The sequence below is a fragment of the Mytilus edulis genome, chromosome 8 (assembly GCF_963676685.1).
Source record: "Mytilus edulis chromosome 8, xbMytEdul2.2, whole genome shotgun sequence".
NCBI classification, from domain to species: domain Eukaryota; kingdom Metazoa; phylum Mollusca; class Bivalvia; order Mytilida; family Mytilidae; genus Mytilus; species Mytilus edulis.
Window position 1 is genome coordinate 38,342,220 of NC_092351.1, and position 64,126 is coordinate 38,406,345.

Below are 64,126 nucleotides of genomic sequence, written 5' to 3' on the forward strand. Positions count from 1 at the left end.
GACGCAACGTTAAATTGTAACACACACAGAAACGAACTATAATATAACATTAGCCATATTCCTGACTTGGTACAGGACATTTTTAAAGGAAAAAATGGTGGGTTGAACCTGGTTTTGTGGCATGCCAAACCTCGCACTTTAATGGAAATGTTAAATATAACATAGAAATGACAACATAATATTACAGGACTACAATACAATACAAATAGAAAAACGTATTAGACAAAGAACACATGATTAATGAATAACAAAAAGCATCAGGTTTAAAATTTAATACGCCAAAAACGTGACTCGTCCACACAAGACTCACCAGTGACGCCCAGATATAAAAGATCGAAAGCGAAAAAAAGTACAAAGTTGTACAGCACTGAAGATCAAAAGTTGAAAAAGGTTGTGTCAAATACGGCTAAGTTTTTATGCTTGGGATAAGAACATCCTTATTCTTTAGAACAATTAATGCTATTGCAAACAGTAAATTTTATCAAATGAATATAACAGATATACATAATGAAACTGAAGTATTAACTCATTACATAAAACAAACACGAATACATAATGAATGACCAACAAAGAATAGACACACCCGACTCAGTCCAGGCCTCAACGCAGTAAATTATGAAAATGACGTCACATACTTTGATATTTAAGTAGGTAATTTTGTTTCAGAGACAAATAAAGGCAACAGTAGTTTAACGCTATTTAATGTCATTATTTGATTAAGCGAGAGAACAAATTCAGGTCACATGCCAAAACCGAGGAAACAGATCAACTTTGAAAAGAAAACAACGGCACATTAAATACACTGGCCTGGTACAAAAACAAACGCCAAAATACACAGAAACGGAATATCTGGGTATAGGACGAGATACGAATAAATGGTGAACCTGGTTTTATTGCTAGCCAAACTTCCAGCTTATATGACAATGTTAAAAATACCGCAAAAATGACAACATTACTTGATAGGAATACCTTATGAATAAACGGAAGAACACTTCTAAGAAGTTCCTGTATGAAATCAGCCTTATAAAAAGTTGGAAAGAAAAGGGACACAAAGCAAAACCATCTCTTTCAATTTGTCTTTTAGTTCGGGAAGAGGAATACTTTTGTAAAATGTAGAAAAGTCAAATGTTTTAATACTATTGCCAGATGACATCACAGGTAAATTTCTAAAGATAGAATATACAAATTGGATTTAAGTTTGTAATGGTAGACCAAAATCTTACAAACGTCTATGAATTTTGTAGATCCCTATAAGTTTGATATCAATAAAACGGGAATTTTTTGTAACAATAAAATATAATTTCAAACGAAAATTTGTAGTACTTGTTTTTTAGAAAGGTAAATTCAAATTCATATGATGCCACCGCGTTTGGGTTATTCCCGTTCTTCATACTTTTACTTCGTTTTATAGAAAATTCAGATGCTTTATCTTCAAACGTATAAAATTACTTGCACAATATTTTAATATCTACTTGCGGTTCAAATTGATCGATTGTGCCTTTAAAATTTTATAAAAATCCGTTTGATTGGCAATATACGTACCTGTCACCTGAAATAATTAAACTAATATGTAATCATTAAATGTTAAGTTGCTGATTATCTGTGCTTTTTATAATGTAAAATGTTAAAATACTTGTTTATAGTAAAGCTCCACAGACCTTTTATCATTACTTTTGAATCTTGAAACTGTTCCATTGCTGGACTACAACTAGTCTCCAATTTACATATGCTCGATACTTTTTCATAGTTTGAGGAACAACAACTTTGGTCACTGGTACACAAGGTTGCACAGGCTAAAGCTGACCTTACTGATGTAGTTGATATGCTACCAGAAAGAAGTCTTTTATGTTTTACCATGTCAAAATTCCTCCGGTTCGTCTGATGAAGAGCGACATTTGATAAAACTGAACTTGTCAATATTAAAAATGTACAGTCTAAAAGAATCATTCTAAATTTTGAAAAGCATTAATTTGAGGTTAACATCAGTAGGTTTCTGTGAGATCGATGACTATGTATAATAGCGATTAAACATTCTTTTTTATATTGTAAAGACACGTCAATCAAACAAAATCTTTATGCTCATACGTTTTAAAAAACCAAATATCCTCCGCCTGTAAATAACAATTACAAACGGCTGTAATACAAAAAATGAACTGGAAATTAATCTACTAGATGTAATTTGAAGTTATAGATAGGTTGAATGGTATAACGCGAGCTTAAATATACTTTTATAATGAAAAACTCAATAAAAAAGTTTTGATGTTAAATAAAGATTTGATAATCATTTGCAATGAAAATAAAAAGAGGTGTTTTGAGTCAGGCGTTTGTAAAATAACTTAATTAAAAGAGCTAACAAGTTCAGGCATTGTCTCTGTGGCAAAGTGTTATATTTATCATGAAGGTTTTAGAAAAAAAAATATTTGTTGCGAAAACAATAGTTCTTATATGTTTAGGTGCACGTCAATTCGCTAATTTATAATTTGAACATATTCATTTTTTCTTTAATGACATTGATCTGTATGATGTTCCTATATACAATTCTTCATTGAATCAAGTTACCAATATTAGGGTGTTATCTAGATTACCAATAGTGTTTTTTCCTGTTAACCGATTTTTCATGGTTAAACCGATCTTGGAACTTCAGGACAACATACCTATCTAAATAAAGGCAACAGTAGTATACAACTGTTCAAACTCATAAATTCATGGACAAAAAACAAAATCGGGGTAACAAACTAAAACTGAGGGAAACGCATTAAATATAAGAGGAGAACAACGACACAACACTACAATGTAACACACACAGAAACGGACCAAGCATCAGACAAAATCCCACGAGAATAACAAATATAACATCAAAACCAAATACATGAATTTGGGATAGACGACTATCTAAAATTGTCTGATTTCAATTCCCTCAGACAAAGTTGATCTTAAGATGGATTTGGCTATTATATTTTAGTACTCCTGGGGCAGTTAGCGGTCCCATTGATTCGGTTCTTATACATACTTGGCTTTAAATTTGTCTGATTTAGATGTTTCTGGTGAAGGTAAAAGCAAGAATAGCGCTTGCAACGCATAAAGATTATATAGTGTTGTTGTTTACAGCTGATAATTGACTATCAGTCCATGATGGTATATAACTTATTGACATGTCTGCCCTAATATACCTGATTGTAATAAAATAATAGCTAAAACTGCACTGAAATGTTACATTTAGCTTATCGAATATTTGAGACATCGATTGAGAGAAAATAAATCCGGGTTACAAACTAAAACTGAGAGAAACACATCAAACAGAAGAAGAAAACAACGAAACAACAGAAACACTTAAGTGCAACATACTAAGAAACGAACTATAAGATAACAATTGCCAAATTCCTAACTTGGTATAGGACATTTTAAGAGAAAAATGATGAATTGAATCTTGTTTTGTGGCTAGCCAGACCTTCTGCTTTTATGGCAATGTTAAATATAACACAAAAATGGCAACAAATGGAAGAATATTCAGGACAAAGAAATACACAAATAAACAATACAATAGAATGTTACGACATGTTAATAGTTATTAAAGGTACCAGGCATTTAATTTGATACGCCAGATGCGTATTTCGTCTAAACAAGACTCGTCAGTGACGCTAAGGTCAAATAAGTTAAGAAAGCCAAACATAGATGAAGAGCATTGATCACCAAAATTCCAAAAGGTTGTGCCAAATACGGCTAAGGTTATCTGCCTAGGATTAGAAAAATCAAAGACTTTGTAGAACGTCACCAGTGTCCAAGCAGAAAATTGATGAACCAGGGGCACGTCAAAGAACGTCTCGTCCTTTTTCTTAAAAAGGTTCATTTGAAGGTACCAAGACTTTGTTGATAAATATTCCGTAAAAATCACAAAAATACTGATCTCCCTCGAAAATTCAAAACGGAAAATCCCTAATCAAATTGCAAAATCAAAAGCTGAAACACATCAAACGAATGGATAACAACTTTCATATTCCTGACGTGGTACAGGTATTTACTTATGTAGAACATTGCGGATTTGACCTGGTTTATAGATAGCTAAGCATCTAACTTGACAAACAAAAATACCCCACCCCAATGTTAATTCAAAAAAGAGAAAATCGATCAAAACTGACATAATCAAACGCTAATAATAATCGGAACAAATGGAAAACAAATACTTTATTCCTTACTTGGTAAGTAAATTAAATAAAGACAACAGTAGTATACCACTGTTAAATAGTGAATACATGTAGCTATTTAAACCTGCTTTCAAAGCGAGGCAAATCTCCTGCTTGTATGCCAGATGTTTATAGTTCTGTTATATTAGGCAGTCCCAACAAATAATGTTTGCACCTGTCCTAAGTCAGGAATCTGATGTACAGTAGTTGTCGTTTGTTTATGTAATATATACGTGTTTCTCGTTTCTCGTTTTGTTTATATAGATTAGACCGTTGGTTTTCCCGTTTGAATGATTTTGCACTAGTAATTTTGGGGCCCTTTATAGCTTGTTGTTCGGTGTGAGCTAAGGCTCCGTGTTGAAGGCCGTACTTTAACCTATAATGGTTTACTTTTTAAATTGTTATTTGTATGGAGAGTTGTCTCATTGGCACTCACACCACATCTTCCTATATCTATTAACGTAAATGTGACAATGGCTAGGATCCAGCGCGACTTATAAACATTCGAACGAAACTAAGGAAGAAGTGCGTAAATACATCACTGACATACGACAAAACAAATTCAAACAAGCATACAAATGGATGAAACAAAAACGTTTTTGACCCAATCAGAAATGTTTTGATTGTTAATAGAAAGAACACCACCAATAAACTAGTATTATAGATAGTACTATTCATAAAACATAATGCCCAATGGTACAAGATGGTGGGCAATGTAACATTTTCCTCATACTTAATATTGATGATATAATCCGATTAATAACATATGATGTAAGTGACATATTTCGCCCAACCACAAAGAGTGCAGAATTATACAACCAACTAAGCATATTATGCAAAATTTCTTTTAAGGAAATATCGTTTATTGTGTTTGATAATGAGGATATACGTTTAGTAGTACATTGCATCGTAGTTCAACCAAAGGAAAGAATGGACTTTCTGCGTATACAAAGATAGACACTCTATGTTTAATCTAATTGACAACAAAGCAGTAAAAAGTCAACGCGCTGTGATATGTTTTTTTTCTCCCTTAAAAACAGATCGTGGAGAAATCAATGTCACATTTGCTGTAAAAAGTTAACCAAGAAGAAAGACCTTCAAAGACACAATGATTCAGCCTCGACAACAATATCTGTACATGCTTGTAATGCAACAAACGTTTCAACAGTAAAGACAAGTACTCGGTGCACGGTCGTAGGTACATTGTAACATGCAAATGTTGGAACTTATACATCGACACCTAAAGTGATTGTGACTTTCATGCCACATCTTGTCTCGAAAAAATATCAGTGTACGATTAGTGAGAACAAATACAAACAGATTACAAGAAAAATCGACGGATATATGTCAAGTAATGTGATTTTATTTGATCACTACAATATATAGTATATTATATCGGGTTAAAATGAAGATATCAAACGACATTCAAGAAATTAAATTGTAGATCACTTTGTTATGATTGAAATATCCTGCGTTGTGAGAACGAGATTAATTGGATTTGTTTAACAACATCGAAGGGATTAATTAAGTAGTAAAAAAAATAAAGGCATCGAAATTTTTTTTTTTTTTTTGGTGAACAATTAAGTTGTCCAAATGAGATTAATTATATTTTCAGTATCAAAGGACTTATTTGTAACGATATGCATAGGATTAAGTTGTGGTGATATTAAAGGGATTTATTTAAAAAATCAAAGAAATAAAAATGAAAGGTTCGGAATATCGTGTTTTTATCAAGCCGAGAGGTTAATTTGTCAAAATGAGATTAATTTCGTGAGAAAAATGTTATAACTTACAGAGTGATCTCCCATTTAAAATTAACATTACAGTGACTTGACTGTTAGTGTTGCTCTCCACCTATTGCAACTCATTCAAAATTTTGACCAAATTGCAATTTGTTTTATTAAACCAAATTGATCAACTGGTCAGAATATTGAACAAATTGTTCAGTCAAAATGTAAAAGTCCAAGGTGATCAAATAAAATATACTTACAATCCTATAAGACTTTAACTCCACTTTAATGATGATGTGACAAAATTAGTTTATCAGTTTGTGTAGTTATATTATAGTCATTTCCATGCTGAAGAGGAACTGTTTATTTTGAATTGCTATAAAATTGTCCAAACTACGCTTTCATATTGTTTTTCTTTCTAAAAGTATTCTATATTTATAAGAATCAGATATCATTTTAATAAAACATCATATATTCAGTAAAATATGTCTGAAATAACAATATGCTATTGATAAGTTTTCAGGGGAGATAACTTAAAATATTATTCTTTTGAATAAAGACTTTTTGAAAGAAAAGTTATTATCTCCCCCATGGAAACTTCCTACAAACATATATTGCAATTTTACACATATTTTACTGAATATGAAATGTTTTAATTCACATAATGTCTGATTCTTATAAATATAGAATACTTTTAGAAAGAAAAACTATATGAAAGCTTAGTTTGGACAATTTAATAGCAATTCAAAATAAACAGTTCCCCTTCGGCATGGAAATGAATATAATATAACTATACAAACTGATAAACTAATTTTGTCACAACATCATTAAAGTGGAGTTAAAGTTTTATAGGATTGCAAGTATGTTTTATTTTATCACCTTGCACTTTCATGACTTGGCTGTGGTTTTCTACAGCAGTTGGTTCAAATTTCTGACCAGTTGAACAATTTGATTTTATAAAACAAATTGCAATTGGTGGAGAGCAACGCTAACAGTCAAGTCACTGTAAAACATTAAATTTCAGGTTATAAACAAATGTTTTGCAACATTTTACAAAACGCTGCGTCAAACCCAAAACGGCACGTGAATAAAGACAACAAAACTAGGATCGATCACAACCTCTTCCCAACCCGGACCCAATACACACCCGGATGACAGACATGTTAGTTTGTTTATAAAACTTGTCATCATCAAAACTTTTTAAAACAGTGCAAGATATGGAAACATAATTTTCTTCAACTGTTTTCGAATGTTACGAAGTAACAAATTCAGCTCAACATGAAATGAAAATAAAATTTCGTACTCTGCATTTCAATACCTCGAATATCGATAAAAAAATACATTAAATTTGGTTTTAACAAGTTAACTTGATCTTTCGAACTGATGAATGCAGAATATTTCGATCCTAAGAAAATGATTTACATCTTAACCCATTGAATGTCGTTTAATATATTCATTTGAACCCGATATACTATGCTAAATACTTTAATGATAAACTAAAATCAAATATCATGTTTGTCGATGTTTCGTTTGATCTTGCTTCTATTTGACGTATTTCTTTTCGCAAAATATATATAATATTCCTAAATGACAAGATGTGACGCGAAAATCACACTCATTCTTGGTCTCGTAGAATGATTTACAGCAATTACACGTTACCATGCACTTGCAACCGTTTGTTGCATTTGAAGCACATAAATATTTGTTGTCGTGGTTAGAAAAAATTGATCTTTGGAAGTCTTTCTTCGTGGTAAACTTTTTACCGCAAATGAGACATTGGTGATCAATGATCTGTTTAATAGAAAAATAGAAAAAATATTTCACCTCGACATAACAGCGTGTTGGGTTTTCGACTGCATTGTTGTAAATGAGATTACGCAGTGTGTGTCTATCTTTATATATGCAGGAGGTTCTCTCTCTCCATTGTTTGAAATAAGACGCAGTGTACTACTTAGTTTCGAATCAGATTCATCATCTATATTTTGTCTTAGGGGAATTCCATATTGGCAGCTATTTTGGACCCTTTTGACATCCTCTGTATTTCTAAAAACACTCTATATACTACTTATATGAATAATAAGATGCGATATGAGTGCAAAAGAATGAACTCTCCATTCAATTCACAATGTATAAAAGGAAACAATTACAGTTCACAGTACGAAGTCAAAACGGAACTTTATAAGCTCACACCGAAAGCAAGCAAAAATGACAAGTGTAAAACAATTCAAACAGAAAAAAAATTCAAAAGTTAAATGACTTTGTTGTTCACAGTACGAGTATAGAAGTGAATATGTATCATCATACTCAAAACTTATCAAAGACGGTACATAATTAAAAATATGAGACGAGATATAATGCAAAATAAATAAACATGTAATTCGAGAAATGTAAATTGTGTCAACATGTCAAAATAACACGAAAGTACGGTTTGAGAGTACACACAGTAAGTTACTGTAAGAAAGTACTTCTTACTTTATTTGTCCTTTTTAACTTTTTTGGATTCGAGCGTCACTGATGAGTCATTTGTAGACGAAACGCGCGTCTGGCGTAAATACAAAATTTAATCCTGGTATGTATGATAAGTTTATTTACAAGCCAAAAACAATCCACAATTAAAAATAAACATGCATCAGAGACTAAAAACAAACAAAACACATCCAAGGGATTTAGTGTTTTACCACCATATATACAGTCAAAGAAGACAGTATTTGTGCAATGCAACAATAAAAGTATCGACAGGCAGTAGGATAGTTTGGATTTAACCGTCTTATAAATATGAAACGTGTTATATATTCATACATTTAAAGCAATCTCCAAATAGAAAATACATATGGATGTGTATTCATGTATCCAAAAAAAAAAAATAGAAAAAAATCCAAATTTAGTTATGTTTTAATTTGCTGATGCCTAAATCGATGTAAGTGCCATTGTAAATAATATTCAAGGATCTTAAGATTGTTTAAAGGTTTAATGAGTTAACCCGGATCACATATTGATTTTCAAGTTTTAGTACAATATTACCGTAAAATTTAGAATGTGAAATATAAATTTTATAAGTTTTTTTACAGGTACCAGGGTACAGCCAAATTTAGTAATCAAATGTTTGTATCTATGAAATAATTTGATAAATGTTCAAAGTAGTTAATGGTTACGAAATCCCTGACTAAATAACTTACCATTGATGCATTGATTACGTTCGTTAAAATCTTTTACATCACTACACACACTGGCATAACGAACATATTGGTATGTATAAATACCGTATGATGTAGACAAAGGAACATCGTCATCTATAAAAAAAAGAAAATTATCAATAATGAATGAAAAATTGTCTCTTTTGTCGTAAATTTTAGTTCGGAGTTTCACTTCAGAAACTGAAAAGTCAGGCTAAATATAGAAAAGGACAACTACTGTTGTTTATGTTAGATCTATTCAAAGTAAGTTCCTTGTCTAAATTTTGGTAGCATATGTAGAAAACTGGATTCTTTTACGAAACAATATCATCAAGATACTGGTAGGTAGGTATTGTTGAAAGTGTCAACCAAATCTATAACAATGACGTGTCTAAACTAAGTTCGGCCATAAACTTTGATTCATAGCAATACCAGAATAAATCTGATATTTAAGGGGTGCAATTAGTGCCCATAGGAATACCTACTACCTGGCAATACATTGTATTGCTAAAACATATGTATAAATGATATCTCCACATTTCCAGTAAGTGTACATAACATACTTTCCTTTTTCGTTACAGAAAACTCTTTAAACGAATTTCAGCAAATAAACGTACTCTATCTTAAACCTCTGAAGAGTTTTTAACACTCTAAGAATAATTAATACCATTTTTTTTTAATAAACTTTATTACAGAAGTAAATAACAAGTTCTGTGAACGTGATAGTACGTAGTAAGGGAGGTAGTTATGAGCACTGACAGATTAGTAGTATACCACTTACTACAAGAAGTAGATGCGGAGATGAAACGAAATTTAAATGATTGTTTGTGTAATGAAGATAACAAGTATATAGTCAGGACTTTCAAATGTTTGGAAAAGGCTTTAAGCTGATTAGTGGAAGTGATTTCCTTGTTTACAATTTGACTCTCCATGGAGCGTACGGAACTAAATTTTGAATTGATATCTTCGTTTTGGAAACCTTTCTTGTATATATATGCGTTACATAACCACTACATTATTGGATGATTTGTCTGCTCTTATGAACACAAACCTTTTTGAGAGTACTTGGGGTTTATATCTCTATTCTAGAAATGTGTATATCATGAACTATATTATTAATTTCAAAATCGTTTTCAAAATGAGATATACGAATATAACATATTCATTCTTTTTAATCAAATAACTCTCTACAGATCTTTTATGAGATTTTTCACGTTCACGTCAATTTTGTACAGCAGGCAGACAGAGCGTTATTGCCCTAACTGTTTCCAATCTATATAGTAGCTAAAACAACATGTACTGATGAACCGCACGTCAACAAACGACAACGACTAAACAAGAGGCCCCTGATTAAGGAAAGGTGCATACAAATACAGCGGGTTTAAACATTCTAACAGGCCCCAACCTTCACCCTTATGCGAAAAAGCTAGTAGTATAAGATTAAAACATCATAGCACACACTTTAAAAAATCAATTGAAATGGCTTTACTCGATAAATAAGACATTCAAACAAAAACTTACACGGAATGAAAAAAAATCAGTTATAAATGACACAATATAAATACATCATTAAAACATAGGTGTCTATATATATATATTAAGCACATGTATATCAATTTCATGAGTTGCCATTCCACGAGTTTACTACACTCTTGAATTTAGTAAAAGATGTTTCAGTTCTAGAGTGGTATGGCAACTCATTCAGGTAATTATTTATGGAATGAAATATGTCTAAATATAATGATATAAGGCAAACTTACTAATTTTCATCTTATGGTTCAGATTTGAAAGTCGCATATGATCCACATTATAATTATTTTTCAGTTTCAATAGTTATCAAAAGTACCAGGATTATAATTTTATACGCCAGACGCAAAACTTTAAATTACACTAAATATATTTTTTAGTTTCAAAACCTTAAATTCCACTAAATATTCATGGTATACCGCCATCTTGGATTGTACAATCCCAGTTCAAAATCGGTCTAGTTATTTGCCAAAATCTGCAAATATGGAGACAGATTTGCAAAAATTGGTTCGACTGTCTATTTATTTATAGAAAACTTAGAAATTTATTGTATACATTACTCAAAATATTTAAATAAATATCAAATATTGTGGTGTTAGAATCATGTTTTCCCAAATAAGCCATTTAAAGGGAGATAACTATTTTTAGAGAGAAATATATACTGGACTGATTGCTGGTTCGGTAGGTGTAGTCATAAAACCAGACAACATCAACGCCATACATAGAATTGGTCCGAAGCGCGAGGGTAAGGCACGCCAAGTCATTGCTAGATTCGTCCACCGTGAGCCCCGATTTCTATTGTTGAAGAATCGCGCAAAGTTGAGAAAAAATGAACGCTTTAAGAACATTTTTATAGCTGAAGACCTTACAAAGCTGAAATTCAAGCTACTCTTTTACATTAAAAAGCAGACTAATGTAAAATCAGCATTTACAAAAGAAGGAAGGATCCACTGTACGCTAAATAACGATTCAAAGGTAACAATTGATAGTCCGGATGACTTGTTTAAAATTGGAATGGATACCGTGGATTATAAAGCTTTAGGATTGCCAGAATTTTAGGGGTGCGAAGGAAGTCAAACGGAGCGCAGTGTTGAAATAAATTCAAAACCTGAAAATAGTCAAAAGGAGCGCAGTGTTGAAATAAATTCAAAATCTGAAAATCTGCCCATATTCATAAGTGAAAGTGATCGTCAAAATTGTGAAATTCAAAATGTGAAAGGCCAGCTAAAAGTTCTGTCGTTAAATGTGTGTGGGTTGGTTTCAAAAAGTAAAATCCCCGATTTTGTGGAGTTTATCTCATCATATGATATATTGTGTTTTACTGAATCTAAATTTGATGCATATGATGATGTTCACCTATCTGGTTATGAATTACTACCACCTATAATACGCGAGAAATGTAGACGTAAGTCTGGTGGTATAGCAGTATTTGTAAAAAGTTCTATTTACAAATATGTGAAAGTTATTGATATCTCTAGTCAATGTATATATTTGTTTTCTATTGTGAATTTGTTGCCAAGTGATTTGTTGTTTGGGATAGTATATATCCCCTCTGAAAATAGTGTTTATGGTTCAGTTGATATATTTGATGAGATTTTAGAAAAAATAATTGATATTACTGTAAATAAAAATTACCAAGTGTGCCTACTTGGGGACTTTAATGCCCATACAGGGACTCATGATGACTTTATTATTGTAAATGATACAATCCTAGACAGCCTGCTGATCGACGAGAATTCCAGAAAATATATGAACAGTATTAATGCTCTGTATGAATTGGGTATCCCAATTAAGCGTTCTTCGAAGGACATTTCGAATATGAATAATTATGGACACAAATTATTGGAATTTTGTAAGAATTTAGATCTATATATTGTTAATGGTAGAATTAGTAAGGATCAGTTAATAGGGGCTTTTACAACAAGTAAAAATACACTTATTGATTATGCTATTGTGTCACCTATGTTATTTAAATGTATTTCATACTTCAATATTGAAAATTTTGATCCAATTTTGAGTGATATTCATTGTCCAGTTGTCATACATTTTGATACTTCTGTAATACTTGAATCTGTTGATACTCTGTCACATGATGATAATAGCAATGTTGTATACAAACCAAAATGGAAGAATAATAATGCAAATGTATTTTTAGAAAATTTGAATGATGAAAATATTCATGATTTAGTTGAAAAACTTGAAAATCTAGATGTCAATAATATTAATGTTGAAACTGTCAACAATGTAATAGACGTTCCGCACGGTATTGGTGCCACTCAGCGTTACACGACGTTCCTAATAAAACGATGATTTTGACGTTGTTCCACGGAAAGTTTCAAACGTTGACCTTATATTCTACTCATGTGAAAATGCCGCTTAAAGTAAAGAGATGTTCGAAGTTGCTTCTTTATATGGTTTTATTTTTTCAAGCCGGTGCAAATGCAAAATTCCATTGAATTATTATTGTACAAAATTTTAGATACTGATACATGAACAATTTTTAATTTGCGAAGAATTGTCTGCAACAATAGCACAAAATGACAATTTGATGTCTTGTAAAATGATTTAAATATATAAAAAGACGATGTGGTATGATTGTCAATGAGACATTTCTCAACAAGAGATCAAAATGACACAGAAATTAACAACTATAGGTCACTGTACGGCCTTCAACAATCAGTTTCTTCTATTTCTTAAAATTAAGCAATACTCTCTCTGCCAGAGGACGTCCCCTATCTTTGCTAGTGAAATTGTAAATATTTCGTTTCTTGTTTCTGTCTCTTTTCCCCAATTACACGTTTATATATGTTTGTTGTAATTTGGTAATTTCGCTCCCTCAATTAATATTCAATACTTCTTGATTTGTCTTTGATTATGTGAAAGATGTAGGTAGTATATCGCAAGCTATTTTTTCATAATCTTATTTTATCAATATTTTAATCCTGGGACTATTATACGTTAATATAAAAGTCCAAGAATTTGGTTTTATTTATTTTTTCTTAAACAGTGACTTATAATTACATCATAATTCATATTATTTATTTTAACGTATAAGTAAGTCCACAATCTTAACATCAATCCCGATTTTATGGAAAATGTTAACTATATCATTATTTAAAAAATCTCTAACAAAAAACTTTATAAATGTGCATCATGTTTAAAAAAATACGTGCTCTTATGCTGCCGTTGCCAACTTTCAATAATTTAAAGTTGGTCGGGGTCTAAATTATTTTTTTTTTAAAAGAAAACGTTTTCATTGATTAATTTTTTTGAATTAGGATTGTTTTACCAGGGAAATAATTAAGAAAATTCATGTTATGTAGGAATTTACACATTTTGCACATACATCAGGCTGTTAGTTTTCTTGTTTGAATTGTTTTACATTTGTCATTTCGGGGCTTTTCATAGCTGACTATAAGGTAAGGGTTTTGCTCATTGTTGTTTGCATATAGAAATTATTAATTGGTTTTATACGGCCACATCTTCTACTTTATTGTGAAAATGAGAACCGTGATTCTGTATTGTATTGTTTTTGCTTTCGGAAACATATTTTGCAAGCTATCTTTTCATCTGATATTTTTTCACAAACTCAAGCTTCAAAAAAGGGTCGGCAATCAATATTTTTTTTTTTTAAATATTAGAATTTGGCAAAGTATGGAAAACTTTTACACAGACCAATACCTACATCACAGATTACCAGCAGTTCGAAATCCGATTTTGAATAATACAACTTTTTTTTTTACTAGATGTGATTTTTTTAAGTAACTGCTATACGTGCATGTTTGCATAGTTCAGTTTTTTCTCAAGCGAACAACTTCGGACCGTCAGGAATGCATTTCATGCATTTTTTATACTATACAATATTTTTGGTTCCGCGCTTCCATTTTCAACATATAACTGAGTATCGGTTTACACAAAATCTTCTTTGACATTCATCTGATTATTTTTATGTTTTCGGTTTCAATCTTTTTGGTTTCGTATTAACATTGTTTTAAAAGTATAATCAAAGTACTGAAGTACTGAACCTCGGATGACCGCAAGTTCTTGTGGATGGTCACAAGCACTTGTCTCAGAAAAAAACTCACATTTCTATACCGTAAAACTGAGGTTTATGTACAGAGATATATTTTTTCTTAGACAAGTTCGTGCGTGGATGATTAATAAATGACAAGGAATTCAACTTCACTGCTTTAATATCTATTATATTGTGGTGATACAAATACGTATACTCTTGTTTGTTGTTATATATTATATTTATAATTGTATATAGCAGTTACATGTATGTATAATTTTCATCCAATTGTATATCCTTCTATTCTACGATTCTAATACAAGTGCAGTACAAGTGCATGGTGGACACTCTTCTATAACAATTCGATTTTTCCAATAGATTGGATTTGAGAAGACATTCATATTTTCCCAAAAAACTTTCTTGTGATATTCTTCCGCATGCGTTAACACAATTTTTCTGTACGTGTGCATTTTTTAATGCATATAAATATTTGTAACGACATAATATTTGCGTATTATAAATTTCTGTTCTTATGAGTATTCATTGAAGAAGTGAATTTATAACAAGCGATAAGAAATTTTATTTTGCACTCGATGATATCAGCGTATTTATACGATCGGTTACCAGTCAAAAACAATACATCGGAATGCCCTCACGGTCATCGCAATGTAAAAATTAAAACTCAAGCTATGTGGCGTTCTGCGAAGATAAAAAAAAGTCTACTTTACACCGCAGATTGATTGGTTGAATTTTTTTCTAGAATGAGTTGGGAGTGTCTGTAAATTAATACCTTGGAGCTAGCTGCTACATGTTTGTGTGTCATCCATCATATATGTCGGACAACTACTCTCTCACTCTCTCTCTTTCGTTCTTTCTCAATTATGGTAAAAGAAAAGTTTCAATTTCAATATACTAGTTTCATCACATGCTTATGTACCAGGCAATTCTGTTGGAGATTCGAGAAAATAATCTAATTCATTCTGCCACACTACTTCTAAATGTAATAACCTTATTTTTCAAACACATATTGGTAGGTAGATGACTAGGAATTGTTCTACTCACAGTAGATAAAAAATTATCGTTAGCTATACTGAAATGTTTATGACATACAAGTATTTCTCTGATAAAACGTTTTGTTAAATGAGTCGATGCGACAAAAAAAAATGATTGCACGTTTTACTGAAATGTTTACGACTAAGGTGTACTTTTTCACATAAATGTTTTGGGAGAATTTTCATTCGTATGTATAGCGTCGAATCTTTTAATAGCAACGCTAGGAATTACAGATACTATCTGGCTTAGGATGATAATTAAGAAGATCTCACTTTTGATCGCATTTTCTTTTTCAATGTATCTTGCTTTTATAAAGTGGGAGTGTGGTTATTAGTAGGTTATCTCTTTGTTATACCTCCGGGGCCTTGTCTTTATGAAATATCCGAGTTAAATATTTCTACATCTTATATGCATGAATTAATGCAGATCTGTATTTTAATGCATATTAAACGAGAACTTTATTTTATATAGATCAGACCATATCATGAAATTATGTTATGCCAAATATGCAAGAAAACTCGTATACAGTTTAACGTTATTATAACGCGAACGTCAAATTACGGTTACGGGGACATTTCATTGGACATCTTAGATCGTTTCGGATTTTCTAACTGCAAATCAAACAAAAGTACATATCATATCATTTTAAAGGAAATAAAATGTATTTTCCATTCATATCAGTTAACAGGTGTTAAAAAAAAGAGATATAATAGAATTATTCTTTATGTTATTTTGTCCATCGGGACATTTTATTGGACACGGGAAAAATGACGATGTTTTTAAAATAAGACCGCAGTTACTTAATGATGACTTCAGATAGCTTCTTCGGGACATGTATAATTTTTCTGATATTATTAAAATCCATTTTCGTCCGTTATATCTTATGAAAGTGAAGACAGAAAAAAAATTTACGGGTTGAGCAGCTAATTGGGACATTTTTTCTCTTTTTTATTTAAACTCTTTTGGCGATCTTCGTTCTCTTAAAGTTAAAACCGTCTGTTACTTCATTTTAAGTTAAATGTATACAAAACAATTGCAAAATTTTTTACCATTCTACTTACTTATAAATCCGAACTGGGATTTTAAAGACTCACATAAAACAAAATTGTAACAGCGGGACACCCTTGAAATGACGTTATAGGCATCGAAATAAGCAAAGTTTTTCATTAAAAAATAGACAAAGCACAAAATCATCTATGTTATTGTTTTCTGTGGTTTATTTCCTTTCGAATGATATGCATAACATGGATATTTATTGTATAGGATAAGAGCTTGAATTTGAATAACCCGCCTTCTAACCCATATTTCCAAAGTGACACCAATATCGTGCGCAACGTCATATTGAATTGTAATTCAATTATTAAAAATGCTGCTGATAAAGCTGACATGATTGTAGAGTTTAAACCCAAGAACAATCGACCTGGTGTCAGGTCAAAAAAATGTAAACCTTATTTTAATCGAGATTGTTATTTAAAACGTAAAGCATATCGTAAATGTAAAAATCTCCACTGGAGATTACAAAGGGCTGAAACAAAAGAAAATCTCATTGCTAGTAGTAGAGAGTATAAACGTACGCTTAAAAAGCAGTTTAGAGAATATCAGAAGTCTGTTGTAGACAAATTGAAAAATTTGCGTAAATCTGATTCAAAAGCATACTGGTCTCTTTTAAACAAATGTGATACAAAAGGTAACAAAGCTGTAAACAAAATTGCTATGGATGTATTATATGATCATTTCAAAAACCTTAATGCTCTTGATGAGCAGGATTATAACGATATTGTATTACCTAATAATATTACTGATTATAATATTGAATTAAATAGAGATATTACTGAAGACGAAGTATTATATGCTGTCAAATCATTGAAAAATAATAAAGCATGTGGTGGTGATCTTATATTGAATGAATTTTTGAAATATGGTACTGTAAAGTTGATGCCTGTTTTTGTAAGAATATTTAATATTGTATTTCATAGTGGTATTATACCTGATAGTTGGTCAGAAGGTTATATATGTCCAATATTTAAAAATAAAGGTAATCCAAATGATGTGGATAATTATCGTGGTATAACTATTTTAAGTTGTTATGGTAAATTATTTACTTGCATTTTGAATAATAGGCTTCATACATATTTAGAAAATTCTGGTTTATTGTGTGAAGAACAAGCAGGGTTCAGAAAAGGTTATAGTACGACAGATCATATTTTTAATTTGAAATGCTTGATTGATTTATACTTACATAGAGGTAGGAAATTGTATTGTGTATTTGTTGACTATCGAAAAGCTTTTGACTCTGTCAGAAGAGTATATTTATGGCAAAAACTGTTAAAATGTTCCATTGATGGCAAAATGTTTAAGATAATAAACAGTATGTATAACAATGCAAAGTCTTGTGTGAGACAAGGCAACTCTTGTTCAAACTTTTTTAAATCCAATGTTGGTGTACGTCAAGGAGAAAATCTATCTCCTGTATTGTTTGCCATTTTCTTAAATGACTTGGTCGAATTTATGTCACATTCATAATATGGTTTAGTTGATATGAGTATTGCAGCACGTCTTATTGATACTGATGAAGTCGCTGTATATTTTCGTTTATATTTGTTATTGTATGCAGATGATACTGTAATTTTAGCCGAATCGGCAGAAGAGTTACAAGCCTCATTAAATGCCATGTATTTATATTGTCAAACTTGGAAAATTCAAGTTAACATATCTAAGACAAAAGTTGTAATATTCTCAAGATCTAGACTTAACACAGATAATATGAACTTTAAATATAGTGGTGAAAGCCTCAATATTGTTACAAATTTTCAATACCTTGGTATTATATTTTCATGTAAGGGTAATTTTAATGACGCCAAAGCACATCTTGTACAACAAGCAAGAAAAGCCATGTTTATAGTCTTAAGAAAGGCTAGGAAGTTGAATTTACCAATTGATATGCAATTAGAACTTTTTGATACAATGGTTGTACCTATTTTGTTATATGGTGCAGAAGTTTGGGGTTTTGAAAATTGTAATATTATAGAAAACTTGCATATGCAATTTTGTAAAATAATTTTGAATGTTAAAAAAAGTACTGCTCATTGTATGATTTATGGAGAATTGGGTAGAATACCATTACATATTCTTATTAAAGCTAGAATGGTTGGTTTCTGGCAACGTATCATGTGTGGTAAAAGAGAAAAAATTTCATATACACTGTATTCTATATTGTATCAGCTTAGTAAGGGGTATCTACCACTCTAAATGGTTGTTAGAAATTAAAAATACTTTATATGAATGTGGATTTAATTTGATGTGGGATAATCAAATAATTGCTAAATCTGATAATATTAGTAAGAATGTCAAGAAATGTTTAAGTAATAAATTTATGTTGAACTGGAGTAATAATGTTATGAATTCTGCAAAATGTCTTAATTACAGAATATACAAGTCTGATTTTTGTTTTGAGAAATATTTAACTGTGTTACCATCTGATCTAAGAATGTATTTATGTAAATTCCGTTGCCTTAGTAATAAATTGCCCATTGAAACGGGGAGATTTTTTAATATTGATAGATCTGAAAGACATTGTAATCTTTGTAATGCTAATGAACTTGGTGATGAGTTCCATTACTTATTCAAATGTACCTTTTTCAACAATGTTAGAGCTAAATTTTTACCTTTAGATATATGTAAAAACCCAAATGTTTTAAAATTTAAAGAATTGATGAATACATCAGATTTATTCACACTTACTGGAATAGCAAAATTTTGTAAAAGTGTTATTAAAACCTTTTAATACATGTGCTTAATCATGTTACTATATTTTGTACTTCCTGTCAAATATCTGTATTAATTATATATACTATTATTGCACCTTTGTTAACCATGTTCTAATGTAATTATGTAAATATGTTCATAATTTTATAGTTTGTTAAAAAATGTTGTACTAACATACCCCATGTGGGGGCTTTAGTGAAATAAAATGTCTTATGTCTTATGTCTTATGATACAATGTGATAGGTAAATTTTTTATTTTGTTTTGTAGCAACAAAACAAGTTCGGTGACACCATTTTTTCTTTTTCTTTTCTTAAAACATATTAATATAAACTAACTTATCGTCTAACAATTTACTTCAAAATTCTATCTCATAGATTTTTTTAATGCACACAAAATCTCAAATGTGTTTTTCCATGAACAATCTAACCAAATTTAGGCAAATTTCAACGACTCATCATAGCTAGGACAATAGCACGGTGACCCATACTTTTATATCTTTATGTATCTGTATATTTCCCACTTCTGTAAAAATGGATGGGTTCGTCACAGATTCCTTTCAGCTATTGTGTGACGGGTTGATCTGCGCATAAATTAGACGCGCTTGCTGAGGAGTGCTGATTTAAACTCCTCGGTTGTAGTGACGCACAATACCGAGTCCTCTAGATGGTTCCAATCTGAATCTAAATCTGAGTTAATATGTTGCAGGGCAAGAGCATGGCATTAATGGCATGTGGAGAGAGGCGCTGGAAAATTAGTCCAACGTTGTGAGAGCAACCGAAGTTTTAAAACATTCAATTGTCTTAGCACACACGAGATTGTCTGGTAGTCTTTTCCAATCGGATATTGTTCTTACAAAAAATGACTGTTTGTATTGTTCTGATTTTCTAGGTGGAATTTTGAAGCACCGGCTGTTGTTTTGAGCAAGTTTGTCTACAATGTTTGTTGTTTTAAAGTCACTAAATTGTTTCGATTTAATTTGTCGTGTTGGTCTCTCTTTGACTAATACTGAGTCTTGTGATATAGCTGGTACCAACTCCCCGGCCACCTTTTTAATAGAGAAAAGTGAGTCTACTGTGACGACGTCTGTTTTCCAGTATAGGAAGTTAAGTAAGGGTCCCAGACTATGGACGCATATTTTAGAAGTGAACGGATTAGTCCTATATACGGCTGTTTCCTGCAAGCCTTTGGGCAGTGGCGGTTGGCTTTCTTCGCGGTTTTGGCGATGTGGGCGCCCCACCTCATATCATATGAGATAATGACACCGAGATACGGATTTTGTTGTACCTGTTGCAAGATGTGATTATCCAGTTTATAAAAATGAGATGATTTGTTGTTGACACTCATCACGTACCAACATTTTTTGACATTAAATCCCATACCCCATTTTGTGGTCCATTCTCCAACGATACAAAGTCGTTTTGTAGTAGTTGGTGGTCCGGTTGTGTTTGGACTTTTCTATATAGTAGGTAATCATCGGCAAATAATCTGACTTGAGATTTAACAGTTTCGGGTAAGTCATTAATGTGGCATAGGAACAGCAGTGGTCCTAAGACCGTACGTGCCTTGAGGTACTCCTGATGCGACCCCTATACAGTGTCAGAATTTTCACCATCTACCAAGACTCTCATAGATCGTTTTGTCAGGAACATGTTGAGCCAATCTAGTATTGGACCATCAATACCATAACTTTCGAGTTTGGCTAACAGCCTTTGGTGCGGGACCGTATCGAAGGCTTTAGAGAAATCTAATATTACTATTTATACTGCACTCGTTCTATTTGAGCAGTCAAAATGCGTTGACTGTATATTTCTATGTCATATACAGTTACTGACCCGATATCACTTTTCCTCATGAATATATAAATAGAAGTTGCCGAAATAACATTTAATTATTCATACGACCTCTTCAACCTGTTCTTGTTTCCAATGCATCACGGCAACGATGCGTGGAACGACTCAACCTTGTTTCTATTGCAATTATTGGAAAAACTTACTTCATTTTATTAATATTTTTTGTTTGCAACCTATAAATCATTAATTTGTTATGCTTATGGTTGATATTTTAGTCCATACTGAAATGATTTCGTTCACCATCGAGTGTGGGATTCAACAGGTAAATGTACATTTCATTGTGTTGAAAATTTCTCCGTGAGCATGATATGAGGCCTTTTTAAAGGGGATTTCCTCAAATATTTAAATCAAATAAATAACCTTAACGCATTAAACAACAATTGAAAATTTTTTTTTTAGATTGCAGTATAAAGACAATAATAGTGCATTGACTTGACATATCAACGATATTTAAGGATTCGGCCCGAAACGGGGAAATAGCTCGGCACAGCCTCGCATTTCCCGTTTCTAAGCCTCATCCTTATATCGTTGATACATGTCAAGTCAATGGACTATCATTGTCTATATCTGTCTGCAGGCCTTTGTCCTGAAGTTGGAATAAGTCGTTCATCGTTGTTAGGAGCTGTGTTTCAAAGGAGAAACCTGAACGGAAGCCATGCTGGAGTGATGTGAGTATGTTGTTCCTTTCAAGGTGTGTCAGGATGTGTTTACATATAATATGCTCAAGCAGCTTGCAGGTAACACAGTTGAGAAACCGGTCTATAGTTCTCTGGTGTGTTTATATTTCCTTTTTTAAATACAGGAGTGATATTTGCATTTAACCAATGAGTTGGTAGAGTGCCAGAGTTTATGGATTGCTAGAAGATGTGTCGCAGCCCAGGTGCTAGTTGTTTAGAGCCGCTTAATTTTTAAGGACAATGTTTGGTAAGTTGTCTGCCCCAATGGCTTTAAATGGCTTTATGTTCTTCGAGAGTTTTTCGACTCCATCTGTTGTTATTTTCAGTGGTGGAATTGATTTTCCGAAATTCAAATTTCTTATCTATCTTTGGTGTTGCATTTAGAGTGTCTTTTGTAAAAACCGATTCATATTGGTTTAAAAGTACTAGTATATTAGCTTTCTCCTTCTTGTCGTTTACAAGTGCTCCATTCTGTTTCATTGCTGGTATGCCAATGTTTTCAAGTCCTTAATTTCGTCTGGAGTTTAACATAACGCCAGAATGGTTTTTGTTGTTTTCTTGTAGACCTTGATAAATAGTGTTGTTGATATAGTTGATCTCTGCTTTCTTAAATTCTTTTTTGCACTTTTGGAAGCTCTTGTAGTCATTCCACTGTTTAGATCTCTTAGCGTGCTTATAGAGTTTTATTTTGCGTTTTAACATCCGGCTTAGATTTCTGTTGAGTCACGGCAGCGATTTTCTAGATGTGCATACCTTTGACGGGTTGTATTTGTCAATAATTGTGAATACAGTCAGTGGTGGAGAAGGTTGACCATAGTCAACATAGTTCCTCTACTGGTTCCAATATATACTGACTGTAGTGCGCACAAAGATAGAATTTTTTAACTGGCCGGTCTCTATTGGGAACTATGACCGCTCGTTTATTGTTATGGGCTCGTTGGTCTATAATGTTCTTCGTTACAAAGTTGTAATATGTTGTTGCTCTCTTTGAAAAATGCATTGTTAAACTTTATTTTGGCAAAGTATAACTTTGAGGAAATTTAAGTTATGATATCCGATGATAGTTTAAGAAATATATACCTATGATTTACAAAATATGATTAAATGCAATAATCGTATACTTTTATTACAGATTCATTAGAAATAAGAAACATGTTTTAGAATTATGTGTACTACCTGAGACTACTATAGTCTCAGGTACTACGATTGAATTATTAAATACGACATGTAAATCTTTGAAGTTTACTTGGGGCGAAAGTGCACAGGTCCGAGATGTCTTTACAATTTTTTTCTCGCTTTCTAAATTTTTTTAATTATGATGCAAGACAGGACTCTAAGGTTTATAAATATAATATAATCTGTGATATTAACAATTCAATGCTGATTGATATAATTATTATTTTTGTAAATCTTTTTTAAAACATTCCATTCACTGCTGAATACAATAACAAACTCGGTCACTTCCACGTCATTTTTGACAGGTTTTATAAACCAACATGTCCCTCTACGCCGATTAATGCCATCACATAATCTCATTCATGAAGAATGAGTATAGCACACACAACGGACAATTTACTTTCTAGCTAAATAGGTAAGTGAATTTGTGTGTCACTGTCCATACCGGTGACACCCCCCTTTTTAAATACCAACCATCATCGGCTCATAGTGATATGTGTGCCCGTATTGCTACATGTATATAGTTTGGCGCTTTTGTAGTAACAATCCAAAAGTAATAGCTATACACCAGTAAAGAAATAAGTTTCATATATTACTATATATGTCTATGTAGTGTACAGACATCACGAACTAGTGACAACAGTTCTAAAAAGTTTTTCTGTATCTGTATGTATAGGTTGAAGACACCAATTCTGGATGTTACTCAATGGGAGAGAGAGAGAGAGAGAGACTTATTGAAGGTGTTGGAGAGCAGCCTTGAAGCTCTCAACTGTATCTGCGCATACAATACAGTCTTCCAGTTGGTTCCAGTGTAGTATATAATGCTCTTGACAAAGAAAGAGTTCTTGTATGGATCAGTGTTGCTAGGGATATTTTCTAGTGCCTTCATATTGTTCTTCATTGAATTTGTCACTATATTGGCACTTACAAAATTGTCAAATGTTTTAGGTTTGATTTTCCTCTTAGGTTTACTTTTACAAGAAAATCGTCAGGATTAATAGCTGGGACCAACCATTCAACCACTTTGTACTTTTCTAACTCTCTTTAAATTTAGGCATGCCTTATATTAACAATACAGGCCTCCCAATCATGCAGTTACCACAGTTGAGCTTTCTCGTTAAAAGTAAAAATCTGGTGTAACCAATTACGCAAGTAAAATCAACTTGGCAGAGACAGTCTACAAACATAAAAATGCTCCATCATCAAAATAATCTATCTTTTCTTACATGCAATACACGTTCTGACCTGAATATTCATGCTTCTTTGTTGATTGTTATAATAATAAAGGCTTCAAAACATGACCATTTAATCATAAGCTGCCATATTTTCACAACAACACTGACAAATTGAAATGTTTTTTTTACAATAATACAAAATGGAATGATGCGTAAAAAATGATAAAATCATACAGAGAAGACTAAGTTTATGATATATATGCATGCATTGATTCAAGAATTTAATTAATTTTATTTATCAACAGCCACTTCTTTCATAGAATTCAGGCCTATAGTTTTATAAAAATTAAAATCAGAAAGAAACCGTAGCAATTTATTGCATACAACAAATCAAGTCGACTGAAAATAAGAACTTGTTTAAGTCTATGTATGTTTATGAAAAGACTTAATTGTTTTTGCTGGCCAAAGTGAACCACCTACATGACCTATGACATCATAAATAAACCTGTCTGACAGTTTACAAGGACATGAGCTATTTATGTTTAATTATCTAATTGAACATTTTTACCTAACATAAGATTATTTTCAACATTTAGTGTGGCTATATAATGTAGATGGTAAGATTGTAAAGGAAATAAACATAATTTCCATTTTTTAAGGCCCTCATGCATATTTTTCTTTTGAAGACAAAGCATTGTCTTTCAATATTGTCATAATTTCATATAGATGCATGATCTTTATATAAATATGCATGGGTCTTGAAGTTTACCAATTTTGGTAACTTATCAACTTGTAGGAGCCAATATTTGTAACTTTTTAAATTAGGTCAAAAATCTCTTTCCTTATAATAATCGACTTATTGAAGTCATAAATTGTCTTAAATTAAAGGGAGACAAATCTTTAAATCTACAAATATAGACCTTTATGAGTCAAAAGCAGATTAAGACTTATTTATGTCTGAGCTCTGACTGATCACACGTTAATTGTATATTTGTGTTTTTGAATTGACATGGTGCATGAATATAATAAAAAAGTACTCCATGAAATTTGCTATCTGATAAAAATTAAAGTACAAAAATACCTTATCTTTCAAATAAATGGTTTATGTTTTTTATTTAATTTAACTTTAAGTGAAAATAGATATTTTTAAGGTTGCCATCATCTTGTTTAAATACACTATATATCACTATTTAGTCCAATCCGGGAACACAGTCATTTAAACAACTTCCTGTTTGGGTCAGGCCGTCAAAAATAGAGATCATCAGTAGTGAGCTGAGGGAGGAAAAACTTAAGAAAGCGAACATTAAGGAACTTTGATAGAGTATGATCTACTTTTTTGAAATTAAAATTAAAGTAAAAAAATATTTTGTTTGAAGTATTTACGGTAGTTTAAACAGGTCTCATTAAAAAGTAGCATGCATGGTGAACTGTTTAAACAGGGTCCCAGATAACTTCAACTGGATGAAAAAGTTGTGTAATTTTAGAACTTATCCAGAATGGAATAAATAGGGATTAGGTGTATTTACATTGGTTACAACATACAAAAAGTAGTTCTGTCAACGTCATCTATCAAAAAGTAAATAACGTTAATAGTCACTACCGTTAATAGTCACTACCGGAAGCCCTCTCAACCAATCATAAACATATTCCCTGATATGCAAATCATATAAGAATCATGGCACATTGTTTGTTTATTTAAATAATCTAAATATTACATCTTATTTTCTTTTTGTTTTGAATTGCAGTTGATGACATTTTGGTAGTGCAATACCATGTAAAATATGGGCCAAGCTTTGTGGAAAATAAATACAAGTAACATTGAGAAGAACTTAGAAAAAAACTTCGAAAAAAATACAAAACAAAACAATGCAGTGACCAAGTTTCAAGACTTGCAGAATCTCCCACCTGAGTTAGGCCTAGCTGTTTTGTCACATCTCAATGCCACAGATCTATGCCTTGCTGCATGTGTTTGGGATAATTTAGCTAATGATGAGCTATTGTGGATGGGGTGAGATACATGCATTTGAATAACTTTTTTACATTGTATTTTTCCTCCCATCATCAATGCTCATGATTTTATTGATATACATTTTGTACATGTAGTAGTAACTTTTGCAAGGTTTAATGGAGTATTTTTTGCTTCATTTATTATTTCCTGAAATAAACTTTTACCTGAATATTTGAAAAGTACGGTACAAAAATCTACAAGTAATATTCATTCTAGAAAACTCTAATGGATAATGAACGTAAAAATGGTTTCATTTTCAGTTTTGAAGAAAAAAAAATTAAAAATGACGAACAGGGATAGGCTTACAAAATACATATGTATTGAGTCTCTTTCTTTACAAAAAATAGTAAATGTGTATGTTTGCACTATCAATTATTCAGTTCAGCTCTTTATACTTTTTAGATATAAGCATATGTTACGTAACATAACTTTATTTGTAATCGCAGGCAATCTCTGAAAAAAGTTATGGACTAATCTTAACATGCTGATAAGCAATAATATTTCTATTTATTTTCAGACTGTGTAAAGACTCTTGGGGCTATGTTAGTATTTACAAACGCATACAGAATCAAAAAGTCTCCTTCAAAAATCTTTACATGATCCTTGATGAAGCCTCATTAACTTTTAATGGTGATGCTTTTGAGGTACGATAATGTTGGAATTGAGTAAAAAAAAAAGATATATGTTATTGGTGTTGATATTCATTGACTGTGACTTTCTGTAGTTTTCTGATGTACAAACACCAAAATGTATTTACGCAAAATAACACTTTATATCTTATGTTTCAGGATTCATGTATAAAATTCGAGATCCAATAAAAAAAATATGTGATTTCTCGAAATAAAAAATTACATTAGTTGGAGTGAAAATAATGTCTTGTAATAAAAAAAAAATAAAGAAAATCAGTGTGCAAAAAATATAAAACGCTATCTCAAAATCCTGAAATTGTAGTACTATGTATCATGTCTGCTTTAAAAGATTTAAAGATTAATAAGATTTAACCTACTGATATAAAAAAAGAAGATGTGGTATGATTGCCAATGAGACAACTCTCTACAAGAGACCAAAATGACAAAAGAAATTACTAACTATCTATTCTATTCTGAACCTTTCATTTGTAGGGAGAAGAGTATTTGTTTAGACAGGGTTTAGTGGAAAACAGTCCAATGGAAATAGCAAAATTCTTACATCTGACTAAAAAGATCAAACCTAGTAAGAAAAGAGAATATCTAAATCAAAGGTAAGGTAAAACTTTTTTGGATTTATTTTGCTATTTAGGTAGATTACCAATAACTTTCCATAGATACCAGGATAACATTTTCTATGCCAGACACACATTTACAAAGTTTAAGGGAAAAGGAAAGGGAGTTAACTGTATTTGCTTTGAAACTTTATAGATTGATTGTTGAATTTCTAGTGGCAAATATTTCATGCATATTCAGGACATAAATTTATATTTGAATATAGATTGTAATGTAAGCCTATTTACTTTTAATGGAGTTTAAGGCAGAGGTTCAATTTTCTCTTACATGCAATTTGATTTCAACATGTATTTTAAAGAAACACGCGTGAAATTTATACCATGACCTTTCAAGAAATATTTATAAAAAGGGGAATGAGAAATTTTATCGCCATACGTTGTATCATTTATAATTTAGTCAAACAGACTGTCAGAAGAAGTTACTTAATTTTTCTTTAAAATAGATACTTCTCATTACAGGCGAGATGTATTAGATAAGTTAGTACATCTACAGAACTTTGAGATGCAGTTTCTACCCAATGCTTTGAGGAATTTATTTGGTACAATTTCTGCACCAGAACAGAGAGGTGGTTTACTTACAGAAATGATGGAGAAATTTTCTGAAAGATTTTGTTTATGTAATCCTAACTTAGGACTATCTAAAGGTAAAGTTACATATTATTCTGAATTGGATAATATTTTGTACAAAGGGAAGGTTTGCCTCATATGTTAGATCAAGGGAAATTGTATGGTCCAAAAAGGTTTTAATCTTTAAAAGACTTTTTTGAAAAAGCAATAAGAAAAGTGTTAAATGAGTTATCATTGTTAGCTTAAACACTTCATTGTTATAAATATAGGTCAACTGAGAATGACTTATTACTTATTTTTGAAAAATGTTTATGAGATAAAATCCAACAACCATTTAGGCTCACCAATTAAATTAGTCACATGTTACAGCTGCCAGACTATTGTATCTGTTCATAGGAGTGAAATATACCCATTCAAACTCATAGATCAAAAATAAACTGACAACGCCACAGCTAAAAAAAAAGACAAACAGAAAAGTTATAGTGCACAAGACACAAACATAGAAAACTAAAGACTAAGCAAAACGAACCCCACCAAAAAGCTAGGTGATCTCAGGTGGTCTACAAGAGTAAGCAGATCCTGCTCCACATGTGGCCCTGTTTTCTTAAATTAAAACATGACATATAATATGAAAAAAAGTAAATGTGATATTATTGCCAATGAGACAACCCTGCACAAGATACCAAATAACACTGAAACTAACAACTATATGTCACCATATGGCCTTCAACAATGAGCAAAGCCAATACCGCATAGTCAGCTGTGAAAGATTCAGAAAAGACAAAAGTAAAACAATTTAAATGACAAAACCAAATTGGTGCAAGAAACTTTTGATGTTTGTCTTACTCAGTTATAAGTTTTCTAGGTTGTGTATTGTGTACTTTTATTTGTGTCATTTGGTCTTTTTTTTTGTTTTTTTTTTGTTTTTACCATGGCTCTATTAATTAGTTATCGACTCAGGGCTTTCCATTGAAGCCGTAGCCGTGGCTTCAAGTGCCGGCTACTTCACTGCCAAAAATATAAATTCAAAAAGACAAAAATATCTTTTTCAAATGTTTACAAGCAGCCGAGAGAGGTATTGTCACAAAGTCACGGTCACGATAAACAAGGATGAAAAGTCAGTGTTTACCTTGGACTTAATATAGTTCTGACATGAATTCAGGTCACTGTATGTCGTCTATTTAAAGTCAGAATGCATTGTTTCTTTTCAAAGATAACAAGAGAGACGTTCCAATGGTCATTGAACGATAACAATAGAGATGTTCCGATGGTCATTAACTCGTTGGCTTTTTTTTGGCTTTTAAAACGTGAAGACAATCAGATAGGAAGGATGACAATCTTATGTTAAGGAATAATATCAGTCAAATTAAAGAAAGTGTAGTAGTTCATATTGTACAGAATCTGGAAAACAGTATCTTTTGAAGTTCATTTTTCAAAGCCCACATGGTGTTCAGAGAATCAAGGTCAAAAACGAAAGTAGAATATTGTCAACTCGACCTCAAATAAATAACATTTCAAAATGATTTATGTATCAGACTTATAGAACAGTTTACAAATAAAAGAGAAAATCAGAAGATATATCAATTTTCTGTCAATGCTTGAGAAATAATTGTATGATTTAAATACGCGTAACAGTCTTTAGAGAGAAAAGGGGGGTCATTTGTTTACAAATGCACGTTGTTATGCAAAATAAATCGATCAAGATTTCTAACAAACCGGATTATTATATAAATAAAACTCCTTTAAAAGTAAATAAATTTTAAGCATATGGTAATAAAAATAAAAAACCATAACATAAATAAAATGAAATTTCTTTTTTTTCTTTCTATAATTTCATACATAAATAAAAATAGTCATTTGAAAGATGAAATTAGGTGCGAGAATGCAGGATTTTGCTCTATTTATGCCAGAGCTTCTGGGGGCCTTGAGCCCAGATCCCCTGCCGTATTGATGTTACAGCCGCCTATAATTTTAGTTGAGCCTTCTACTTCAATTTCAAGGGAAAGCCCTGTTGACTTATGAGGTTGTGAACATCCCTTTGGTGTCTTGACAAGCTCTATTATTAGTATCTTCCATTGCTTAAGTGAAAGGGTGTAAATATAAAGTAATTATAGTGTTAATAAAAAATTACCGTACCATTCTATACCTTAATAAATTTTTTCACAAGAAGGTTGGAACAATTAAACAAACTAGTTATAATAATAAATTGAAATTAATTATTTTTTCAGATACTGTTTTTGTGTTGTGTTTTTCACTGATTATGTTATCTGTGGACCTAACCAGTCCAGCTGTAAAGAATAAAATGTCAAAAAGAGAATTTATCAAAAATACAAAGAGGGCAGCACTTGGTGTAGATGAAGATTTTGCAGGTCATCTCTATGACAACATATACCTAATAGGACATGTGGCAAGAGAGGATACCGATTAAAAACTTGTTGAAACTTTTTAAATATATATTTTTTATTTAACTTGACATACTATTTTTTGTTAATTTTTACTGGAGTTAGAAGATAATGAATTCATTATTTTTAAGTTTAAAATTACTTTTTTCCAATTTAACAGAAAAGATTCTTAAATTTTCAGATAGCTCCAATTAGAATATTGTGCTGCAAATGAATTGTTTAAAGCAACAGGTTTAAAAAATTTTAGATAGCTGAAATTAAAATTTTGAACCTGGCTTGTTTAAAAATAAAACAAAATGAAATGATTAAATATTTATTTGTTGATTGTTTCAATAACAATATTGTCCCATGACTATAAAAGTATTATCCTTGAAAAGGCCAGTAGATATTTTGCTTCAAGGTTGTTTAATTGAATTTATGGGCTTTTTCAAAATTTTCACAGATTTTTATTTTTTTATTTTCTTGCAATTTAAAGATTTAAGGAATGACTGTAATGTATCTTCTGTCTATGAAGAAATAACATAAGAAATGTGTTGCACACTGAATAACACGCGTAGCGGGTTATTTTAAAGTGTGCACCACATTTTATATGTTATTTCGAATAGACAGATAAAATATTACAGTTATTTCTTATAATATAATTCTAAATTCCATTTTAAACCATGAAAAAATGTTGATGATGTCACGGTGACATGACTAAATTATGTCTATGAGCTGATAACAAAACGACGTCAGCCAATCAGAAGACGTGTTACATCCAAAATTACATTATTTAGATATAATCTTTGTCTAATCATTTCTCAAAGAACTTTTTGTAAAAAAAAATCGTTTTTTTATGATTTAAATATCCTTCATACAAATTGTTTGTTTAGTAAGGTTAAAGTTTCAATAGTAATGTGTTATTCAAAAATATTAAGCTCTTTGCTCACACATTTATTATTAAAAAAGATTTAAGATTATAGACAAATGCTTCCTGAAGCATGAAAAAAAAATCTGTTGTTTTTTTCAATGTCTTGTAATTGTATTTATAAGAATATGTGGTAGAAAAAGAAACAATATCAAAACCATATTGTTCTATAAAAAGGTGTACCTCTATCAAATATCTGTGATATTAATGTTATATACCCACCTTAAAAGATGGGAGACAAAGACTTTTCCAGGAAAGTATGTGGGATAGATGATACATAAGTTTGTTTTGTGATGTACAGTTGGAATTACAAATATGAAAATAAGAAATTGTTATATAACTTATTTAAACCAAGATAGGTCTTTGCAAGTTTCAAAAATAGTTTGCAGTGTAAATTTATCAGCTCTCAATTTGATTTTGGCATCTATATCTTAAAAGACCACAACATGAAATTCGTTATAAAGACCCGGCAATATGGACAGAAGTAAGGACCTGACTTTTAAAAAATGTTCCTTAAATGAAATATTGAAATTGTATTAAATAATCTTGATTGCTGCTTAAAATCATCTTTCTAACATAAATATTTAATTAGTGCTACAATATGTACTTCTATGGATTCATTATCAGCCATTGAAGACCAATTTTGATAGATTTTGTTCACAAATTTGAACTACAAAAGTACAAATTGTCAATTGCTTGTATGCATACTTTCACAAAACGACAGAATCAACTATCTACATAAATGAAATTTTTTATAATGAAAAAAAATATAAATGAATAAATATTGAGAGCTCATCAATAAAAGGTCTTCATCCTCACATTCAATTTTCCTGGAATAGATCTTATTGTTGTTGTTTTTTTATTTTTTTATTTTCTATGCTTCATTTATATTGATAGATGTAACAATAGATTTGTAGTGCTGTGTTTATAAAAAGTTCTTGATCTTTTTATAATAATGGTAGTCTATAGTTTAAAAATCACAAATAATGAAACAGTTGTATATGGAGTGTAACCATGGTCATTTTGTAATAATTTTTTAAAACTTTTTCTATTTTAGTTGTTATTTTTCAATATGTTAATGGCATTAAACATTTCTTTTAAGGGTCACATTTCACAGTTACAGCTCATATAAAATTGTTCAACTCAAATATTTTGGACTTTGGCATTACTAAAGAGACATTAAATGTGATGCTGTAAATTTGGTACTGTTTATGTTTATATTTGATTATGTTTTTAAAAGTTGGAAAACCATCTATATCTGACAATACAGTATGAGTTTTCTTCTTGTTGAAAGCTGTTTGGTGACCTATAATTGCTTTCATGATTGTTATTTGCACTTTGGTGGATAGTTGTCTCATTGGCAATTATGCCACTTTTTTTATTTTAATGATTATATAGTCCTGGTGCAATTTGGAACATTACATCACAAAATTCAGGTTTGTTGACCAATTTCAAGATATCCGCCTTCTTGATTGAGAACTTATATTTTAGAATGAGTTAAGGCTAAATATTTGTGTCCTGTAAATTCAGAAATTATTGCATGCATTTATTACTGCAATTGTACAAGAATAGACAAAAATGTGAGTTGATTGAATGCGATTTTGGGAAAAATCTGTAAACATATCTATGTTTCAGTTATCAGAATGTGAGTTCATATTTTTGCCATAATCGCCCAGTAGCATTATTCACGGTAATAAAAACCCGCACAGTGATAACTGTTTTTTTTAAAGATTAGTTGAGGGGAAGTATAATGAAATTTTTTCGGTCAGAATTGAAAATCTTTTATAAAGATTCAATAGATAGACGAGCGAAAGAAGTTATCACATAGAATTTGAGACTTTTAAATTCAAAATGGTAACAACTGTTAAACAAGTGTGTGGATAAGCTAGCTATAAAACCAGGTTAAACCACCGAATTCTTCCGAAAATGCACGTACACACACACAAACATGAGATTTGTTTTTCACACATTCCATTGGTTAATAAAACTCGATTTTTGTCAGTTGTTATGGACTTTCCCTTTTAAATTTACCTTTGAGTTCAGTATTTTTTGTTGTACATTTTTTTTTTTGAAAATGTAGTCTGGTAAATTCAAATTCCGTGCAAATACTTTCTTGTTTAGTCTCTGTTTGAATATTTATATGCTTGAACAGATAGCCAGGCTTGTTTTTATTGAGCAATTCCTTTATTTGAAAATTACCAATTGATTGTTGCACTGGATTTTAAAGTAAGATGATTCAACACCAAAATAATCTGTTTCATTGTTTTGTTTTAGAATTTGTACAAGGCTTAAATTAAAAATAAAACAGATAATATACAAATGTATAGATATAGGAATGTTTATTTGATAATAAGTTATGCAATGTATCTGTGTTATAGTTGTTTGTTGTTCATGATAATGGTTGTTTATAATTTTCTAAAAAAATAAACTAGTAATATGCAGATTACAAACGTGTGTTACTTGTTTTTATTATAACATTGCATGGATATGTTAACCACAACTGTGCATAATTGTCATCTGTAATAAATCAAAATTGAAGCCCTCCAATTATGTTTTCCCCAAACTAAAACACCATCCTCTTACAATATTGTAAGCGTGATGTTTTCAATTCTGTGTTCATGGTAGTTTATCTTGAAGTTTTGGTAAATACAACTTTAACCTTAATTCACATATTCATTATGATGAGAACTTTAATATCAAAATATGTGTATGTATATAATACACCAATAGTTGTTTATAATTTTATCTAAAAAGCAAAAAATTGACTATGATCTGTTAAAGAAATAGCAGTCATTTTCTTTTATTTTTTTTTATCTTATGCGTATATATTACTTGTATAAAATTGTATAAAATAACATAGCCAAGATTGAAATAATGAGGGGAATCTTGATGGTCGAGATAACTGCCTTCACATTATCATCAAAATGCATAACTGAATCATTTGGTTCCGGTGTCAATATCTGAAATCATAAAGGATTTAATACATAGAAAAATAAATATGTTCCGGACCATATGAGTATTTGGACCATACGTGTATGGTCATGACCATATGCGTATTGTCGGACCATATGAATATAATACTGGTTTGGTTATTAACGGGTCAAATGAGTACTTTGACCATATAGGTATTTTTTTTTAATTACATTTAAAAGTTTCAATAATACAAAAACTTTATCTAAAAAAACAATGATGGTTACATGACAGTATATTATTTTTATAATTCAAATACTACGTAAAAATTAAACATTGATGCCATAGTTAGTTTTCATCTCTAATTACATTCTTGTATGGTGACATTTACTTCCACGCAGTATCATAGCTTTTTGCATTTGCAAGTCTTGGTTGTGCACGATCCTTTTCATTTACACCTTTTGTTTGCGAGTGAAAAGCTAGCCTTTTTGTAGCTGCATACAGTGATATTGAGGTCTTGGGCCATTCCATTTTGTCTACGGTGTTTTTAAAAAGCTATAGATCTCAAATATCGTAACATGACTGCAATACACAATATTCACAAGACAAATTAAATAAACTATGTTACTTCAAAATTTTTCTTTTTTTTAAGTCACTCGTAATAAAAAAAAATCGATAATGACCATCGGTTATGACCATCGGTATAAATTGTGTTTATCATAGTTTTCGCATAGTATATAAAAATAAAATTAACTATGTGAAACTGCTAATTCTTATTTAGCTAATTTTTATTATAATATAATAATAAAATCATCTATATGATAGTGCCTTTTTAATCAACTGTCATACCATATGAATAGTTTAAAGGTTTAAAAAGTAAACTGTAACAGAGTGTTAATTACCCCGACAATACGCGTATGGTCCGACCGTACCATATGAGTATATACCCATATGGTCATGACCATATGCGTATGGTCCAAATACTCATATGGTCCGGAACATAGACATTGTGGATGATATCAAAAAGATATTTCTGTAAAAAACATTTGGACCCCAATTATTGTGACATTAACCAATTTTGTTTGATTGGGTTTCCAACCTAATGCACCAAAATCAACTATCATGCAAGTTTGAGGTTTAGTTAGAAATAAAACCAGGTTTGACCATTCATTTTTTGAGGGAAATGCTGAAAGAAAGTCAGAAATATTACATTTGTTTCTAATTCGTTACTCCTGTTGAAATAGTGCGACGTTTGATTTTTTTCACGTTATAGGAATTTAACGTCCTCTATTTCGAATTAACCTTAGAGCTTCTTTTTGTAACATAAATAACTGAGTTACCTGTTAACATAAAAAAGATAAAATATCTACTTAACCAGGACACAATCACATCACATAAACATACAATCCCTGTCCCAAGTCAGGAGCCTCTGGCCTTTGTTAGTCTTGTATTATTTTGATTTTAGTTTCTTGTGTACAATTTGGAAATTAGTATGGCGTTCATTATCTCTGAACTAGTATATATTTGTTTAGGGGCCAGCGGAAGGACGCCTCCGGGTGCGGGAATTTATCGCTACATTGAAGACCTGTTGGCGACCTTCTGCTGTTGTTTTTTCTATGGTCGGGTTATTGTCTCTTTGAAAAAAGTAAAATCTCAAAAATACTGAACTTAGAGGAAAATCAATACCGAAAGTCCATAATCACATTGTAAAATCAAATAACAAAACGCATCAAAAACGAATGGACAAGACCTGTCATATTCCTGACTTGGTACAGGCATTTTCAAATGTAGAAAATGGTGGATTAAACCTGTTTTTGACACATTCCCCATTTCCATTCTCAATTTTAATCAAACCAACAGACACGTAATCACACCGACTGACAAACAAATTTAATGCATGTACGTACAGAATATTTTCTAAAGCCATACATTGTTAATATAGTGACCATATAAATATATTTGAAAAAAATTGAATACAGACATTTATTTACGCTTTAATTTTCGATAGTCACAATTACAACTACACAAAGTGGAAGTGTGGTCTAAGTAGTTGATCTACTGTATCCGTAGCGTGTCAATACTGAGGTTGTGAATTCGAATCACACAACATTGAGCAGGTGTACTCAACTCCCATTTGAATTGACTATAATTGTTAGATTTCCTACAGAAGATCGGTAATTCCCTCCGGGTACTCTTGCGTCCGCAACAAAACAGCACACTAGTGTTTAAAGTGTCGTTGAATACCAACAAACCAATAATTGCAACTAAACAATCACATTGAGTAAATTCTTTTCTTCGAAATGATAAAAAATAAGCACAAACATGACAATTATCTTAATTTGCTTTAAAATAGTTATCAAAGATACCAGGACTATAATTTAGTACGCCAGACGCGCGTTTCGTCTACAAAAGACTCACCAGTACTATTTGAAAACAGAAAAGACAACATTTTGTATTTTTGTTTTTTTCGTCAAAACTGGCTTCAATTTTTGGTCATCAATGCTCTTCAACTTCGTACTTTATTTGGCCTTTTATAACATATTTGATTCGAGCGTCACTGATGAGTCTTTTGTAAACGAAACGCGGGTCTGGCTTAAATATTAAATTTTATCCCTGGTATCTATGATGAGTTTATTCACATTGCTGGTCGTTACAAGTTTACCAAAATGTTTTTACATGATTGAGATCACCTGAATTGAACCATCAGTATATCGATCTATTTTGTAACACGAGAGAAATCTCAATGCGAAAGAGATAAGTTCTACTAGAATGAACTGAAAAATGTCACTCTTTTTTTTCATTTTGTTAAGTTTTTGTTTTTAGGGGGTGTTAGCTTGTTACTGATAAAATTGTCATACTGCAGTAATTCATGACGCGATTTTTATGAAATTATGATATACTTATTGTCGACATCAACATAATAGACAATCCTTCGGAATTATTCCGTAAGGGGACATGCTATTTCAAATCCGAAACACGGTTGGGAGCTTGTATCCTGTGTTTGTTTCTGCAATTGAAACAAAAACGGACTTTTGGGCGTTTTCATTAAATTACCTGTCTCAAAAGTTTCAGCACAGGTACATCAAGAGCTGGTAATAAAGTATCCTCATATGACCGATCAGGATCCACAGCTGGACAGTAATTAATTACACTTGCTAATCTGTTTTCAGGTAAGCCAAGGTATTCTCTAAACAGTTTCTCTCTTTCTTGTAATCTGTTACCATACTTTTCTCTACATATATCAGCATGGGTCATTACACCATAAAAGGTTATATCTATGAAAATAAAATTTAAAAAAATGCATCTGTTTGGACTAGAGAATTCGAGTGTTATTATTACACAATACAGGAATATATTTTTGAACCAATACCTTTTCAAACTAATAATTACCATATTTTGATAGAGTAACCAAATGCGCGCGTAATTTAGACTTACAAGCTTTACTCATTATGTTCAATCCTTATCTTGCAGGACTTGCAATATAGCTTTTAACAAATAAAAAAAAAAACAAGAACACGTAATCTCTATGTTAATATAACATACAGTTTAAGATTTCATTTTTATTAAAAAAATGTAAGAATTGTTAAAGTCCAGGCATACGTTTCATATATGATAATGTCGGTATTACCCAATTCATTGGCAACATTAACTACTGATTTAAACAGTGCAGTAGGCATGGCAGAATCTGGATTTAACGAACACACAATGATGATTCTATTAATTCGTCTGTTAGGGAATCTCTTCCAGGACCTGTACTCTTCTTTCATTTTAGTTATTCCATGCAATCTACCATATGTCGCAATGTCATTTAGTGACTCTTTTTCTTTCACTTTTCCAGATAAGACAAGGAATAAGAGTTCTTCGGTTATTACTGAATCATCATTTTCAAATCCAGTCATATCTATAAATGTAGGTAACATACACAAGTCATTCTGTCTATAGTATTCTTCTTTAGGGAAGCTGAAATATTTTAGTAAAAGAATGTGAAGTAGACATGAAATTGGTGAATAGGTACCAGGATTATAATTTAGTACGCCAGACGCGCGTTTCGTCTACACAAGACTCATCAGTGACGCTCATATCAAAATATTTATAGAACCAAACAAATACAAAGTTGAAGAGCATTGATGATACAAAATTCCAAAACATTGTGCCTTTTCTCATAAAAAAGTGTTATTTATGTTATCAGCTCTTACGTTTAGTAATATCAACTATGTTTATGTAAAACAATGAATACCAATATGTTTTATTACAATAGGTTTCAAGATTATTCGATCGGTTCTTTTTAACTTTTTTTGGATTCGAGCGTTACTGATGAGTCTTTTGTAGACGAATCGCGCGTCTGGCGTATATACAAAATTTAGTCCTGGTATCTATGATGAGTTTATTTACAACCGCTGGGTCGATGCCACTGCTGGTGGAGATTTATTTCCCCGAGGGTATCATAAGCCCAGTAGGCAGCACTTTTTGTGCTGACATGAATTGTCATTAATATAATTATATCTATAAATTTACTGTTTACAAATTTTAAATTTTTTGAAATGCTAAAGCTTTTCTACCTCAGGCATAGTTTACCTTAGCTGAATTTGGCAACACTTTTAGGAATTTTGGTCCTCAATGCTCTTCAACTTCGTACTTAATTTGGCCTTTTTAACTTTTGTTGGATTCGAGCGTCACTGATGAGTCTTTTGTAGACGAAACGCGCGTCTGGCGTATATACGAAATTTAGTCCTGGTATCTATGATGAGTTTATTCAGAATATGATAAATGCAAACAGTTGTTAATGTTTGTGTCATTTTGGTCTTTTGTGGATAGTTGTCTCATTGGCAATAATACCACATCTTCTTTTTTATATATGGCAAAGATATACAAAATTTCCTCAACAAATTTCATTTTCTGCGCTCAGTTGTCATCAGGGAAATAGTCGAACAAAGAGTTTGAGTAAGCAATTATCTATCGGCTTGGTGTATACATGCATAATTTGGCAAATGCACAAAACAATATACAAACCAATTAATGAAAACTGACAACTTCTACCAAAAATTGAATCCCTACAAACATACCAGCATACGTTTAAGTTAAAGTCGAACGATCTTGAAGCGTACACAACATGCCCTAAACGTGTCTTAAACTTAAATATCGGTAGCGTTTTCAACACGCTTGTAGCGTATGTATTACGTGCGTGTAGCGTACAGTCATACGCTTGACAAACACTTGAGCAGAATGAAAAGTTTTATGCTGCATAAAAAAGTCTTGAGTTCCAGCGTTTACCAAGCGTATATCTTTGCATTTTGACGTACTTTAGTCTTATGCAACGCGCGTTTAACGGTTGCTTAGCGTTTCTCTGGCGTGCAACGAACGTCAAACGACTTTGTCAATTATCTCTGTACGTCTGGTGCACACCGGTCTATAAAATAAATTTTAGCTAATCAATTCACTCTCCTTAAAACACAAAGAACCGTCTGCTGTCATTTATTACTCTCATCCTTTTTGTCTAGGAGTTAAGGTGACCCATTTGTATATGTGTATATGCGGTTGTTTGTTATAGAAAATAAAAATATGTAATTTATACCAGATATACTATTATTATTTTGAAAACAGATTTCGTGTTGATATATTAAACTTAAGATATATGAAATAAGACAGGTTGCAAAAGATGGTGGAAAACATGAACCTTATGTGAAATCATTGACTAGCGCTAGCATTTATAAGAAATCTACAAACATATAAGTCAATAATTACTCTAATATTTCTTACCTTTAACAACAAAAATGTTAAATAAGCTGAAATTTGTTGAATCAATCTTGCAAGCCAAATATTGATTAAGCTTTTTGTCAAAAACTTTCGATATTTGAAAAAAACCCAACATAAACGTTATTCATGTTATTAATTAGCGGATTTAGAATACTTAATTTTAAAAATACCTTCTCAGACGTCTTGTAACTTGCATACCCATAACACCTTCATGGTTTCCGAATTTACCAATTTTAGCATATTCGTACTAGCGATCACTATTTAAACTAGCAAACACAGTATTAAGGAACGAAGATTTGCCGCATCCTGGTGGTCCTATGATAGCTACATTTAAAGGCTTTCTGACATTTTCTGTTAAACGCTTGCAATCTTGAAGAAGTTCTTGTTTCCGTTCATAACAATGACCATCCTCTTCGTCTGGTATTTCACAATTTTCCTCCTTTGTATCTTAAAAAAGATCATTTTCATAATTAGGATTCAAATTAATTCCCAATTGTGGCTTATATCAGTCATAAACATTATGTTTTTTTATTCACTTTCATTTTTGTATAAAATATAAATATATAAAATATTTGAAGTGATGAAGATTATAACACAATGTTGACTGATTTAACCCAATTTTGACATTTTTACCTATTATATCTGTTTTTATTCATATATCGTTTTCAAAATAATGGAAGTTTATGCGACTGTCATACTACTAAGTGGTATAGCTAGCTATACAACCAGGTATAATCCATCATTTTCTGCATAGGAAAATGCATGTTTCAAGTCAGGTATATGACAGTTGTTATCCATTCGATTAATGTGTATGATATTTTGATTTTGCCATTTGCAAAATTCCGTTTTGAATTTTCCTCAGAGTACGGTATTTTTTTATTTTACTTTTTTTGTAGATATGTTAATATATACCCACATTCAGCGGACGAGAAACATATCTTTCCATTTTAACACGTACAAAAAGACTGAACAATGGAAATAAGTACGAGTGATTATATTATTTTAAATCAAACTTGATAAATGCTATAGGTGATTTCATTTCCCTTTCAAATGCGTATATATAGTACGGTGACCAAGTAAGGAAAAGTCGCGTATTTAAAGAGTTTAATTGTCATTCGGACTTTACGGCTATAAATCACAGTATTGGTAGTTCAAAGGCTAAACTTAACATTTTGACTTGTCGTCAAAAAATCGTACGGTGTAATTTTTGCAAAATGGGCTTTGAAGTACGTTAGTTTACTTGAAAATAAATTTACTTTGAAAAGTTTTAGGTCTACTTTGCAAAAGAACATACGTGATATGATTTCATTTTTTATATACATTGTTGTTACACCTTATTTTAACGATTTCAAATAAAGTTTAGAAAAATTAATCCTTTATTAAAGAGTTTATGTAAAAATTTAACAATACGAATATTTTGCATTTAATAGAGTATGTTTCAATTCAATTTCATCATTTGTTTTTTTGACGTAAAATGTAAAATAATCAACATTTATATGATATTTCATACCTTCATTAATCAATAATATCAAATTCGTTTATATCAGAAGCATTATTTCAGCAATTCAAGCTAGACACAAGTCCTAAAGCTCATATGACGGAGCTATTCGAAGCTCATATACAGCCTCTTATAGATACATATAAGCAATATTAATGGGGATGTGCTGTATCACTTACGTTCAAATACTTGGATATGTTCCTTGAAGCAGTAGACAGTTTGCTGTCAAATGTTATAGCAGAACGAGAGGATATTTAGTCGCTTCTTTGAGATCTTCACCTCAAATGTTACCTGATTTTTTGGTAACCAACCATACCAATTACTGAGGGTGGATGGCAGTTTACATACTCGATATGCTTCAACTTTACCTTTTATAGATGGCGATTTTGCTATTAGACAGACTCCTGGATATTTTAACGGTATATGGACCGACATGGTAACAGAAAAGACCGTTATAAAAGCCTGAAGGGGATCAGGTAGCACTGTAGGCATAAAAGTTTGCGCTTGTTAGATGGACCGACACGTACTAGACATTTCCTATAATCCCTTAGTCGTGTAATGCTGGTAATGCTGAAAAGGGCTGGAATTGCTGCTAATAATGCAAATTCACACTAGGAAACAAAAGCAACAGCAATGAAAAGAGATGAAGAACATGTTATTTATGATAAAAGAGATGATTTTTCATTTCCTATCGTTAATTATCCATTTTTAGATGGTGACGTTCCCTTGTCACCATCTTACGGTGTCTATATATCTCAACTTGTACGATTCGCTCGTGTATGTAACAATGTTTTAGATTTTAACGAGAGAAATTTATGTATTACTGAAAAATTATTACACTAGGGTTTTCGATATCACAAACTAGTCAAAACATTTACTAAATTTTATCATCGGTATAAGGACATCATTCGTAAATATAGCTCAACACGCAGACTTCTTATACGTTCAGGTATTTCACATCCAATTTTTTATGGAAATATTCTTTATAAAGCACAAAGGTGTCAGTATTCGCCTCAAAAACTAACAAAACCTTTGAATATACTTATTAAGAAGGGATATAGTTACGATACTGTTGTCAGGTCATTAAAGATTGCATATTTTGGCGTTAATATTGATTCACTTATAGGGTCTTTGCATCGGAACTAAACACATTTATTCAAAAACCAGTTGTTGGCATGACACGGGTTATGTTCTTCTCATATATGTTATGATGGTATGATACTAAACCCCTAACGGGAAGGATTGTGCCTGATGTTTATATGATGAAATCATAATCTTTCAGTCAGTTTAAATGAAGTCTGGAGCTGGCATGTCAGTTAACTGCTAGTAGTCTGTTGTTATTTATGTATTATTGTCATTTTGTTTATTTTCTTTGGTTTCATCTTCTGACATCAGACTCGGACTTCTCTTGAACTGAATTTTAATGTGCGTATTGTTATGCGTTTACTTTTCTACATTGGCTAGAGGTATAGGGGGAGGGTTAAGATCTCACAAACATGTTTAACCCCGCCGTATTTTTGCGCCTATCCAAAGTCAGGAGCCTCTGGCCTTTGTTAGTCTTGTATTATTTTAATTTTAATTTCTTGTGTACAATTTGGAAATTAGTATGGCGTTCATTATCACTGAACTAGTATATATTTGTTTAGGGGCCAGTTGAAGGACGCCTCCGGGTAAGGGAATTTCACGCTACATTGAAGACCTGTTGGTGACCTTCTGCTGTTGGTTTTTTTCTATGGTCGGGTTGTTGTCGGGTTGTTGTCTCTTTGGCACATTCCCCATTTCCATTCTCAATTTTATTGCCATTGTGAACCGTCTGAATGAACCATAACTGATCCGTTTGATATGGAACACCATCCTCCATGTGTAATCCATATCTCTTCTGGAATGCATGCTACAAGATATATTCAAAATACTTGCCATCGAGGAAGGCTTGAACATGTCTAGACATTTCATCACTAGTGCTTTTTCTTGAGGTCAGTCCAATATTAAAGTCAAAACTAAAAACGTTTAAAAACATGACCACAAAAATAAACCTTAAATGTAAATCGGGGCAAATAAATTCAGGTCACATAAATCCAGAATTGTATTCAGACATGCACAGATGTTTGCAAACTGTAGAGATGATGTTACAATAGAAAATGTACTGCCGCACCCTTTAGGTCCTATTCCAATTCCCCTTTTCGTGATTACGGCACCATGAGAAAATCATGCATGTCTGATTTGGTCAAGCAATTAAAATCTGAAGTCTCTTGTGCACCTTCACTACCTTCATTTGTACCGTCACTCACAGCTTACATCAGAGATGGTATAGCATTGGTTCAATGTATTGATGTTAAGAAAAATGAAAAACATTCGGTGACCTTGCAGTTGACTATTAAAAAAATATTTCCCAATGCTTTTCTAAAGCTTACACAGTAGCAGATGTTTTTGACCGCTACGACATGAACAACTCTATCAAGTCTGCTGAAAGGGAACGCCGCATAAAGACCACAGCTTCCACCAAAGTGTATCAGATTATTGAAGGGAGAAGTATTCCTGACTGAAGAAGTTTCCTTCTGTTGAAGAAAAAACCCAGGCTCTCCTTAATGTCTTTGGTAGTTTTTATTCTTCAAAACTTTGACAACTCCCCTATGATTCCACCTGATTGTGAGCTTTACTTAGCCGGAATGTTTGTAAATCCCGAAATTGTCAAAGTTATTTATATCAACACTGTTTATGACTGTCTTAACTTGTTTAGCACTAAAGAGGAGGCCAATACTCGTATGATACTTCATGCCTTAAACCTTAATTCGAAGTTTAGAGAAATGGGAAAGAGCAATCATACGGACCTCTAATACGAATGTGATTGTTCTGTATGTTCACTACTACAAACATATGACACATACAATTGAGTTGTGGGTGCAGATGTGGACCATGAGCATTGTAAAGGATGGGCGAAGATTTTTACCCATTCATCAACTATGTGCCTGTCTTTCCCCAACAATTTATCAACTATTGCCTGCTGTACATGCACTTACCGGAGGCGACACAACTTCGTCTCTGTTTGGGGTAGGTAAAAAACTGTCTACAAGACTTTGAAGGACACGCACGACTATTTCTGAATCAGTGATTTGCAGAGCTTTGGTAATATTGACAAAGATGAAGTCCTTGTTTGGGCATGAAAGTTAATTTCAAAGCTTTATGATCAGAAAATTTTCTTTTAATCATTCCATCATGATATTTATACAATGCGCGTCAAGCTTGCCACCAGTAAAGATGTAAGTTTAGTCAGGTACCTCCCTGTGGAGCGGAACTGAAACAGCATGTTTTACTTGCTTCGTTTCAAACTAAAATTTGGACCGCATTACACATGGCTAAATCCCTTATTCTGTCAACTTTAGAATACAGTTGGCGAGAGTTAAAGGTCCATTACACCCTTGTATTTTAAAGGGCATATGTCAGCAGAAATCTTGCAGGATCTTGTCTTTTCATGTGAGGGAAAATCTCCATGTAAAAAGTCATTTGTTTGTTCACAACAAAACCTTACATGCCAGAGCTATGCTCCTGTAAAGGGTCAGAATCATATACAAATTTCCAATCATGTTCCTTGACAGATGAACCAGAAGATACTTCTGGCTTAATTCTGTTGGATCTCGATTTTTTAATTGTAACTGCTTTCGAGGTATTGGGTGGTTTTTAGTTCTTAGTTTTAATAAATTTCATGAATGAACTTTTGCAAAATACGCTTCAGGCTTCAGGTAAAAATAATATTTATTCTTTATTGCTGAGGTTAAAGGTCAGCTGGCAATGTAACTACTGTAACTTTTAAAAAATTTGTGTTGATCTTGTATAATAAAACAAAATAAATCGACTTCCTAATTCCCCTTTTTTTTTTTTTACATTTTCGAGATAATTCATTGATTTGAAAAAATGTCCTTATCTGATATTTAACCTAAATTGTTGTATATATCTTCAAATTTTGAAAATATGGAAGAATAAAAATAATAACTTGACCTTATTTTATGCAAAACTGTTACCACATTTCTTTTTGACGCCATAGATATTTCGAAAGTACTCATTTTTCCGGATCCAATGATATATAATAAAACCATACAGTATGTTTGGCGATTAAATCTAAAAAATATTGTGTCTGGTTACCGTACTAATATGGTAACCATTATAAATTAAATAGGAAATAGAAAGGTAAAAAACAAAAGGTTATATGATATTCTTTAAGTTCGATTATCATTTAGTCAATGATTGAAAAGAATAGGATTTGGAAATTACATTAAAGTACTGACACTATATTGAAATTTATTCAATGGTTGAACAACTGTCACGCAAACAACGTTCAGGTAGACAATCTATATATTTATAGATAATTAAACACATTGATTACCAATCAAACAGCTCAATTCATAACATTTCCATTAATCGATTCTATAATGTACTATTACATTTCTCAAACGTCAAAATTGAAAATGGCATTATCAAAATAAAAAGACCAATTTAGTAATATAGAAATCAATTTATGGAGGAAGAAGATGAAATTGTTATTTCTACTTAATGCGTGTAAACACACTCAACTGAGGGACAATATTGGCAGAACGGTTATTGGTAATACAGTATCAGTTCTTATGTTTTTTTGAGCAAATACTGTAAGGAACGTCTGTTAATTCTCTTAAAAGGGCATTTTCTTTTTTTCATGGCGTTGAAAGTTTATTCTACGATTCATAGTCGAATGTCCCTTTGGTGACTTTTGACTGTCTTTTAGATAATAATTCATCAATTAAACGTTTTGTTTTATTTCAATGAAAGGATCTTGTAATCATCTGAAAATCCTTATTCAGAATCAATTTTAACTATAAGTATGCGCTCCTTGAACAAAAATCTTAGTGTGAGGGGAGGGGTTATTTATTAACGCAAAGTTGGTCTTTTATGCATTACATATCATCTTATTAAACGTATGCCAATTTAAGATTCAAATCGGACGGACATGTCAAATTGTCAAATTTATAATTTACTCATGTATTGATATGACTATGTTTCTTACTTTACTTTACTTACCCCGGTATGAAGAGTATATGAGAGAAAATAGACAAAAAACGAAATAGTTAGTATGTACATTTTTATGTAGTATTCTGTTAGTGGTTTTTGAAATACACTTTGTTATTCAAATTTACTTTACAGTGAATTGCAATGATCTTGAAATCATTCTTTCAAAATATATTTCATGCGTATTTAATACACCTTATTTATGAGGTTGTTTAATTACAATACTCCTTGTCCCTTGATTAGTGTAAATCTTCTGCATTAGTATAGATTACCTCGTTCGTAAATTAGATCTCCAACGGAGTTTTCTTCATGCGATTCATCCTCATCCATGTCCAACTTCTTTCAATCACAAGACGTTCTTGTTGAAGAAGCAGACTTTATTTTGGAACTACCATTTCTTCACACATATACATACTTGAAAATAGAACGATACATACGAATGAGTTGAAATGAATTTTGAAAGATATCAAATTCGAAATCAAAATGTTGATTCATTTTTATAGGTGCATCTCATAATCATATCTAATTACAAGCATTTCACTCTCGATTATATAATTGTATAATGACATCTCATTAATTAACGAACAAGTTTCTACTTACAATGTCACTCCGTCATAAGATGTATTTTGACACAATACCACTTCCATGGTTTCTGTAAACATAGGATACGTCATGCATAAATTACGCTATTTTCACTTTTCATTTTCATTAAATGTACGTATTTTGTCTAGCCTAGTGAAGTAGACCGATTAAAACTGGTAGTATGCATAATTATAATATCGAGGTACACAGTAATGTATAACTGTAAATAAAAGGGTCAATATCGCAGAAGTATTTAGAGCAAATAGAGCATTGAACTGAATAAGAAAATCGAGAAAAAAACTTTTTTTTTTAAACTTGTGGGATATCCAAGATATAACTTTCTGTATCTCATGAAAAGTGCAATTATATTAAATACACAAAACAATTGCGTATATATATTTCCCCGTTGAAACCATATTCAATTTTGTTTTCCTTTTACAATAGTGCATGATAGAAAGATGCTGCAAATCTAGAGGTAAATATAGCAAGAGTTTCAAGCGGTTATGGTGAATTTAACCCTATTCATTCAAAAGAGAAAAACTACAGACTGCACCGCGAGTTGGTTGAATATTATGCAAGATCTATTTCATAGATAAAGAAGATGATCCAATTGTAACCAAAACCTAGTTCTCTTCTCCTCGAACACTACCTTCTAATATTTGAACTTGTACATGTGCAACATGACAGTGTAACATATGCATAAGGTGCTTACCTTTCAGGAACAAATACTATCACCTCTGCTCTTTATGCGGTTCGTGTTGAATAGTCTTCATTTGCCTATGTTGTGCTAGGTAGACTGTTGTTTTCGGGTTTTTTTTCATACCATTGTCAATTCATTTTCGACTGATGCCTATGATAAATGCTTTGGTAATCCCTGTCTGTCTTTAATGTGTATTGAAAGTATGCTGCCTCAAACTGGTGTTCATAAATATTCTACTTCTAAATACTATTATCCAAATTACCGACAAAATGTTGAGGCATCAAATATTTTGTATATGTTGTTCCTTTAGAATCGACAATTCAATATTCTTATTTGTGTTCTAAAAGCCAAATCTTAATTACATGTTTTGTGTTGGAGGGGATGATTCAAATTGTACTGTCTTCATGCCATTGCATACTATTAGTTTTTATGCACATTTAGAATTAACCTTCTTTTTGAAGATTTTGTTTACTCTAATGTCATTAGTTTCATTATTTTATGAATTACATGTATTTGTTTATATGATATTCATGATTTTGTATCACAAACTCCAATCTGAGACCAATGATCAGCTGTTACATTTTAACATAACTGCATGTGTTGTAAAAAGTGTGTACCAAGTCTATGATTTGACATATGTTGTATTTGATGATTGCTTGAGAAGGTCTTGACTTTTGTTGTTTATGATGTTTCCATGTGCTCTTTTGTGTGTTCTTAATACATGAGCACATCTATTCAAGCCTGTTCAAAGTTCCAACATACAACCAAAATTGATTTTTTTTTAATTATAACAATGTATATCATTGAATTTTAATACTGGGCATGCATATACCGTGCCTGATATTATCTCCTACATAATCAAATACAAATCAACCATATTTACTAAAAACTACATACATATGCAATTACAATTGCAGTTGCAGCTATACTTCTGGTTGAAACCATTACAAGAGGTAACAGTAGGAACACACGTTAAAATATCGTTAATGTATACGTATTATAGCAGATTTGATTCTGTAGTGCTATGAAACTCAGTGTATAACCAACCTCAGTAAAGACACGTTACATTTGGTTGATACATTCAGCAATACTTACCGTTGTCTTGATGATATTTTTTGTTAAATAATCCAACATTCTCTAAATAGACTACTGAAATTTACCGAAAGGATAAAATTGAGAATGAAAATGGGGAATATGTCGAATAGCCAACAACCCGACCAAAGAGCGGACAACAACCAGACCAAAGACCGGACAATGACCCAACTGAAGAGCGGCCAACAACCGAAGGCCACCAATTGTTCTTCAATACAGCGAGAAAATCCCGCACCCGGAATTGGTCCTCAGACAAAGGAACTTACTTTAACTAAATCTAACAATAACAGCAGTTATTATCTTTTTCTATATTTAGACATTTTAATTTCTAAAAGGAAACTGCATACAAAAATTTACGACAAAAGAAACAATTTTTCATTCCCAATTGTTATATTTCCTTTTTTGACAGCGATATTCCTTCGGCTCCATCATACGGTGTTTATATATCCCAACTCGTTCGTTATGCCCGTGTGTGTAATAATGTCAAAGATTTCAACGGTACTAAAGATAAATCATCGTGTACTTAAATGTTTATTTCTAATAATACAGTTTTACAAATGATTCTTTAAAATGTACAATTATTATTTAGAAATTACTTTTGATCTGTATCGTCACCGGTATTGTTTCCTATTGTTTTTTTATGTCGTGTCTTTTGTACTATTGTTTCTTTTTCTTTTTAGCCATGGCGTTATTTTCGATTTATGAGTTTGGCTGTCCCTCTGGTATCTCCTGCCCCTCCTTTATTATTGACTTTCTCGACACTATCATAAGAAGAGTGAAATCTCTTTTGTTTTCGTTCACTGAATATCCAACTGTGGTGTATCCAAATACCGGTGTCAATTTGAATTTGTTTTATTGGCAAACAATAAAGTATAAAAATGAACGTTGCTTTTTTATGAAATGAACGTGGTAATAAAGCAGTCTCATACTGGGGTAATGCTTTCGTTTCGTGCTTTGAAAAGTACTTATTTTCCTTTCTCAATTTACTAATTATTTTGAAATTGTCTACTTTTAAGCCATACTTTTGTAAAAGTGTATCGTTTTATCGTTTTAAACCAAGACATTTGGTTTATTCACTCAATCAAAACTTTTAAAAAAAACAACACCAGTGCTATTAACAGAAAAAACGGACACTTAAAAATGTCTTTTTAGTATCAAAATGTCCTTCTCAATGCATTACCAACACATTGTGCAAACTGAATGTATACATTCAGGATAAAGAGATTACATACATTCATTTCTTTTGTGTTTGCATTCGTGTGTGTACAAAACAGTTTTATTCTTTGTTTTGGAACACACATTGTAAGGATGTATAAACTTGTAGGGTTGATAATATGTGTTTATCACAAATACTAACTTGTCATGTATGATTTTGTAAATTATGTTTAAGTAGGTATTTGATATATTACAAAAAACGACGTCTGATTATTTTCATATTTTGTCACATTCACTCGAAATAACGTGGTCACACACGAAACTACTCGATCCTTTCACTGGAAAAACATGATCCCAGATATATAAAAAAGAAGATACAGCTATACCTTTACTTCTTTGTTAATATGTGATAATATTTTTGATATATACTGAAATAATTTACAAACGTGGACTAATTTTAATGGTGAATGCTTGTCCAACGAGGTTATTGATATGTATTGGGTAATTATGGAGAAGTAGTAAAATAGTTGCGAAAGATACCAGAGAGACAATCAAAGTCATAGATCGAAAATAAACTGACAGAGCAATGGCCATGGTAGTAAACGTTAGGGTTGGGTATTAAATGAGTCATTTATAATGATTAATCATTTATAAAAAAGATATTTAAAAAACATGAGAATAATACGAGGTGTGTCACGATATGTCAACATATACTCGTTTCCCTTTATTGTAAAAAACCAACATATCAACAGGACCATGGGTAAAAGTATTTTCGACTGGTCGATCAGATTCTGTCAAATATTTATGAAATTTTAATAAAATTTTCTGGTTTGATCATGATCAATACACATACTAAAGGGTATTTTTTTTTTTATCATTTCAATTTTTCAAATTATACTATTAAAATACGTACAATGTATACAATCAGTTTAAGAACTTCCACGAAATGTCAACTGGTATGCGATCCCTATAATAATGTACTTTTTTCCTTCAAAAGTGTTCATTGTATGTTTGCGACGAAAGTTAAAACAGCCATGTTCACTAGTTCAGTAGATCTAGTTCAATGGTGTCTTCCTCCTATTCTCACTTTTAAAAATTTATTTGCTTCTATTTCCATATGCAAATAACTATAGATGTTTTGACAAATACTTTGTTTGTACAACAATTTAGGTTAATTACAAATACATCTAAGATTTTTTCAAAAGAAAACATATTTCTAAAACCTATAATTTTATTATTTGAAAGAAAAAAACAAATTGATATACTGTTTATTTGTCAAATGATTTTTTTCTTCAAAAGAATTACCTTAAAATAAAGAATATGTCAGATAAAGAGAAGTAACATAAGATAAAAAAAATTATTGAATTTATAAACCAAATTGTCATCCGAACACATGAATAAATGATAAATACGTTTTCGTGTATTCAAATTCGCATTTTAGCGTTTTTGACTTCGCGATTTCGTCTTTTCGCGAAAACGCGAAATGAAATTAGCCAGCCACCATACTGTCAAACTAATTTTTATACTTGTAGTTGTTCGTATGTTGTGCTGTTTTACCTCCGTCCCTTAGTTCAGGAGATGATTGATCGCTAACTAACATGTTTATTCCGTAACGTTCTTTATGTGCGTAGCCTGTAGTTTAGTGATTGTAATTTGTGCATGTCATGTTTAATTCTTCGTTAGTTGTTTTGTTATTAAGAAGGTCGTTTGTTTTCTGTACTGAATTGTTTCATATTTTCTTATCGAGGCATTTAATGCCGATTATGCGTTATGGGTGATTCTCATTGTTGAAGGCCATATAGCTAATAATGACTACTCACATCCATTTAATTTAGATTTTTGTGTATATTTTTTTCTCATTGACAATCAAACCACATCTCCTTAATTTTAAGGTATAATCTTACATTAGGTTCCGATAAAAGGATGTCTTCAAACTTTGTTGATTTTATTAAGCATATCTATATAATCGAGATATTGAAGTCAAAGATACCATGAATATGATGAGTATGCTTTGGATCTTGACTTTCATCTTTTATAATATATATATATATAATATACGAGTTGTATATACATTATGTACACAGCCATGTATCACCATCATTGATGGCGATCCGATGGATACATCTGTTGTAGAGTCGTCACTGACTCAGACGTACTTATAAACATAATTATTTTCTGTGACTGTATATTATATTAATTTGTAGGATCCTTTACTATAGATAATTTAGCTGATCTGTAACAATAACATCTTCATGCCTTATATATCATGTACTGTAGTACGCCGCTAGATTAAAACTGACGAGGAAAGGTAACACACGACCAGTGAAAGCTCTTTTATGAGAGCCCAGGTGGTCGTGTGGTCTAGCGGGACGGCTGCAGTGCAGGCGATTTGGTGTCACGATATCACAGTAGCATGGGTTCGAATCCCGGTGAGGGAAGAACCAAAAATTTGCGAAAGCAAATTTACAGATCTAACATTGTTGGGTTGATGTTTAGACGAGTTGTATATACATTATGTACACAGCCATGTATCACCATCATTGATGGCGATCCGATGGATACATCTGTTGTAGAGTTGTCACTGACTCAGACGTACATATATATATAAGTCAACTACCAATTATGTATTTTTAAGGTAGCTAAATCCAAGTGCAACATGTACATTGAGCTGCAAAATTTTCTTATTTTCAAAGCAGCTAAATGCAAGAGGTCATAGACATTGAGCTGCGAAATTTTCTTATTTTAAAGGCAGTTCAGTGCAACATAGACGTTGAGCTGCAAAAGTTTCTTATCATCTACATCCGATTTCACCTGGATAGATGCACGCTTGATAAAGCTAGTTGGTCTAGCGAAATATTGCGTTTATTTTCATCATTTTGTAAATATTTTAAACATTCTTATATTTACATACTAAATAGTGTGTTAAAATTACATTGTTAGGCAATTTATATATATATTGAAATAATGTGTCGGGTAACTTCCTTACATGTAATATTTGGACAAAAACTCTCAGCATCACCTAGATTTGGCGAATATGAATCGAGATTGCGTTTCCTGTCATAGGTTCCTTAGTCATGACTGTATATATATGATTGCTTTTCATTAGAAAGCTCATAAACGTATGGTGATATAAATAAAATTGAAGTCATAGTTCTATAGAAGCTGTCATGGTTTATAGTTGGTCTGAAAATATGAATATTCAAGCCATTTGTAAAATGTCTAAATACTCCATGTTATATGATTTCGAAAATACCTCTCCCATATTACTTGATACGAAATAGCTGTCTCGTTAATGGGAGATGTCTGTTGCTATTCTGCAGTTTTCATGTTTAAATGTACTTTTATATTATCTATCTATGCATTTATCTGTGCTGTATTCCTGTCGCGTAATGTTGTTGTTTTAGCGATATATTTTTTAACCATGCCGTATAGTCGGGAGGCTCTTGACCTACCATAAAACCAGGTTCAACCCACCATCCTGTATCAAGTCAAAAATATGGCCGTTGTGATCAAATAGTCCTTTTTTATGTATGGTAGCGTTTGGTTTTTTTTTTTGTTGCAGCTCAGTGTTTCGGTTGTTCCGTTGTTGTCCTCTTATAGATGATGTGTCTCCCCCGGTTTTAGTTGGTAACCCAAATTGTTTTTTCCTAATTGGTTTATGACTTTTGAACAGCGGTATAGTACTGTTGCCTGTATCTAAACATGCATTTACTGTAATGTGTGTAAATGAAGATACATACATTCAAGAAAAAATCATGAGACTGACACAATTGGAAAAACAATTGATCAAAAGTGTACTAAATGTAAATGAAGTGGTTCATAGAAATAAAAATCCATAGTGCATGTGAATTGATCTACATTCATATTTTGGGCTTTACAATACTTACCTAATTATTTTATTTAGGAGGCTAGGATTTGAAATAAAATATGTTGAATATAGCACGTTTATAATTTGATAGTGAATTCGTACAACTTTTCGAACGTTTATTTACTTCTACGACAAATACATGTTCTACAATAAAATATTGTGGTAATAAAGTGTTGATATAAAAAAGAAGATGTGGTATGATTTGATATGTTGACATGATCACCTTATTCTGTCTAATCATAAAAATAGATAAGAAAACAAAGTCTGGAATAATTATACAAATGACTTTCATACAATTGTGGTAATACAAATATTCTACGTAAGATTATTATTTACAGCTATGTCTGGTTGTTTTATATTGGTAATTCTGTCTAGAAGTGATTGCTATGGACAATTAATACCAGACCCGAACACTTCAGCGGTTTTCTTTATTGAAGGTTTTGAAAATGAAGGTAATTAAATGTTAGATTTATACATGATTATGCACATTGCATATTACACATTTATGTGAACAATATACATATCCATTACATTATAAAATTGCTCTTGTAGGATCTATACCTTTTATGCAGACAACAGACGTCCGATCAAATACTGTTTCGCACATCTCTGCTGTAGGAAATAATGCAACATCTATTTCTTTCACGAACAAAAGTATATTCCTCGTGATTAGAAGATTATAATTCTCTCCTGTTGGGTATAGGTGAGGTGTTTATTTTTTCAAACAAACAAAAAAAACCAAGCAGGACTGCAACCGTTCAAAAATTTCTGATTGGACGTTTTTCATGTTTAATAAAATCAAAACACGTAATATACTATTTAATAGCGATATTATTTCTGTTCTAAAGATATTCCTGGAGCTAATGCAGGGACCGGTATACAAGGTGGCTGATTTCTCACCTCTTAAAGCTCTCATATCTCTTTTACTACTTGTGCCCTTACTACTTCCGGCGACAACACCTGTAACACCAGCTTCGACTGCTCCAGTACCAGCTGCGATTGCACCCGTACCACTTCCAACGCCAGAACCACCTCAAATCATTACAGTGTTATTCCCTCCTGCAACTAGTAAGTATAGTTTACAATACTAACTTCTACATGTTTGCTGTCGTTTAGCCAGGACAATTCCTGAAGAATAAAAAGATGTGGAAACCATATCGTGAATAAGCTTACATTGATGTCGTTGGTAGGTTGACACATATGTTTATACATCAACGTCCTGCAATCTATTGTGAATAGTTTTCGAATTGACATTAATTTCATTCCAATCTTTAATGCTTAAATGCGTATGGTGCTACAATAAAATCCATATCATAGGAAATCTTAGATAAGTTGTTTTGCTGCTGAAATTATGCTTAGTGCATCTAAATGATTAACGAATTTAGTTTTTTTTCAGATTTAGATCAGAATAAGTGTTTTCTGAAGTAGCTTTTTCGTGACTGTTTAACAAAAAAAAAAACATTTTGAAGGCAATGATATATAAATCTATTAATTAGTGAGTACCTTATTGATTAAAGGAGACCAAAACTGATCAAATTCTTCTGAGATTAACCTACATGATTGAGTTGAAACAATCAGCAGACATGTAGTTAATTGATACAAAATGTACATGTATTCCACATGTTCAATGAGTTATGTGTGCTTAACTCGATTATATACATGTTTGGATGGTAACCTTATACCAGAATAGTTATATCAACAGTAATTGTACAGATTATGTCGTATTCCCGATCGATTGCCAGAGTACGAATTTGCGTGGCGAGTCATGCATGCAAAGCAGTCAATTCTTACCCTGTCGATAATAGACCCATCATAGATACCAGGGTTGAAATTTTGTATTTACGTCAGGCACGCGTCTTGTCTACTAAAGACCCATAAGTGACGCGCGAATCATAAAAAGCTTAAAAAGGCAAAAAAAAGTACGAAGTTGAAGAGCATAGAGGACCAAAAATTCCTAACAGGTTTACAGCTAGGGTAGTATATCTGAAATATATTCTGATGTAGAAAAGCCTTAGTATTTCATAAATTAAAAGTTTTCTAACAGATTATTTATAATTATGACCATATAAATGAGAATTCATGTCAACACAGAAGTACATAAAAAAGTAAAATCACACAAATACTGAACTCCGAGGAATGGATTTCAACTGTCATATTTCTGACTTTGTACATGCATTTTCATGTCTAGAAAATGGTGGATTGAGTTTGGTTTAATAGCTAGTTAAACATTAACATTAAAATGAAAACATATAAATTTGAAACATTGATAGGTGTTTAATCTTCGTCAGTAGAGATTTGTTACAAATGAGTAAAAGTCTTAATGTTAAGGATGTACTTAGGTGATGTTAGGTAAAATTAAATAAATCAAGAATTCAAAATTGATACTTTAGGCTGAGAGAGTATTATTTAATGATAAAAATAAGCTAAGCATATTGATAGGTCATGGAGATCCTTTTCGAGATATTTGATTTATAAAATATCGCGGGAAAAGGCTGACTCGGACTAATACTAACTATTTACACCACTGGATTGATGTCACTGCTGGTGGAAGTTTCTTCCCCGAGGGTATCACCAGCTTAGTAGTCAGCACTTCGGCGTTGACATGAATATCAGTTCTGTGGTCATTTTATAAATTTCCTGTTTACAAAGGTATGAATTTTTCGAAATACTAAGGATATTCTTAACCCAGTCAAAGATTACCTTTGCCGAATTTGGCACATTTTTTTTTTAGATATTTGGGTCCTCAATGCTCTTCAACTCTTTACTTGTTTAGCCTAATATCTATGTTGATCTGAGCGTCACTGATGAGTATGTGGCGTATCAAATTATAATACTGGTACCTATACCCTTATGAGCTTGCACAAGACATAGAGGAGTGTAAACACAATTTTGGGATTATGAAATGATTGATAAGAGATATGTGTGTAAAAAAACTAAAAAGGTTTCAGTTAAAATGCAATAACATTTTAGAAGATATTTTTTTGTAAATTAATAAACATAATAATTTAAGCACATTTGATTGTAATTTATATGAATCGGGACCGTCTATGTGTTGGTATTGATATGTTGTTTGCAAGCAGCCTAATACATGCTATGATCGTAAAAACATAAAATGTTTCTAATTTTTCTACAAAATTGAGATTTTGACCAACAATGATTTTTAACGATGATATATGGTTCAAAATTATACATAATATTGAACAGCTGGTAAAATTAAGTTATTCAGTAATCACGAATTGCAAAACAAACTGTGATAACAAATTACACACATTATTGTATTCAAAACAAATGAACAATGTGATAAAGAATCTGATCTGTTATTAAGATTAACAAAACTTTTTTAACTAGTTCCACAAATTCGTGATAACTGATTTAATCTGTGATAACGAACTTTATAATTCATGATAAGGATTTTAATTCGTGACATGGAATCAAAATTATATTAGGTCCGTAATATCATTCCGTATTACGATACATTAAGGTGGTACCTAACACTACAGGGAGATAACTCTGTAAAATCAGCTGAACGTTTTAATTACGTTGTGTTGTAAAGGGAATATTAAGCTTCTCAAAGATCAAAATTGGTGTTTGTCAAACTGCTATATAACCAGTGTAATTTTTCTGATAAATTGGTTGGTTCAAAATTTTTGAAATTTTTATATTTTTGTTAAAGGGTCAAAGTAAATACTTTGTCAAAATTTTATGAAAATTAAACGAGCCAAATTAATTTTAGTGAAAGTGTTGGGTACCACCTTAACCTCTCCCCAAAGACATTCAAAAATATGAAAAAAGGTAACGTAGTAGCTGGTCGGAGATAGGTGAACTTTTCATTTAATAGTTCAAAATAAAAATACAAGTTTGTAAGAGAGTTTTAAAAGATAACATAATTTCTGTATTCAATTACCGAATATACGAAATGCAATTATATAAACAAAGAAAGGGGACTTGGTCTCATTTCACTGTCCCTTACGTAATAATTCTATAGCGGTCTTGAGTTTGTTTGTGCTGTATTTATGTCAAGAAGTGTTAATTTAGCTATGTTTTTATCATTGCTTTTTAAATTGGATGTTTGACAAGCCCTAAAATCCAGATTTCTATTGCTATTCGGAAACAGTTTTATTAAACCATTCACTCAGGTGGTAACAAACTATAACAGTTTCAATCGGTGTAAATCATCCTTTTTGTTTCTTTAAACCTTGACAGAATTTATTCAACTTGCTTTTTCTCACCATGACTGTATTAAGTCAGGAATATGACAGTTGTTGTTTTTCCATTAGTTTCATTGCTTTAACACTGGTTTATCATGTTTTAAGGACTTTAAATTTACATTGGAGTTCGGTATATTTTTTTATACTATTTTTGCTTAATCTGCTGATTTTGGATGAAACTCATTTAGATGCAACTCTTCTTACAGCTAAAGCAGCAATGTGGACAGTTGCAACTGATTTAGACTAGAATGAGATCTATAAATTTGACATAGAAAATAGTCCATTTTCATACAATTCTCTCCCATTTGAAAAAGGTAAATTTTACTTCTTTTATAATAGTTAAGCAAAAGTATATACACAATACAGATACTAGTAAGCAATTTAAATTTTAACGTCAATTTCTATTGGTGTTATTGACCTTTGATGGGAAAATAGAAATATTAGATATGAGGGATTGAATTCAATGATACAGCTGAAAACTGAGTTGGTACTTACACGAACGAGTTGTACCACTAGTAGACCAGAATCTTCTTTCCCTTCTCCAGAGTAATTATATCACTAATGGTTTCTCTGTTTTGTAGAGCTGTTTCTTTAAGTTATCTTTGGTTTGGATTGAAGCGATTCGATGAAATTTTTTAGGTCGGTATGTTTTTTTAACTCATAAACCGATAACTGTATTTCCCCGGAATCCTTTTTATAAGGGGCCTAGGGGTCCTAATATAGAAAATGAGATCAAGGTCAAAAGTCAATGTCAAAGGTCAAGGTCAAGTTCTCAATTTTGACTTTCCTAACTTTTTGCATTTTCTCCAACACTTTTAAAGATATGTATAAACAAATAAGTGCAAAATGTTTGCTTTATTGTTACGAAGATATGTTACAATTGATAAAATTGAGAACGGAAATGGGGAATGTGTCAAAGCGACAACAACCCAACCATAGAGCAGACAACAGCCGAAGGCCACCAATGGGTCTTCAATGTAACGAGAAACTCCCGCACCCGTAGGTGTCCTTCAGCTGCCCCCTTAACAAATATGTATACTAGTACAGCGTTAATGGACGTCATACTAAACTCCGAATTATACACAAGAAACTAAAATTAAAAATCATACAAGACTTACAAGGCCAGAGGCTCCTGACTTGGGACAGGCGCAAAAATGCGGCGGAGTTTAAAATGTTTATGAGATTTCAACCCTTCTCCCTATATCGCTAGCCATGTAGAAAAGTAAACGCATAACAATACGCACATTAAAATTCAGTTCAAGAGAAGTCCGAGTCCGATGTCAGAAGATGTAACAAAAGGAAATAAATAAAATGACAATAATACAATTGGTCCATATTACCTTTACCAAAAGGTAGGGAAATATATGACCTTGAAATATGAAAACCGGAAGTGACCTTGAGAACATCGGAAAAGGCAATTTTTGCACTTTTTTTATGAAAAAGTACTCGGAATCCTTTTAATTTGTAATTTTTAAATACATTAATTTTTCACAAAAGCATGGATATCCGGAAGTGACCAATTATTTCCTGGTTTACAGGCAAAAGCATATACAAAACTATTGGCATCAGTAGGACTGAAGCTATCATATGTGATCGGAAGTGAAACTTACTGCACAAGAAGTAGCGATTATTTCACTAAAAAATATATAGAAACCACTCATATATCGTATCAGTATGAAGAAACTTATGATTGGAGGCCAATTTTAACTTGTAGTAAACAGGAACTAGCTTCTTTTCAATAACTTTGGAAATTGATGTGAAAAGAACTTCAATTGCTCTCTGAACAATTGGTTTTTAGTTCTTGTTTATTTATCTTTCTCCAAGCTTTGTTCTTGCGAAAAAAAATTATTTCTCAATATGTTGCAAAGATATTTCTTATTTAATGTATCGTACAGTTTATGTGCTTTTAAAGTTCACCCTGCTAAGCCGAACAATTTTGTTTGTTACAGTTATCTCCCTATTCACTGTTTTTATACGCCCGTCAAAATTTTAACGGGACGTATTATGGTATACAAATGTCCGGTGTCCGTCTGTCCGTCGTACCGTCCGTCCGTCTGTTCGGCGTAAACATGTCGCACCATTACTTGAGAACGACTTATCCAATTCTCATGAAACTTAATATTGTTGTTTTTTATGATGGTCAAATGATCAGTATTTTTTTGGGTGAAAATTAGATTAAAACTTTTTGAGTGACGGGACTTTGTAACTAAAACAGGGGTGTGTTTTTTCCCATGTCGCGCCGTATCTCAAAAACTATGCGATTTATGATAATTGATTAAAACTTTACACACTTCTCAGTTATATTAATCTGAAGATTTGTATACTTTTTGGTGATGATTACAAATTTTGTATGTGAGTAATTGAGTATTTTGTAAAAAAGGGGGAGGGTTTTTTTTACATGTTGTGCCGTATCTCAAAAACAATTTATTATTATTGCTTTAAACTTTACACACTTCTTAGTTATATTAATTTTAAGATCTGTATACTTTTTGGATTTCAAAATTTTATTTTAGAGATATTGAGTTTTTTAGTAAAAAAAAGGGGGGGTTCACATGTCGCGCAGTATCTCAAAAACAATATATGATTATTGTTTGAAAATTTATACACTTCTTTGTTATATCAATATTAAGATCTGTATACTTTTTTGTGATGATTCAAAATTTTATTTAAGAGTTATAGAGTTTTTTGTTAAAAAAAGGTGTGTTTTCACATGTCGCGCTTTATCTCAAAAACAATATATGATTATTGTTTGAAAATTTAAACACTTTTTAGTTATAATAATCTAAAGATCTGTATACTTTTTGCTGATGATTCAAAATTTTATATAAGAGTTATTGAGTTTTTTGTTAAAATAAGGTGTGTTTTCACATGTCACGCAGTATCTCAGAAACTATTTATGATTATTGCATAAAACGACGGGCGTATCATGCGCTCAGGGCGCAGCTGTTTATTGCATCTCCTTTGCAACATTAAAAGATATCGGCACAATTGTTTGTTGCATCCTCTGAAATTTTTGGCTAATATAATCGAAGCAAATCGATGAAATTTAATAGGAGTATTTATCTTTACCAAATAAATTTGTCGGTATGTTTTTGTAACTCATAAACCGTTAACCGTATAACCATGGATACTTTTTTGTGGGCCCCTATGTCGGTACAAAGAAAATGAGGTCAACGTCACAGGTCATTTTCTCACTTTGAACTGTTCCTTTTTTGCATTTTTCTCTGACACTTTTAAAGATATATATAAAAGAATAAGTGCAAAATGTTTGCTTTATTGTAATGAAAATTTATTGCTTTGGTCTGAAACAATCTAATGGCATCTTATAGGATTTAGTGCCCCTGGAATGTCTTAATATAAGGTTAATTGATTATAAATTCAAATTGGTTTCATTATAAAGCCAAAGATTCTTTTGATTAAGGTTGGGTCACTGAAAAATATCAAGCGGTAGTAAAACTGGGAGTAGGAATTTTTGCACTTTTTTCGTGCAAAAGTACTCGGACATCATATAATTTGTCATATCAATACATAAATTACTCACAAAAGACCATTAGTGACCTTTAACAAACCGGAAGTGGCCAATCATCTTCTTTATTACAGGCAAACGAATATAGAAATTATATGTTTTGAATCTGTGTGAAGAAAGCTATCATATGAGACTGGAAATGACATTAACTTCACCGTAGGAAGCAAGTCAAAAGTATATAGAAACCATTTATCATCGCCTCAGTATGAAACAAAAATTATGATTGGATGCCAATTTTAACTTTAAAATTAAACCAGATCTAGCTTTTTGCAATAATTTGAAAATTGATGAGGGGAGACCTTCTCAAATGTTCACTGAACAATTGGTTTTTAATTCTTCTTTTTTTTTTATCTTCCGCCAAACTTTTTCCTATAAATTTTTGTTCGCAGTATGTTGCTTAGATATTTTGTATCCCATATCGAACAGTTATTGCGCCTTTATGATCCTGTTCAACTGGAAACTTTTTATTGTAAGAGTTATTCACCAAAACATTGTTTTAATGTGTGTGCATCTCCTTTGCAACAGTAAAGGATTACGACAAAATTATTTCATTAATTTTCTCGTTAAATCCTCAGAATTTAAAGAATAATTTTTACCGAAGCCATCCACAGACTCAATATGAGAGTAAATTCCCCTTATGGATTTGATATAAGTAATATGCACGTGTAATTGGTAAACCATAAGTGATAGAGAGCTAGTGTTTTTTTATTTGAGGTCATTGGTCAAAAAGAAAGAAAATAAGGTCAAGTCAAAGGTCAAGTTCATATTTTTAATTTTTATTTTGGCTTATTTTACCTTTTTTCAAAAACCGCATAAGATATCGACAACATTTTTTTTTCTAAATTGTAACTTGCCACAAATACAATAGAAATACAATAAAAAGTATTTTATTGTCAATTATTATGATTATGACGCCAAATAAAATAGTTTTACAATATAATATAGATGGACAAACTACCGGTGACTTAACGTATCTATATTTTACAGAGAATTTAATTTCCCTCTTTATATACAGTACACAATAATAAACTGACTTTTTTTATTATAACCTTATCCTCAGATGACATTAATCATATTATTTTTTATTACTTCAAGAGCTTTTAAAGTTCTTGTTAACCTTATTGTTATTTATTCATTAGATCTTTTATTTTGTAAAACAGGACACTGAAGAAGAAAATGAATGTCATCTTCAAGTTTAGTGTTGCATAATTTACTTGTTCTATCCTCCACTCGAAGCCCTGCATATCTGCCTCTTTCAATATCCTATATATACGTGCACTGACTAAGTGAGCAGTCACCTTTGATCCTCATTTAAAATTAATAAATATTTTTCAATACAAATATTTTCTTTCAATAATCTATAAGTTCTTAGATTATTTTCATGCTGTTTATTATGTCTATCATTGTAAAGTTAAGATTTCCAAATACAATAATATTCCTGTTCTAACTTCCGGCCATCAGAAAAGCAATCCATGTGTCTTGCTATCTGTGAATTTCTTTACAGGTGAAACAAAAATTATCAAGTAACATTGGTTGATATGAGAGATAAAATTACAAATGATAAAATTTTCAGAAATGAATATATAAGGGACGGACCATTTAACTTGCAGGGGGGGGGGGGGGGGGGGGGGGGGGGGGGGGGGGGGAGGTTGCATGGTGTTTTCGTAAATAAATATTTTGATTCTGAATTTTGAGAAAATAAATAATTTGGCCAGCAAGGGAACAAAAAAAAATATTCTGACAGAGGATATTTACCATAAAAAATAATGTTAAATTTGCAAAAAAAATAATTTGTTGTGCTACTACTCAAAAATAAATAAATTTGCATGCGAAGCGCGCAAAAAAAAAAATCTGCCCCCCCCCCCCCCCCCCCCTCTGCAAGTTAAATGGTCCGTCCCTATCACATAAAACAGCTGAGGTAACAGGATTGACTTTTATGTATTTTGAAGTAAATATATATGCAGTGTACTATTTAAAAAGAACAGAAAAATAAATCATCTCATTATCCTCAATGTAAATTAGATAGTCCTGGACTCTAGAGAAATAAACTTGGCATAAAAGACATGTAATAAACTAATATCGTGAATGAATCTGAGGATCAAATTACAAATGTTCTACATCCTGATCCACTTATCAAGTCATAACAATATTGGCATACATCAAAACTCAATTTGAACAATGGAATGATTCGATCAGAGGTATATCCCAATAAAAAGATCTCACATTTTGAAATCTAATACATGTACATGCATTTGTATGCAGATAATAATTATTAAAGCATTTTGGCCAGTCATGACAAAATCATAATAATAAATGCACACAATGATTTCTGAA

At 31.6% G+C, this 64,126-nt stretch overlaps 4 protein-coding genes across 5 annotated transcripts in view; 3 read left to right on the plus strand and 1 right to left on the minus strand.

The window, feature by feature from the left end:
- Positions 1-17,062: 17,062 nt before the first annotated feature.
- LOC139484074 (uncharacterized) lies at positions 17,063-23,960 on the plus strand. Its single transcript, XM_071267797.1, has 4 exons — positions 17,063-17,765; positions 18,309-18,692; positions 21,870-21,960; positions 23,759-23,960. The coding sequence occupies exons 1-4, from the start codon at positions 17,063-17,065 to the stop codon at positions 23,958-23,960; spliced, it is 1,380 nt and encodes a 459-aa protein (XP_071123898.1).
- On the plus strand, positions 21,834-33,915 carry LOC139485495 (F-box only protein 8-like). 2 transcript variants are annotated; one of them, XM_071270011.1, is made up of 6 exons: positions 21,834-21,960; positions 26,066-26,328; positions 26,846-26,972; positions 27,450-27,568; positions 28,049-28,233; positions 30,385-33,915. In XM_071270011.1, exons 2-6 carry the CDS (start codon positions 26,102-26,104, stop codon positions 30,582-30,584), a joined length of 858 nt encoding a protein of 285 aa, XP_071126112.1. In that variant the 5' UTR covers positions 21,834-21,960; positions 26,066-26,101; the 3' UTR covers positions 30,585-33,915. The 2 variants fall into 2 exon arrangements, with proteins under 2 accessions (XP_071126112.1, XP_071126111.1); XM_071270010.1 differs by lacking the exon at positions 21,834-21,960 and adding an exon at positions 22,899-23,560.
- Positions 33,916-34,202: 287 nt separating this feature from the next.
- LOC139485496 (uncharacterized) lies at positions 34,203-47,075 on the minus strand. Its single transcript, XM_071270012.1, has 5 exons — positions 46,934-47,075; positions 40,300-40,576; positions 38,004-38,335; positions 37,430-37,650; positions 34,203-34,425 (listed from the first exon to the last, which is right to left on the minus strand). Exons 2-5 carry the CDS (start codon positions 40,329-40,331, stop codon positions 34,294-34,296), a joined length of 717 nt encoding a protein of 238 aa, XP_071126113.1. The 5' UTR covers positions 40,332-40,576; positions 46,934-47,075; the 3' UTR covers positions 34,203-34,293.
- A 7,840-nt stretch (positions 47,076-54,915) lies between these two features.
- The window catches only part of LOC139485497 (lectin BRA-3-like), a 45,944-nt gene continuing 36,733 nt past the window's right edge, over positions 54,916-64,126 (plus strand). The window contains exon 1 of the mRNA XM_071270014.1: positions 54,916-55,126. The gene's annotated coding sequence lies outside the window, so the exon portion shown is untranslated. The remainder of the gene's footprint in view (positions 55,127-64,126) is intronic.

Bases quoted from the DNA above. Each gene is read 5' to 3' on its own strand.
- LOC139485496 (XM_071270012.1), bottom strand. From the start codon at position 40,331: ATGGGTATGCAAGTTACAAGACGTCTGAGAAG. The intron at 38,336-40,299 runs GTATTTTTAAAA...AAAATATTTCAG, and splicing joins GTTACAAGACGTCTGAGAAG to CTTCCCTAAAGAAGAATACT. The intron at 34,426-37,429 runs GTAATTTAATGA...TTATGATTTCAG, and splicing joins TGCTGAAACTTTTGAGACAG to ATATTGACACCGGAACCAAA.
- LOC139484074 (XM_071267797.1), top strand. From the start codon at position 17,063: ATGATTGTAGAGTTTAAACCCAAGAACAATCGACCTGGTGTCAGGTCA. The intron at 18,693-21,869 runs GTAATATTATAG...ATCTGTCTGCAG, and splicing joins AGTTTGGGGTTTTGAAAATT to GCCTTTGTCCTGAAGTTGGA. The intron at 21,961-23,758 runs GTGAGTATGTTG...ATGTCTATGTAG, and splicing joins GGAAGCCATGCTGGAGTGAT to TGTACAGACATCACGAACTA.
- LOC139485495 (XM_071270011.1), top strand. From the start codon at position 26,102: ATGGGCCAAGCTTTGTGGAAAATAAATACAAGTAACATTGAGAAGAAC. The intron at 26,973-27,449 runs GTACGATAATGT...TTTCATTTGTAG, and splicing joins TTAATGGTGATGCTTTTGAG to GGAGAAGAGTATTTGTTTAG. The intron at 27,569-28,048 runs GTAAGGTAAAAC...TTCTCATTACAG, and splicing joins AGAGAATATCTAAATCAAAG to GCGAGATGTATTAGATAAGT.